At 35.4% G+C, this 72,089-nt stretch overlaps 1 protein-coding gene across 1 annotated transcript; it reads right to left on the reverse strand.

Annotated features, from left to right (window-relative positions):
- Positions 1 to 2,043: 2,043 nt before the first annotated feature.
- LOC132520283 (elongation factor 1-alpha 1-like) lies at positions 2,044 to 40,845 on the reverse strand. Its single transcript, XM_060149059.1, has 3 exons — positions 40,828 to 40,845; positions 3,620 to 3,682; positions 2,044 to 2,400 (listed from the first exon to the last, which is right to left on the reverse strand). Exons 1-3 carry the CDS (start codon positions 40,843 to 40,845, stop codon positions 2,101 to 2,103), a joined length of 381 nt encoding a protein of 126 aa, XP_060005042.1. The 3' UTR covers positions 2,044 to 2,100.
- Positions 40,846 to 72,089: the final 31,244 nt, after the last annotated feature.

Raw genomic sequence — 72,089 nt, forward strand, 5'->3', positions numbered from 1 at the left:
ACATAAATCACAGCAAGATCCTTTTTGACCCACCTCCTAGAGAAATGGAAATAAAAACAAAAATAAACAAATGGGGCCTAATGAAATTTCAAAGCTTTTGCACAGCAAAGGAAAACATAAACAAGACAAAAAGATATCCCTCAGAATGGGAGAAAATATTTGCAAATGAAGCAACTGACAAAGGATTAATCTCCAAAATTTACAAGCAGCTCAATATCAAAAAAACAAACAACCCAATCCAAAAATGGGCAGAAAACCTAAATCGACATTTCTCCAAAGAAGATATACAGATTGCCAAGAAACGTATGAAAGGATGCTCAACATCACTAATCATTAGAAAAATGCAAATCAAAACTACAGTGAGGTATCCCCTCACGCCAGTCAGAATGACCATCATCAAAAAATCTACAAACAATAAATGCTGGAGAGGGTGTAGAGTAAAGGGAACCCTCTTGCACTGTTGGTGGGAATGTAAATTAATACAGCCACTATGGAGAACAGTATGGAGGTTCCTTAAAAAACTAAAAATAGAACTACCATACAACTCAGCAATCCCACTACTGGACATATACCCTGAGAAAACCATAATTCAAAAAGAGACGTGTACCACAATGTTCATTGCAGCTCTGTTTACAATAGCCAGGACATGGAAGCAACCTAAGTGTCCATCAACAGATGAATGGATAAATAAGATGTGGCACATATACACAATGAAATATTACTCAGCCATAAGAAGAAATGAAATTGAGTTATTTGTAGTGAAGTGGATGGACCTAGAGTCTGTCACACAGAGTGAAATAAGTCAGAAAGAGAAAAACAAATACTGTATGCTAACACATGAATATGTAATCTGGAAAAAAAAAAAGGTGCTGAAGAACCTAGGGGCAGGACAGGAGTAAAGATGCAGATGTAGAGAATGGACTTGAGGACATGGGGAAGGGGAAGGGTAAGCTGGGACGAAATGAGAGAGTGGCATGAACATATATACATTGCCAAATGTAAAACAGATAGCTAGTGGGAAGCAGCTTCATAGCACAGGGAGATCAGCTCGGTGCTCTGTGACCACCTACAGGGGTGGGATAGGGAGGGTGGGAGGGAGGGAGACGCAAGAGGGAAGAGATATGGGAACATATGTGTATGTATAACTGACTCACTTTGTTATAGAGCAGAAACTAACACACCATTGTAAAGCAATTATACTCCAATAAAGATGTTAAAAAAAAAGGTTAAAATAAATAAATAAAAATTCACTATAAATTTTAGTTATATATTCAGAACTTTGCTTGGATTTAAATAGTTTTTGTTGCTCAGCATGAGAGAAAATTGCATTGTCCTATGAGATGCTTTTCTAAACCACCCGGGTAGTTTATATTAATGTTAAATAATTAAATTTTATAGAAAGTACATATTTCTGCAGTCTTTGGAACATTTATGCCCAGTATGTGATCTGAGTGTTTAGTTGCTACTGGAAATGTGGATTTCTAAGCTAAGAATATCACTATCCTGAACTTCTCACAGTACCATTCAAAACGTAGGACTACTGTTGACTTACTCTGATGATTCCTCACATAGGGGACCTGCTATAGGTCTTATTCATTTCTATTGTTGAATTGCATATGTTTGCATTTTTCCTGGACATGTCCTGAAATGGTTAAAGTAAATAACACCTCTCACCACATAATGAATACTAATACAGTTTGACTCTCGCAACTGAGAATCGTGTGTTCCATTAAGAGATTTATTTTGAAGAGCTCACTAAGCCTAGTCTTGTTCCACTGAATGTTTTACATTGCCTTTTATATAAAAAGACTTTTGTATCTTTCTGTTTGGTATGTGGCAGCAACTTTTTGGTACAGAATTATGTCTCCTGGCTGGAGTTGTCCTTCTAATTTCTTTGAGTTTCAGGGAAGTGTTGCCGCATTTTGACATTTAGTTTGGAATTTGAAATTTGCAATGAGAAGGATGAGTTAGCGAAGTCTGTGCTGTGTCCTCAGGTCAGTGCGTCAACATGAACAGATTGTGCCATAGGAACGGTCTCAGTTCTGAGACTGTTCTTCCACCACTGATTAAGACTGGGGTGGCAGGTATTGGGGATAATATTCATTTAGCCTTCTGAGCTTTCTGGGCAGACTTGGTGACCTTGCCAGCTCCAGCTGCCTTCTTGTCCACTGCTTTGATGACACCCACAGCAACCGTCTGTCTCATGTCACAAACAGCAAAGCGGCCCAGAGGAGGATAGTCAGAGAAGCTCTCAACACACATGGGTTTGCCAGGAACCATATCAACGATGGCAGCATCACCAGATTTCAAGAATTTGGGGCCATCTTCCAGCTTTTTCCCAGAACGACGATCAATCTTCTCCTTCAACTCAGCAATAGGAACGTAGTGCCAAGGGTTGTTTCATGACAGTACAGGTATAAATGTTACACTTGTGAACCTTCGACTTCAAAGATCTTTAAGCGTTTCTTGATAGATCTTTGTTAAATGTATGATTGGTGCTCTGCAGTAACATCAGTTTTCATCTTTAGATTTAACTCTTGTGTTATTTCACACTAGATGTCAAAGTTTGGGCCACATATTTTAGCCATCCTAATCCTGTTTTCATCTTGGCCTTATTCTCATCACCCCCCCCCCCCGACATTTCTAGCTTCTCCATTTTCCTTCTGGCAATGCTGCATGGTGTGGCCTAATCAGTTAATGACAAATTCATTGTCAAATACATGATTACTGAATGAAACATTTAAAAAAGCATAGGAAGTTAAACATATGTACACACACATGACACCTTCCATATACCTCAATGGTATTTACTTATCTTCCTTTTTTGAACAGATTGTAAAATCCTTGAGAGTAGAGGGCAACATTCTATTCATTGTAGAGTTCCCAATGTTCATTGCTTGGCAACAAAATAAATTCAAAATATTTTAAAATAAAATCAGTTGTTCCCAATCTGGGGTTAATTTTCCTCCAAAGGGATATTTGGCAACGTTTAGAAACATTTTTTGGTTGTCACAAATAAGGCGTATTGCTGCTGGCATCCAGTGGGTAGCAGCTAGTGATACTGCTAAACATTCTACAATGCACAGCACAACCTATCTTCAACAAAGACTTATCCAGACCCAAATATCATTAGTGCCTAGATTAAAAAAAAACTATAAATTAAATAGTATATTCATATTGTTGACAAATTCAACTTTCACCCATTTACAATTAGCAGTTTTTGTAAATTACCATTATTAGTTCAATGACAATATCCAAAACAGTATAGGATAGAATCTGTGGTATGAAAAATAAAATCGAATTCCAAACTGGAATTTTTAAATAACTTTGATTTGTGGAGTGACTGAATTCTTTTCTGAGCAGTTTAGAACTAATAGAGAATGCCATCCTGAACTTGTCTGTAGTCTGGGTGGTAAATAGTCGCTGCTTGTGTCTGGCTAGTTCAGTTTGTTAGAACAGAATGTGCATGAAGTTAATAACGCTTTGTAGCAACTTGGTCTGAACTTGTTCTACGGCCGCAGAAATGTCTGTTTCTTATCTTGACCTGGCTTAAGTGCCATTGATCACAAGAGGCAGGGATCAAAAGAAGGGGAATAGATTCTTTTTAAACTATCATCACGATTGTGTTAACAGTCTCAATGGCAGCTCCTCCTGCCAGCAGGTCAGCACCGGTGTCTTTATTCTGGAAGGACAGCTCATAAATTAAGCAGTTGACCTTTATATCAGTCAATCAACGTTGAGCTATCCATGGCTGCCAAAACCATTAACTTTGAGCAATGGCCACTTCACCAAAGCACAAATGCAGTATTTATGAACTTCACATTGTTGTCTTTGCCAAAATCTCAATGACATTGTCTATTTCTCATTTTTTTTCCATCCACTAAAAGGTAGGAAGTGATAATCAATAGCCTAGGACATTATCTGTGAAAAATTCAATGACTCAGAAGTTAAAGAGTATACAAAATGAAAATTCAAGCAACGTGCCCATTTTACATCAGAGAACAAAAAAAATTAGAACTACAAAGAGTTCAGTGATGTTTTCCATTCACCTATTGCATAGATGAAAAAACAAGAAAACAAAGAACTTCTACTAGGTTATACAAATAGTGGACTATCTCGAGTAACTAACTCTAGCTTCTCATGAACCAGTTAAATAGTATCTGCCTTCTCTAATAAGGCCTAAGGAACTGAGAATCTGAGTTAGCCAGTATTTTATTTATAACTAAAATATGCAAGAAATGATGACACATTTAAGATGCTCTCTCCAGCCTTGGCAAAATAAGAAGTAATTAGAACTTCAGATAATATTAGTATTGACTGAAATAAAAATCCTATATATATGTTTGAAAAAACTGGCTCATTTAACACAATTACTGCATACCTATAGAACATGTGGAGCATCTTAGAGACACAAAGACAAATCAAGCACAGATGTAGCCCTAAGGGAGTTTACAGACTACTGATAATATTAAGAAAGATGTTTGTATCAGTCACGGTCTCATTAAGAAACAAAGGGTACACTCAAGTTAGGAAAACTTGAGAAGGGTTTGTTTACAGATGGACTTAATACAAAGGTGGGGGCAGTGTGTAAGGAAGCATAAATATCGTGCAAGAACAGCAGTCTAGGAGCAGTGATGGAGATTCCCATGCAGGGGATTTACTGGGGAAAGGAAGTGAAGGAGGCAGGATTGGTCAGATGCTCTAAATATAAGGGGGAGGGAGGAGTCATGTCTTCCTAGAAATAGAATCATTAGAGTCAGCTGCTTAAGAAGATCAGTGATTTGCTCTCAAGGGAGCGAACTAGAGGAATTAATAGGCTGAATTTACTCTTTGCTGTCTCGTCCACTTCTGCCTGGCTAAGTGCAACAAGAAACAAAGTGGATTTAGAGAGCAGAAAGAAGATATATGGCATGAATGTCTTCCTTTGAAAATATGTTTGAGGATTTTGTTTTTCTTTTTACATTAAAAATGAGTAGCAATGTTACATAATAGTTTGGTGAACACTGTGATAACACCATCCTGATTCTCTTGTAAAGAATTAATAATTTATTCTGTACTTCCTGTCTATAGTTTTTAGCTCTCAGCCTTCTTTGGGAACTGCCATGGCTATAGACAGCCATGCTGCTTAAGGTACATCCCCATGAGGGGTGCCCCATATACAATGATTGATCAGTGTGGGAGATCAATCATCAATCTGACCCATTTCCCCCAACTCTGGAAAATGCTGAATAGTTGTCCCAGCTTAATCTTCCATGTAGGATTGACTGAGCTTTCCATTGAGATTGTAGCAGATCTCAACTTCTTCCTATGACCAACCCTGCTTCCTCACTTCCCTTCCCCAGTAAATCCCCTGCATGGGAATTTCCATCACAGAATCTGTTTCCTGGAAAGCCCACAGGGACAACTGGTGTTAGTAGTCATCTGGTGGACTAGAGATAGGACTCTAGAACTGAATTGCCTGCTTTTTGGTTGGCAATGACCACATCACTGGTAGGAGGTGGAGTATAGATGGCTCCTGGCACAAAGTACCATTGTAATTGTTAAAACATTTACCTGAGGTGGTGTACTGCTGGAAGGGATTGCACTCGATGGTTTGATATATCAGGTATATGAGAGAGGAAGAGTAAAATGTAACTAAAAGAACCTGCAATTGGCTGCATATGCTAAATGTTATTGCTTTAGGAAAAGAAAAGGAAAGGTTCAAAGTAATTAATTGACAACTGAAAGCCAAGTATGAAGGCTAGGGGGATTTTTAACACATGAAGAGGATTTTACTTTCTGCAGTAGAGTCAGAGAAAACTGAGGGTTAGTCCCGGGGCTTATTCGTAGGAGTAACAGAGCTCCAAAGATGGTTTAACTCTCCACCTAATCAGGTGTGCTATGCTAAGGCCAGGGCCCTGCTTAAGAAAGACCTTGACCTTGACACATGGGATGGGAACATCTTGATTAATGGGACTTATAAACTTTGAACTCCCAAATTCCCCTGAACTCTCAGAGCTGGAGAAATGGCTCACTCCGTATTTAGGGCTAGTAGTCCTACTTTGCTTGAAGTTGGTGGAGAGGCTTCGCTCATACAAGTTAGCATATACCCCATCCTCAAGCTCTGTCTCCAATTCCCCTCTTGGCCACTAGGAGTAAGTCAGAACATAACCCAGTTGGGGACATGCAGGGCCAGATAAGGGAGGAAATGGACAATATCCCCACAGGAGCTGAAGAACATACTCAGCCTTAGTATGCCTGAGATGGTAATCTGAGGGTGCTTGATCAAGGAGCAGGGTTGGGGGAAAAAAGAGGCAAGAAAAAGAATCAGCATTTTGTCAAGGTGAATTGAATCTGATCATCGGGAGTATACAGTGGGTCTGTTGTTATTCAGTGGGGGCAGAATGTATAATCCAGGTGCTGTACTTGGGGTCTCTTGATATTGTTTTGCCCTATTTTGATAGTGAATGGGCAAGTGCAACACGCCTGCTTGATAAGGATGTGATGACTAAGGGCTCAAACTTCTCATGGATTAAGAATGCATCATGCCGTGGGACCAGCAAATATGCTAGTTGATGTTGAAGGGAATAGATAGAATGGATAGTAGTGAAGGAAAATAAAGTAACATTTGTGGCTCCCATAACCGTTTCGAGCAGTAGTGTCTGTAGTTTTTCTCACTCATTCTCTTCATCTAAATTTCCCCAGCAGGAGAGGCTTACTAGCGCTCTGGGCTAACTGCTCCCTGAATTTATAAAAGAAGTGGTTCCAAGTGGTGTAAGGGACAGAAATCTCCCAGATGCCCCTTTAAGAATGAAGCTGCTAGGCGAACTGTCAGTACATAGCTAGTCCTCCTCTGTCAGCCTTATTTTGAGATTGTCTCTGCTGAAGACAAGTACCTTGCTCTAAGTCATGTCTCCTTTCTGGGAGAGTCCACATCTGATGAAGACTACGGGGCTGTAAAGATAATGGCTCTCTTACCCCAATTCAGGGTAAATATGAAGGGTTATTCCAGCTTTACCTGGTTTGGATGGCACCTCTATTGAGATAGCGCCACTGCTCAATTTCTTTCTCTACGCAGTCGGCTTCATTTATTCCCAAAGGACTTGAACCTAAGAGCTCTCCCTAATAAAACTCTTGCACTCTAATCTGCATCTCAGAATCTTTTTCCAAGAGAACCCAACTTACAACAGCTGGCGAGATGTATATTTGTACCATTGGGTGGAAATATCATCATATGTTGGGCAGGTTTTTACAAAGCTGTTCTAAAATCATTGCTAATCTGCATTGCTTTAAAGTACTATACTGTTCACTTTCTCACAATGAATACTTAACACTTAATTGTATTTTATTTTGTATTTTTTTCTGGCTTCCTTAATAGGATATATTTGAATTTATAGTTTTTATATTGTATACATGGAAAATTTTTCCATATCAACAAATAGAGAATTACAAAATTAGGGAAGTGAATGGTCTTATAATCTAGTTTATCTCTCTGTTAGCCTTTCTTACTTTTCAAACAATTATTAAATCAAAGAAGATTGTTTTTTAATTGCTTTCTTCAAAAACATCATAACTGAATTTCAAATGGAAGAGCCAGGGTTGAACAGAAATGCTGTGGATGACATGGACAGAAAATGAGAATGAAACAAGCTAACTAAAAGTTCTATTTGGACCGTTAGTTAACTATTTGGACTGGTTAACTGTTAGTGGAGATTTGGCCAAATATTAATTACTTACCTCTTCCTATGTCTGTATGATTTGTCCATTAATCTATAATTGCCCCCTTTTATGTTGATTTATTGCCAGTGTTTCCCACTAGACTATAAGCTCCGTAACATATTGGTGACATTGTCTATCTTATTTATTGCTGTACCTCAAATACCTAGCATAGTTCCAGTACATAGTAGCTACTCAATGAATATCTGTTGAATGAAAGAAGAGTTGGTTTGTAAAGAGAGGGCTCTATTTCTATGATGCAGTTTTATGTGAAAACAAGAGTTGTTTCATAATATCCCAGCAACAGACATAGGAGAGCAATTCATCTACTAAACTACATCATAGGTTATAAGGTAACCCTACCTACATGGTTATCTTATCATTGCTTGGTCACTTGAGTTGATGGATCTTTTGCAGTCAGATTAACTTGGCAACTTTCTATCTTGTACCAGTTTTTTGTGGCAATATCATTACTTCTTATAAAACTCTTTTCTACCTTATAGCTTTAGTAAAAGAAATATAAGCTAAGAACATTTGAGTATTTTGGTAAAGAACATTACACTGCTGTTTGAGGAGACTGTAACACTGATTGTTAATATTCATGAAAAATGAATCATTTGTTTGCCCTCATTTCATGCACAGAATTCACCATGACATCAGTGGGAGTTTTTACAACAATAAATCTGTGCCAAATAATAAATTACATTCCCTCATATTAAATTAAAACGTGCACATTGGAGAGGTTTAATTTTAAATTTTCATGACACATGGAAATACGGACACTAAAAGAACTGAAATAAAGTTCAACTACAAAGAAAAACCTCCAGCCGTGACCTTCTCAGGGTTTTTTCTTTTTTCTTTCTTTGTTATGTAGCAAATTGTTCACCTTTAACACCTTTAACATGAGGTGTTGCTGTCAGAGAAGTGTTTTGTGCTTTTTAAAAGGAGTATCATCTTAATAATGGGTATTTATATTATTTTTGATAACTAAATATACATGTAATATTTCCCACAAGCAAAAAAAGTAAGAAAAGAAATCATATAATAAAACAAATGAAATTAAACATCCTAACAACACTCTTTCAAACAAGTGAATGTAACTCAGAATTTCAGAACTATTACATTTTTCTAGTAAACTGTTACATTTTTCTAGTAAATGTTATCTAAACTGAGTTAATGCATCAATTTCTTTGATTCTGGGTTATTATCACGTCGCTACCCACAGAAGTCCTATAAACTCAACAGTTCTTAAAAGGGTCAGATAAAACCTTCAGTTATTCTTTTATCACTATGATAAAACATCAGCTAAAGGTACAAAATGTCTCTCTTCTTCTCTTATCAGTGTGAGGTTCCCCAAATAATCTCCCCAGCACAGGGAGCATCTCATTTCAGCCTTAATAAGAATGGAAAACATCAGGTGTTTCTCATGTCCTATCCCTGGCCACTGCTGTAGGCATCATGGTGATCGATTTCATCCTGCAGTCTTCAGTTTACAGGAAATCCATATAAATCAACCAGAATATGGAAATTCATACCTCCCAGGAGTAACAGATTAACTGATTCTAAATTAGAGGCAAAAAGAAAGGTCAATAAGAAAGCATCAATGAGGAACACAGGAATATGCCAAACACTGAGTACTTTCTTTGGAGGGCTACAATATGGGTTATTTATTTTCTGATTCAGAACAGCACATCCAGGAGCCCACAACCACAAATAACCAATACTCGAGAACTATTAGGGTTACTGCTGTGCGGAAATCTTTAGCCTTTTTAAACTCAGATGTGAGAAGAGTCAAGGAAACTCTCTTTCCAGAAATATCTGTATTCAGACAATTTTTCATACACCTTCAGAGAGAATTCTGTTCTTGAAACTGTAGTGCAAGGTTAGGCTGGCTTCCCATCAGGAAGAGAACTTCAGTAAAGAGGGGCTCCAAGAATTCAGATGGAGGCCATCCAGAAACTACTGGAACAGAGTTCTGAGTTGCATTTCCATGAGGTATAAATTTTTTCATTCTTTTCAGAATATTCCCTAATGACATAGTGTCTCTAAATTATCCTTTTTACCTTATGATCAACCTGAGTAAAATTCTGAAGCAAAGCCTCATGAAAACTATGAATCCAGCGAGAATTAGAAACATTTATTACTCTTGATCCCCTCTTTGATCTCTTAGGTTGGAGTAAGTTCAACTAGGGATGGAAGGTAGGAAAGGATATATACATGAAAACCAATTTATAATTTTGTATATACAAAGGAGCAGTTACTTTGTTGGCAGACCAGCATGGATACCGGTAGAGTACCCCTGGTTTATCCAAAGTAAGTCATCTGAAGGAGTAGGAGGGACTTTAAGAAAGATATTTTTTAAATTAGATAGCACTAAAACCATTGTTCATAGTTCATGGAAAGAAAAACTATTCCTAAGCTATGTCATTGACTGGTGGATCTGTGTTAAAATTAATCATAGATCTTATTGGGTAATGATACTGAACTAATGAATTAAGAAAGAAATCTGGCAGAGCCAGTCGAGGGCAGAGAAAATAGGGACAACAACTCTGGCTTGTTTTGGATTGGGGCTAGAGTAGGCTAGAGTTAGTACCAGACGTACTGTAGATAGAAGAGAGAAAGGAGGTGGCACTGTCAGCCAATGCAAAAGAGACCTATTAAAATCTCTGAAAATGAAAAATAATAATTAATAGGTACATACAACTTAAATATACTTCACCCTTCACAAAATGATATATTTACGTGCCTTTAATTAATTAATGCTCTAGATGTTTATTTTACCGATATAACTTTCTTTTTCTAATGAGCAGGGCTGCCCTATAAGTGTAGGTGCTGGACAATTGGCATAAATAAGATGTAGAGTTAATACACTTAAACCTTATTCATACATAAGGCACTATTCTAGATACTTTAAAAATAATGCCTTTGTTTCTTACAAACACCTTGCAAGGTTAGTGCTGTTATTACTTTCTTTTTTGCAATGAATAAATTAAGGGACATAGAATTTAAATATCTTGACCCAAAGCACACAGCTGTGAAGTATTAGAGGTGGGGTTGGAACTCAAGTCAGTTTGACTTCAAAGTCATATGAAGTCCATTCTGTTAAACCACTTTTCCTGCAGTGGTTATGCATAAACCAGAGGTTGAAAAAATCTCAAAATATTAAATTTTTTTTGTCATAAAACTAAAATATAAAGTTTTTTGATATCAGGACAAAATAAAGTTGAACAAGTTTCAAAACAATGAATTTCCAAGTACCAAAAAATTGTGCAAGTAGTAAAATTGGCTACTGATCCTAAACAGGGTTGAAGTGATAACTATAAAATATTTCCTCTTTAACAACTTATTTCTTTTATTAGTGTTGAAAGTAGAGAATCCTAGTAAAAATGTTTGTTTATGTAGCTAGACTCTGCGTAAACAGAGAACTCTTATTTCCATAGCCTCCAGAACAAATAATTTTATCTGAAGTTAAGAAGAACAGCCAAGTATATTAATACAAAATGTTAAGAAAGAGAAAATGAATATATGTGTCTATTCATTCTGAGAAAGATTGAAAATAATTTAAAGTCTTCATGTTCAATATCCACTGTTTCGGAAAGATATACTTTTTCTCCCCAAAGTCGCAACTCAAGATTATTGAATATGACATCAATACTGGTGGTATTCTTTGCTGAAAGAAATGAACCATCACAGGCCTTCAAGGGGGCAGTGGTGGATTTAATGGGGCCGTTTGATCGGAGAACTTTCAGTCTTATTGCTGTTCCTATCACTTTGTGCAGGGGCTTCTCCCTTTATATTCAGTCTCGTAAGTAAAGTGGAAGAATCCAGAAGGGAAAAAAAAAAAAGCCAACTGGAGGGACTGCTTGCTCCCAGGAAGCTTTAATAAATTGTTCACTAGCCTGTTCAACACATGCACACAAAACTCCTTAGTAGAGGTATGTTTGCAACTTTGTGTAACACCTGTCTAACATGGTTCAAAGAATGTCAGGAGAAAAGAAGATCAACTGATGGCAAAAACAGAAAGGACATCCAAGGTACACATTTGTATTACCAGCTCATTTCGATCCAGGCCAAGCTATAAACCAGGGTGCTGAGAATAAAGTTGCTCATGACAAGATTAGTGACCAGTGCTTTTCTTCTCCTCTGACAGCTTGTGGATGTAGGATGGATTTACGAGTCCCTAGAGGACAGGAAGGCATAAACAGCACTTGGCATCAGCATCATGAGTGCTGACATCCCCAGAACAAATCATCTGAATGAGCCAGAAAATTAGAATCCAAAACTTAATTTTGTAGTACATGGCCATGCAAATGAGGAAATATGACAGATCTCAAAAATGCTTCTGAAATATAGTCTCCCTTATCCATTGTCTTTTGTATTCTGATTGAGAGCATTCAAAGGGAGATAATATTGCAAACACAGCCTGTACAATTTGGGAAATGAGGGTTTGAGTATTGGCCCTGGAGTTGTAGATTAAGTGGCAACCAGTACTTTATTATAGTAATTACAAGCTCCAGTCACATGAAGGCAAAAACCAGCCCTCCTAACCTCAAGATAACAGACATATTTATATGGTGGAATCCTGCCATCTCGGGCTTGGCAGCATCAGACTGACGAGCAAGCTGTGTTTGAGCTGTCAGATGCTATACCATCACTGGCAGTCCCACTCTTGACACTTTAGTTATGTCTGTATTTTAAGAAAGGGCAAAAGACTGATCTTTCCCAAATCTATTTTCTGGCCCATATTTTCATTTTGTCATCAGCAATCTCATATATCAGTATCTAGGAGAGCTGTTTCTCTGTGTTAAGGTAAGAAAAGCAATTCTGAAATTAATTTATTTCAACATTTATTCTGTTTTTACTTGCTAATCATTATAATCTCTAAGAGGCCCTCCTTTTTTCAAAGAATAGGTGATTCATTTCATAAAACTAAGTTATGGTGACATTTTCAACATTATTGATGTACAAATCTGCCTTTCAGGCTCAGCAGTAGTTATTTTAGTGTTTTCAAGTAGATAACCCATAGAAGCAGCATACTTCTACAATATTTATATTTTATATTTGATTTCTTGTATCCAGTGTTAAGTACCTGGACATTAGTAAAATCTGTATTTATGTGTAAATATAATCTACCAATAAAGCTTTGTTTTTAACAGAATAAAATCAACCAAAATATTTAAAATAGTTATATATGTATTTAGTTACCGAGTAATACTACTAATAATATTGCTAACCAGTAAAGGTGAATTATTTATTGAGAGCCTGCTATGTGCCAGACATAAGAACATGTAAATTACATGCGGGACATACAGATGTCTTCTTCCACACCCTCCCTGTGTTGATCTCTCAATTCTCGGGACTTCTGCAGTAGCTTCCTGTTATGGGAGGAGTAGAACTGAGAGGGTCCAACCAGTGCCTATGAACATAAGTCTCCTTGGGATTCACAGATTTATTTCATCACCCCAAAAGGCCAGTCTCTCATGTTGGCATCTGCTGTTATTTCTTCATTCTCATTTGGTAGCCAGTCTAAAGGACATCCTTTACCAAATGCCCAGGTTCTACTACAAGAATTTCATGCCCACAGGACATTTATTACCTCCTTTCCTAGGATGGGGTGGGGAAAATCTTGTGTCCATCCACAGGATGGGGTGAGAAGAATTCAGATGCTCTCCCAGTTCACTCAAGAACCACGGGACACTATTGGAGCTGCCCCCTATCTCCTTGCCCTTGGCAACCAATGTAGCTTTTACTCCTTTATTGCTCCCCTCTCTAGGGGATGTGGAAACTTCTGCCAAGCTTCTCTGCTCTCAGGTCCCAGAGGGGAAGTTCTACAAAAGTTTTCTGCATGCTTTGATTCCCCAAAAGTTATATAGGGTTCTCTAGGCCATGTGGTTAGAAGAAAGTCCCTTGACAACTAACTGTCCAGCTTTTTCTTTCTCTGGAAACACAGGATGTTGATATCTCTTCTGTGATGCAAAATACTTACATATATATGTAAATGCATACATAAATTTTTAAAACCGCTTTGCAAGTATTCTTTTAAATGTTATACTCTGACGCAGTCTAACAGATTTCTCTGGCTGTCATCAAAATTTCCCCTTGGGACAACAGTGATTAACTGCTGTAGGGTGTTGGGAGCTTTTTAGTAAAAATGGGGGGGAGGGGACAATGTTGTAGAGTGGAATACATGTCGATGATTATTTTGCAGCATCGTCTTATCACAAAAGACAGAGAGAAAGGGAGAGAGACAGTATTCAAATTGCACTTAGGGTATGTTTCTTACAATACATCCTCCAAACTGGATGCTTTAATAGAATACATAAAAGCACTTTATTTGTCATAACACTCAATACCCATTACTTTTTTTTTTTAACATCTATATTGGAGTATAATTGCTTTACAATGGTGTGTTAGTTTCTGCTTCCCTTTACTTTTTAGATGAGGAAGAAAAAAAGCACAGAGAAATTAAGTATCTTTTCCAAAGTTACACAGCTCCTCCTGAAAAGCTCATGCTAGAATCTAGTTTTCTACTTCTTCATCCCAGGCATTGTCAAACTTCCACCAGTTTAGAGCTTCAGGTAATCTTGTGTTCCTGGACTAGCACACCCCTAATTTTCCTAGCTATGCCTGCATTTCCCTTTTAGTTTATTCTTTGCACCTAATTAGATACATATAACTCAGTGATAATGTATACATAGTCAAGTGTTCCAGTTTCTCTCACAGAATTAAACCCTGAGGGATTGAGCCCTTCTTTCTTAGGCACTGGTAATAGTAATAAATACTAAGTAGAAGCATTCAAGGGGAGAAATGACCCCCTATGTCTTTTAAGAGGTTGATTTAATGTAGCAAATATAGTATGTTTCATCCTAATGGTGGTTGAATTGACTATTAAAAGATTTTATAGACGTATAAAAATTGTGATATGATGTAATAGGCTTTGAAACAATCACGTAATTTCAAGCTGTTAATAAAAACATTATATTCATTCTATAAAAGTAATCATTAGCATCTGAAATGTGAATAAAATATTTAATTTTTAAAGTCCTAGATCCAAGAGACTTAGAGAATTTTTCACTTTTACAATGGAGAATTAGAGAATTTAAAGTGATATGTCCTCAGAGGAATATAGAATAATAAAATGAACATTTTCAATATATTCAAATAAGATGAAGCAATTTGGAATGTTGAACTAAAAAAGATTTTCAAATTCCTTTTGAAAATTATAACATAGCATCTCTGTGATTTGCCACCTAAAGAATGTTTAAAAGCTTTCAATCATTGATTGTAGAATCTTTTTTTTTTTTTTTGGTAGTGGTAGTGAGGTACTCTTTGCAACACATAAGAAAGATATTAGCATTATTTATTATTACAATAAATTCTTAAACATTCTTTGTGACTGATATCACAACATACTAATTTTATACATGATTGGTATAACAGAGAATCCTAGATGTCAGCATTGTTTAAGGTTTTTGTTGGCTGATATATTTTCCCTTTGGATATAATTCTCTTTCATATTTAAGAGCTTTGTATAAAAATGCACTGAGTGAGGTTCTTTGGCTGTCAATGAGAACCTGTTACAAAAACCATTGATCTTTCCTCTTGCAATGCACAGCCTTATTTGATTCACTGTTTTTTTAATATCTAGGGAGCATTGTACCACACAGAGTGCAGAAGTAGACATGAAAGGTTAGTGATTTCCCTTTACAAGACATGCTTTGCTTAATCTATTATACTAATGCCTTTCATTGCATCATCCTGTAAGATAAGAAACTTAAAGCCACATTTTAATAATGCAGCCTCATTAAAAATTCTAAACAAATGATCATGTTGGAGTTATAGAGAGAGAACTGGATAATGCCTGAGGTCAATAAAATCTGAATTAATTATTTCAAAAGATAGTTTGTACCAGCAGACTTGTGTATTTGTACCTTGTTTCCCACCATGACTGAAGAATATGGAAGACTTTTTTTGTATTCAAGTCAGATAAATATCAAATTATATACATTCGTAGATACAAAAGTAATTATCATGAGTTGCATTGACAGTATCATTTGTCACCAGTGGCTGTTGTCATAAGTCATTTACATTTGACTTACCCCTCTAAAGACTCAAACCTCATAATTTTTTGAATAAACTTGGACTAAAATTCATTGATCTCATAACATTTTCACTGTCTCTTTCACTTTCAAGATACCCCTCCTTCTCCACTAAAACCCAGCCTAAATCCATCTAGGTAAATAATTAACATTTCCTTCTATGTGCCCTCATCTTCTTTGCTACTTCTTCCAATATTCGTTTGTTTGACAATGTTCTCACTCCTGCTTAAATGTGGCTCTTTATATTACTGATAAGGAAACTGAGGCACAGAGATTAGATAAATTTGCCTAATGCCTAATATATTCTGGGAATGTTTATTTAAATGTCAAAAATAATTTTTACCACTGTGTCCTTTAATTCATATTCAATTAATTTTAATGTACTATAATTTTATTTTAATTTTGTGGAGATGCTCATATAAATCTGTAGCTGAAAGCTCTTTCATTTCTAGTATCAATCCTGCCCACACTCCCCACAGTGAATTATTTCCATACACTCATATTTGTACAGGGACTGACTAGCTAGTTTTACTGCCTTCTGTTGTTCCAACCTCTCTTTCGCTCACCATTAATGGATTTATCTTCCTAAAGTCACTACTTTTTGCTGACCTTCTAAAACTGGCAAAGGTGAGTGGAACCTGTAACTTGCACGCTTCCTAGCAGCACCGTAAGTCCAATAGGCATAGCCTTCAAAGTCTCATTTAGGAAACATATGTCAAAGTTCCCAACTAGTTCTTGTATGTCAAGGAAAACTTAAACACCTGGGAATCTACCATAGTGTAATTTTCCTAATACACAGTAAAGCTTGTTGCATGACTGTGTACATCACATTATAAGTGTGACTCAAGTGACAGCTTATAAAGGTCCTTAGGGCTTGAATGGATTTTTAATATAATGACCTCATTCCATATACTATGAGAAAATTATCTGCCCCCGAGTATTGTTGATGATACTGAGAAGGCTTATATTTCTCTTGAACACATTGTTTCAGTGACCTGTTTCCTTTGCATTCTCAATTTCCACTTTGTATTTTGTCTTATAAAACTGTTTTTTTTTTTTCTGTGTCATATTCCCTCATTCTGGACCCTACCCCTATTCCTTCTTTATCTTAAAGTATCACTTCTCTAAAAGGTATCACTTAATCAGAAAGTACCATTGTTGGGAAACACATTTTTAACTGATATATGGATGCAGTGAAGGAGAATATATACTACGGTTACTCCAGGCAATAATGTAAATTTTAATATTAGACATCATTGTGCAAAAATTTGCCAGGCATTTTCTACCATCTGGGAATCTCCCCATAACCTCTGGCTTCTTGCTATAATCTTGAAATCCCCCTTCATATCAATTCTTCCCCTTTTCCAAAAGCCCTTTGGAAAACATCAAACTCTTTCTACATATTTAAATAAACCATTGTCCTGATTCAGTAGATCCAAACTGGGAACCAAGAATCTGCATTTTTAACTAAGTGTCAGAAGGTATTCCTGGCTTTAGCCTGCTCTTCTGGCATAATTATCACAACCTCCTGTTTGTCTCTCAGAAGTGGCATGGTTTGGAAGATGCATTATATGGTTATCCTAAATTAACAAATATTCCTGGTGATTCTGAAGTAATTGGTCCATGAACCATACTCTGTTCTAATGCTTGTTCTCATCAACAAAGGAGAATGGGTCACCACTTTTCCTCCTCAAATGAGGAAATACGTGGCTATTTGTAGGAAATACAAATGTGGAGCGGGAAGGTTCAAAAGATGTTCTCTACGTTACTAGCATTTTGCTTATTTCCATGTGTTTCACTTTGTTTTTATCCCTCTGTAAGCCTTTATGTCTGCAAAGGGCTTTACAGATAGGAAAACCATTACTATTACCTAAGGCCGTGAAATTGGGTGGGGATTGATAACATCTAAATCTCAGTCAGGTGAAGCTGCCATGTTCACTATCTCCAGGTGTGTGAAGCATAAGTGTCCAGAGATAATGTTTATGTCTATAAGTGTGCACTTAAATTGCAGATGGCCTTTAAATATGTGTTAACAGCAGAACGTAACATATGTGTTAACTAGTGTTAACAAGGGACCACCTTATATTACCTCCTTTCTTCTCCAATTTGTTAACTGATTGTAAAAACTGAAAATTCAAAAACTAAACATAATTTGATAGTTTCTAAGATTAATCTCCCCTTCAGTGATTTCAAGGAAAAGAAATATACACATATGGAAATGTCTTACATTTTAAATCAAACATCTTGCTGTGGATTTTCATCGCATGGTGTAGTTAATATATTTCCAGTAAACCCATCTTGACCTACTAAAGTGATAATGAACCTTGGAGGATAATGCTGATGTTGGTAAGATTGTTTTAGTGATGTGTGGAGTGAGAAAAAGCATCAGTTTTAAGTGGTATTTTCATGAGTCTCTATAGCATCTGGACATCTTTATTTAAGAAAAAATCTGTTCTTGTGATTTGTTCCAATAATAAACTCCAACAAATATCTCTTCATTTATAAACTTAGACAAAATTTTAACTGTGAAGATTGAGAAAATCATTGATTGGAAAAATATTTCATAGTGCTCCTAAATACCAATTCACCATACACGATTTCACAAGCATAGGGCTGTTCCTTATACAGAGCTGATGTGTAGTTATGGAACACGTAGTTGCATAAATACTGAATACCCAGGGGGTAATGTCACAATTTACTGCCTTGCTTTTCCTTTAGAGTTTATTTCAATGCTGAGGACGACACTGATTTGCTGCCTTGTGCCTGGCCTGTATCTATCTTCAGCTGCTGGTCTATGGGTTAATAACACCCAGGGGAAATCTGGCCCACTGCTAAATGTGTTTAGTCCTTTATATTCTTAGGTCCACTGAAAATCATTATTGGCATTTTCAATTTATTTATTAGGCAAACCTTTAATGTCAACACACAAGTTTAGGTCAGTTATCTTATATAAATCATCTCTACAGCCATGCCTTATATCACATGATCACAGAGGGGCATATTGTTTGTACACAACAGAGCACAGATGTTTACCATACTGATAGTTTCCATAATAGCTGCGACATAAATATCCATACCTTGTTGTATTTAAATAAGAAATAAATATAATTCCAGGAGTTAAACTAGGAATGTTTTTGTAGGATTCATGAGACAGTGAAGTGTTATGGAGATAGAGTAGATTTTGAACCGAATCCTGAATTCTTTGTTTAGATATGTAATTTTCTCAAGGTACGAAAGTTTTCGAGTCTCTAAAATGAAGGGTATTACAAGTAATACAAAACATTGTGGCTCTTGTCTATCCACTCCATCAAAAAAAGAGGGAGTCTGAACATTCTAGAAATAGATCTAGTTTCTCATATCTCCTTGCCCCTGTTAACAGAGTCCGGTGGGACCTGCAGGCATTAGATCTCGGACTGCTTTCCCACTGGCCATCAGAAGAGATCAAGGGAATACCTCCACATGCTTAGGGTAAGACCGTCCCTCCCCAGCCACCGAACTTCTATTTGCAGCAATTAAAGAGATTACTAGACTTTAATACCTCCCCAACCCCATAATACTCAAATTCTCAGCAACATTGTATGCCTTAAATTCAAGACTTATGTAATTTATGCCTTTTATCCCTATTTGTATCAATCATCGAATGAGATCCTAGATTCCCAAATCACCCTTTATCTTCCATATTATAACTTCCATATAATTAGGTTCATCTATTCAACTATCTCTATTTCTCCCTGTACCCCAAATCCTTAAATTCTTCTACTCTGTCTTCTGGAAATCGTAGTCCATTATCAGTAAAAACTCTTATAACATCAATATCTTCTCTGAAAGTTCCCTTAACCTCCATCCTCTAACTGAAATGTGGACAATAATTTCTCTGCATTTCTCTCAAAGATGGTTGCTTCGTTTTCTTCCACAGTCCTCATAATTCTGGGCCTGGAGTCAAACTCTGTGCTCCTTAAAATCATAACACTTTGAACCTCATCTCATTACATACTATTTCTCATAACTGCTCATTATTGCAGTCATCTACCAACCCCCACCTTATTCTCCATGATGATATTAACTCCTTAAACACTTGTTATTGTTAATTACTAATAATTTTAATAAACAGATCAATCATCTTTGCCTTTTCCATTTCTTTTATTCTGTTGTTCCAATAATGTTGTCTTCCAACCTATTTCATCTCTCACAGACATATTGGACATATCCTTGTCATTGTCAATAACTGCTAATTGAAATATAACTGTCAAGATTGGGTAGGTTAGGTGCAGTAACAATCCCTAAAGTTAGTCTTATTATAGCAACAAATGTTTATTTATTGCTCACACGAATTCTCCTGTGTCTCCAGGCAACTCTCCAGGGCACTTCTCTACCTGTGCTGGCTCCATGTTGCATTTCTGTTGACTTGTGCTTCCATGATTGCTATCTCATGGGAAGACAGATGTTCTCTCCCTTCCGGATAGTGTGCTCATTCAGAATCACAACGTCATGTATACAGCCATATAGCCACTCCCTCCAACTTTTGCAGCTTACCCCCTCTAAAGACTCAAACCTCATAATTTTTTGAATAAACTTGGACTAAAATTCATTGATCTCATAACATTTTCACTGTCTCTTTCACTTTCAAGACACCCCTCCTTCTCCACTAAAACCCAGCCTAAATCCATTTAGGTAAATAACATTTCCTTCTATGTGCCCTCATCTTCTTTGCTACTTCTTCCAATATTCGTTTGTTTGACAATGTTCTCACTCCTGCTTAAATGTGGCTCCTTATGTACTTTATATTTTGTTCAAGTCTGGAGAATACAAATAGCTATTTTTATTGCCTTAACCTTGAATTTATCACCAGAAAAATCAAGTGGACTTATAATACTATCTGGCAATGAAACTACATTTCCTTAATTTATTATTTATTTTACTTTTTTAGAGTACTGTTTTACTCCTTTTCTTCTTTCCTCAAGACACATTATTTCCTATCCTTATTCTCAAATAATAACTGTTCCTATCTCACTAAGGGAAGTGACATCATCAAAGGAGAACTTTATCAAACTCATACCATCCCACCTATACATCTAACATCATTGGTAACCATATTCCTGCCTTCTAATCCATTTATAAGGATAAAATTTATCTGCCTGTATCTGAGGCAAAGCTCTACTCTTGTGCACTAGATTCTCATACCTACTGAGGAACACTGTTTATTAGCTATTCTCCTTTCTTTATCCTACAATTTCAAAATGAGTTTTCCTCTGCCTCATCACATTAGTATACAAAGCAGTTATTGGACATCCTATATAACTGAAAATTCTATTGGCTCTCAATAAAGTTTTAAAATAACTTCATGCTCAGTCCCTTACCTTTACATACATGATTTGCTTCTTGAATCCTTGTGATTGTCTCCTAACATGTTTCTGGTCCTCCAGTAGTATTTCCCAGAATACAACTAATTCTCTCCTTCTTCACTGCTACCACCATATCCAAGTCGCAATCAATTCTTGCCTGGAAATATTCTCTTGCCTCCATGGAATAGTGTAATAGGATATTAACTGGGCTTATTCTCTGCATGTTTGCTTTCCTTAGTTTATTTATAACAGAGTACATTATATTTCTTTTAAAATTTAAGCATATTCAGATCACTCTTTGTCACAATCCAAATATCTTACTGTGGCCTTGAAGGTCCTACTTCGTCTGGCTTCCACTGGCCACTCTGCCTCACCTTATCTTGCTCTGCTCTTCTGTCCCTCATTCCTCTCCACACTGTCCTACAGCTGCTACTTGAACATGCCAGACATGTGCTGTGTCTCCAGGTCTTTGCATAGTTTCTTCCTTTTGCCTGATATCCTTTTGGATGTGCTTATGGCTCCCTTCTTCATCTGCTTCAAGTCTTTGTTCAATTATCACTTTCTCAATAAGGTCTGCTCTGACCACACTATTAAAGTTCTAACTCCACCTACCATTAGCAGTTCCCCTTTCCCTGCTCTAGATTTTATAATACTTGTAACCTTCTGATTATATCATTTACCTATTTATCTTGTTTATGTCTGCTTTCCTCTAAACCTGATGTAAACTCCATGAAGGCTGAAAATTGTGCCTATTTTGTTTATTGATATATTAGCTGTTAATATTAAATTATTAGTAATAACTCAATAAGCATATATTGAACAAATAGGTGAATGAAATCTGCTACCCATGTCAAAATCTTACACCTTCCAGACAACGCATCAACTCCTTTAATTTTTTTTCTTAAAATAATTTTATTCTCAGTACCTTAACATACATAATTTGCTTCTTAAGTTCTTGGGATTGTCTCTTAACACATTTTTAGTCCTTCAGTAGTATCTCCTTTCAACCCATTCTTCTTATGGCTACAGAGTGATCTTCTAAAAATACAATTTTATCAGGTTGGTCCTCTACTTAAATTCAATTATTGCCTGTCATTATTGCCCACTGGATAGAATGTAAGTCCCTTAGGATGGCAAATTAGGCTTTTACACCTACAACCCCACCACCTCAATAGCTTCATCTCCTCCCAGGCTCCTGTCCTCAAACTGATCCCCAACTGTGACCATTATAAGCTGCATTTGTGTCTCCTGCACACTGATTTGCACCTTCTGTGATGGGAGAGATTGCTTTCCTTATAAATTATTGCTTAATTAGAATCTAAAGTATAATTGATTTTCTTAGTTCATTTCTTGGTTCATTCATTAGTTCAATAACAAAATATGATAGACTGGGTGGCTTATAAACAGCAGAAATGTACTTCTCATTGTTCTGAGGGCTGGAAGTTCAAGATCAGGATGGCAGCATAGTCAAATGTGGTCTGCTTCAGTGTCAGAAACATCTAGTTGTATCCTCATATGGTGGAAGGAGATAGGAAGCTCTGTGGCATTTCTTTTATAATGTCACTAATCCCATTCATGAGAGCTCCACCCTCATGACCTAATCACCTCCCATAAGACCCACCTATTAATACCATAACTTGGTGCTAGGATTTCAACATATGAATTTTGGGAGGACACAAACATTCAGACCACAGCAGTGATCAATAAATATTTGTTGGAAAATAAAAAATGAATATACTACTTTTCTCCATGTAGCATGTTCTCTTGCCTCCATGGTTTAGCACATTTTAGTCCCTTTGCCTGAGATGCCATCTTCTGCTTTCTTCACCTGGCTAGTGACTTTGTGTCCTTCAAATTTCAGCTCATGTGACAAACTCTCTCCAAGGACTTTCTCATCCTAAATGTGTTGCTTATTCCTCATATGTCTTTTCATGGCATCTACTATGTCCTTCTCAGTACTAAGAATAAGACCACAATAATACCGCAATTACTCTATTATTAGTAACTGGTTGACTGTCTTTTCCACTGGGACCTGGGTTCCTTGAGTGCAGCAATCATGGTTCCTTCAGGTTATGCCAGCACAGAGCATAGTGCTTGGTAAAAAATAATGAATGAAATAATATCAAATTATATACATAGGTAAACAATGCATTAGCCATGAAAAGTGTTAGTTCTACCCTTGGACACTGTGGACAAGAGATAGGCATCGACTTGCCCAAGTCACAGAGTAAGTCAGTAGCATAGGAGAAAATTGATCCTAGATCATCTGCCTCCAGGCCAGTTATGGCAAGGGGGATATTTCACTCTATTTCTTGCACCCCAGGAAGGTAACCCCACAACTAGCCTTAGGTAGCACATTACATAGTGAGAGTCAAATAAGGATTATCCTCAGTGTGGCTGAGGTATTGTTACCTAGCCTCTTTTAGCCTCAACATAACCAGCCAGTTTTACCCAACAGGTGGAAATATGGTTTTTGTATGTTTCTGCTTAAAACTGTTGGTCTATTCCATTATATGACAAGCAGTTGGAATATAAGCTCAAAGAGATGAATAGAGTACATCTGACTGCTTGATTTTGCTAGAGAATGCATCCATTCTGTCTCATTAGTCTAAATGTTTCCAAGAATATACAGGAGACATGAAGATGACATTAAAGATTTAACTTCTTTGCAATTCAGAAGAATTTACATCCCCTCAGAAGGAAGACCCCAGACAGTGTCCTACAGACGTACGCTAAGGGCTCTTAAAGACATAGACATAGCATTTAAAGTTGAGAAGTCAAAAGACCCAACATAAAGATGATCCAACAAAGCAGCCCAAAAAGCAAGAATGAGGAGGAATTAATCACATATGGAATACGGTAGTTATAAATAAAGACAAAGATAGGGAGTGCTTTGGATGAAGGGCTCCAAAAGGAAAATATAACTTTAAGAGGAAAATTTGACACTTTAATCAAAGTTAATTAATTAACTTTTAATCAAAGTTATTCTTTGATTAAACATTTACATGACAGTATGTAAAAGGAATTATGTTGGTGCTGGGGAAAACTGTCTAATACGATTTATTTTCTAAATTAATTTACAGTCTAGTTAGATTTGACCAAACAATAGGAATTTTAACAGATCATGAAGGTAAATAGGAAATGAACATGAGATGATGGAAGGAAGGGTATTGTGAGCTAAACAAACAGTTTGAAAAGAATTCAGAGTGCAGAAATGCAGGGCTTATATAGGGAATGTCAGGTGGTTCATTACAATAGTCAAAGGATATACAAAAGGGAATATACAGATGAGGTAAGTTTTGAAGACAGATCTGTGTTAATTGACATTTCTGTCTTCACATTTACTGAATTATTTTCATAAACCTGACAAGGTAGGAGACCCCGATGCTCTCTTGTCTCAGTAATATAGAACTGGGGCTAGGGAAAACTTCCTTAGTTTTTTGAGTCTATTACCTAAAATGTAGTGCACTGAATCGTAGCCCCCCAAAACAATCATCATATCAATTCCCACAACATCTGAATATTACTTCATGTGATAAAAGAGTAAATATTACCTTATATGGCAAAATATATTATTAAGTTAAGGATTTTGAGAGGAGGAGGCTATCCTGGATTATTTGTGTGGGCAGTAAAAATAATTACATGTGTGATTATAAAAAGTCGACAGTGGGAAATAAGACAAACACATAGAGGAGGATATAGACACACAGAAGAGAAGGTGATAGACACATAGAAGAGAAGGTGATACAGAACAGATTAAAGAGATGCAGCTATAAGCCAAGGCATGTTGACATCTGCAAGAAACTAGAAGAGGCAAGGAACAAAATCTCCCCTAAAGCCTCCAGGGAGAGGTCAACAGCTCTGCCATTTTGATTTCAGATTTCTGCCTTCCAGAACTGTGAGAGAATACTTTTTTTCTGTTGTTTTATACCACCAAGTTTGTGGTAATTTGTCACAGCAGCCTTAGGAAACTAAAATAAAAGAGGAATGGCAGTTTTTTTCTCCCTTAGGTTAGAAGCTTTGAGGCATAAGGAAATGCATCATTTTGTTAAATGATGAATGAATATAATTGTGGCATTGCATTAATATTTATCAGGATATCTACTTGGCAAGAATCTTACATAAAATTTAAAAAGGAAATGTAAAGGACTACTTGGACTGCAGGGGCTAATAGGCTGTGATCTTATCATTGAGACATCACCCATAATTTGAAATTATTTAAAATATCTACCTACTTTTGGTCATGTTCAGTTTTGTTCCAAGTTTTTGTCTCTGTTGTAGCTACTCTGTAGAATTAGAGTGGAACTCCCCACAAATGTAGTTTAGATGTCAAGCCTGATGATGCTCAACACACACCAAGAGTGTATGAAAAGTTTCATTACTTACATAGTGAGGCTTTCTAGAGAGAACAAGGCAGGCCCCTCAAGCTGGTCCAAAAGTTTCTTGAGAGAGCAAAGAGACAATACTGGCTTTAGGGTCTCAGTGGTACTTAGGTAGTGGGTTCATGGTGAAGTTTGTGTGTGTGGCAGGAGCTCGTGTTGTTTTATCTCCTGTCATCATCAAAAGAGGAAGCACCGGGCTTCCCTGGTGGTGCAGTTGTTGAGAGTCCGCCTGCCGATGCAGGGGACACGGGTTCGTGCCCCGGTCCGGGAAGATCCCACATGCCGCTGAGTGGCTGGGCCTGTGAGCCATTGCCGCTGAGCCTGCGCGTCCGGAGCCTGTGCTCCGCAACAGGAGAGGCCACGGCAGTGAGAGGCCCGCGTACCGCAAAAAAAAAAAAAAAGAGGAAGCACCAAAAGCAGAAACTAACACACCACTGTAAAGCAATTATACTCCAATAAAGATGTAAAACAAAAAATATGTATAATGTATGAGGCAGTTGTTTTGTCCTTTTAAATATAAAGATTATTTTTTCATCAAAAGAAAAAAAAAGAGGAAGCACCAGACCTTCTTATCAGGTTGCCCAGATGCGGAGCAGCAGGGGCAGAGGGAGGAGTGAGACTTAAAAGTAGTCAGCACTCAAATATCAAAACATAGAGTCAGATTATTACAGTCCCCATAAAATTATTAAATGTAGTAAATATTGGTTGTTACTCTTTGTCTATTCCTTTTTCTACCGTGGTCGGTTTGTTTTCCTCTCTCCAGTTCATCCTCCTCAGTATATTTTCTTCTGTTTTCCTCTAACAATGGATTAAGCCATCCACAGCCACTGTTAAGTGATTGAGGCTGAAGGAGATCTTGACTTTGCTTATAAGTGACAAGCACTGCGTCGCCAGAATCAGGGGGTCTTTGACTTTCTCATGTTTACACATGAGTGTTTACACTTGTACTCATGCATTTATCATAAACACAAGTAATCTGGTAATCTGTAATTATCTGGATGACTGAAGCTTTCTGTCCTATCTTGAAATTAAGTATTGCAAGGTGGCATAAATATGTACCTGATCAAGTGAGAGGTCTCTTGAGTGTAGGATTCCAACTTTATATAATGATGTTCAGTCACTATCTGATGCCTCTCTATATTTTATCAGCCTCAAAAGATACCCAAGGCACTTTGCTATCTTCTCTAATAGCTGTCCCATCAGACAAGTGATTGTATTTCATTGGGAAAGTAGAAATGAAGGAACCAACTCTGTATTCCTCAAAGACTGTGAAATTGTCTGATTTAGAATAAACTAGATAGTTAGGCTATCCTGCTCACTATAATGATGCTGCAAAGGAGAGCTTCTAGTAGAACTTTGTCGAGAGAAATAAGTTTAACAGATTGCTTATGGAGTGGTTGCTGTAATTACATGATGTGCATATCAAAATGGGTGTATGCATTGCATTTCATATCACCATTCTTGTTCCTGTAAAAACATTTTATTAACCTAAAAGCAAATAACTGACATGTTAATGCCCAACATCACAGTCAAATGACATTTATAATAATACCAAGTAAATCTATAAAACTCTTCACTACACTAACATAATTAAATTGGAAGGTAACAGCAGCAGTGTAATACAGGATGCCTGTTCATTTCATCCATTTAGAGGCAAGGATACTTTCCAATTTTAGAACTGGTACCAAAGAAAATATAAGTAAACATACAAGTAAATATAGCTCATGTACATCACTTTGTCCTTTAAAACATTCGCTTTTATGGTAAAAATTGTATTGAAATATTACTGAGTATTCAAAAAAAAGAGGAAAGGATCAATAAAACATTTATAAGTTTTGTATTTTCTCTTTTACTAAATTGTTGATCTGCCATCTTTGTCATTGTATGATCTTCATGTAGGTGAAACCTCTATTTTGTTTTTGCTTTTAATCATATATCTATTTTTAATTTTATAGTATTCATATTCTCATTTTCGTGATTCTTGAAGTTTATTCCCAGGAATGTCTTGTTTCCCAGAAGAAAAGTTAGAAAAGTTGAATAAAGAAATCCACAGTGTATATTCAGAGGGCTTTATAATTACATATTAATGAGAGAAAAACCACAGAAATTTCATAAACCAAACTGAAGATATTGGCCAATGAATGCATAGGCATTAATAGACACATATATTACAATTCAATGTAGGTGCAACCACTTAGGAAGTCATATATAATTTGGTAGAGTCTGTGATATAGACAGTATTCTCACTCGCTTACCTTTTATTGATCATATCTGAAATGATCACTTAAATAAGTACTGGACTCTGATTATATTTTGTTTAAGTACAGATACATTATGTAAGAGGGAAAAACACTTTTAATAATATATTAAATATTCTAGACTTATATACTCATAAAATTTTAGAACTGGAAGGAAATGAACAATCATGAAGTTTAGGAGACTAATTTACAAAAAGGCATAGTGACTTGGTGAATATTACACAGTGATTAGATGGTGCAGCTAGGATTTGAAATCTTGTGGTTTAATTTTATTGCTGTTTTAATAACTTAGAGCTATCTATTTAAAGATGCTTGAATTCTGTGCTATTGTAATTCACTCATCAAGGAAGTAAATTAAGGCCAAAATAATGTTTATGACTATATCAACATTTGAAGAAGATGACTAGAATACATTTGAAGACAGAATACCCTATTGGTAGTTAACATGCAATGCAGACAGTTACATGCTGAACTTAGTTCAAAGTGCTAAATATTGTTCAAATTATTTCATTTGATTGTTTCTAAAAATGTGCCATATGTCCATTTTCATCCTAATCTTGTATAAATCAGGCATGTGGCTTAGAAACTGTATAATAAATAAAGGATGGCAGAAAGAAGGTAGAAAGAGAGAGAGAAAGGGGAGGAAGGAGGGAAGGAGATGAGTGATGGGAGAAAATAGGAAATCTTGGATGCTGCCTCCAGAAAAACATTCACATGCACACAGGCACACACAAACATTTGAATAAAATTAAGGTGGTTCATATTAACTCGTAAATCACAGATTAAGAGACTCTTTTATCTTAATTCTATAATCAAAAATCCCAAAGATTCAAACATTTAAGAATTACATGATAATTTGGAGTGTATAAGCCAGTTTTCTACCTATTCAAGTCAAAATCCTTTATTTCAGCATTCAGGATTCTCTAACATCTGTCCTGATTTTTATGCCTAGTCCTAATTGTGATTGCTTAAGATTTTATATTGATTAAAAAGAAAGATTCTAAAAGACTGTTCCTCTTTCTCATTGCATTACTACTACTACTTATTGTATTATTATTTTTTTTAATATCTTTATTGGAGTATAATTGCTTTACAATGTTGTGTTAGTTTCTACTGTATAACAAAGTGAATCAACTATACATATACATATATCCCCATATCACCTCCCTCTTGCGTCTCCCTCCCACCTTCCCTATCCCACCCTCCTAGATAGGAACAAAGCACCGAGCTGACCTCCCTGTGCTATGCAGCTGCTTCCCACTAGCTATGTATTTTACATTTGGTAGTGTATATATGTCAATGCTATGCTCTCACTTCATCCCAGCTTCCCCTTCCCCTTCCCAGTGTCCTCAAGTCCATTCTCTACGTGGGTGTTTTTATTCCTGTCCTGCCCTAGGTTCATTGGAACCTTTTTTTTTTTTTTTTTGGATTCCATGTATATGTGTTAACATACGGTATTTGTTTTTCTCTTTCTGACTTACTTCACTTTGTATGACACACTTGAAGTGCATCCACCTCACGACAAATAACACAATTTTGTTTCTTTTTATGGCTGAGTAATATTCCATTGTATATATGTGCCACATCTTCTGTATCCATTCATCTGTTGATGGATACTTAGGTTGCTTCCATGCCCTGGCTATTGTAAATAGTGTTGCATAAACATGTGGTACATGTCTCTTTTGGAATTATGGTTTTCTCAGGACATATGCCCAGTAGTGAGATTGCTGGGTCATATGGTAATTCTCTCTTTAGTTTTTTAAGGAACCTCCATACTGTTCTCCATAGTGGCTGTATCAATTTACATTCCCACTAACAGTGCAAGAGGATTCCCTTTTCTCCATACCCTCTCCAGCATTTATTGTTTGTAGATTTTTTGATGATGGCCTTTCTGAGTGGTGTGAAGTGATACCTCATTGTAGTTATGATTTACATTTCTCTAATGATTAGTGATGTTGAGCATCCTTTCATGTCTTTGTTGCCTATCTGTATATCTTCTTTGGAGAACTGTATATTTAGGTCTTCTGCTCATTTTTAGATTGGATTGTTTGATTTTTGATATTGAGCTGCATGAGCTGCTTGTAAATTTTGGAGATTAATCCTTTGTCAGTTGTTTCATTTGCAAATATTTTCTCCCATTCTGAGGGATATCTTTTTGTCTTGTTTATGTTTTCCTTTGCTGTGCAAAAGCTTTTAAGTTTCATTAGGTCCCATTTATTTATTTTTGTTTTTATTTCCATTTCTCTAGGAGGTGGGTCAAAAAGGATCTTGCTGTGTTTTATGTCATAGAGTGTTCTGCCTATGTTTTCTTCTAAGAGTTTTATAGTGTCTGGCCTTACATTTAGGTCTTTAATCTGTTTTGACTTTATTTTTGTGTATGGTGTTAGGGAGTGTTCTAATTTCATTCTTTTACATGTAGCTGTCCAGTTTTCCAACCACCACATATTGAAGAGGCTCTCTTTTCTCCATTGTATATTCTTGCCTCCTTTGTCAAAGATAAGGTGACCATATGTGTGTGGGTTTATTTCTGGGCTTTCTATCCTGTTCCATTGATCTGTACTTCTGTTGTTGTGCCAGTACCATACTGTCTTGATTACTGTAGCTTTGTAGTATAGTCTGAAGTCCAGGAGCCTGACTCCTCCAGCTCCATTTTTCTTTCTCAAGATTGCTTTGACTGTTCAGGGTCTTTTGTGTTTCCATACAAATTATGAAATTTTTTGTTCTGTGTCTGTGAAAAATGCCATTGGTAGTTTGATGGGGATTGCATTGAATCTGTAGTTTGCTTTGGGTACTATAATCATTTTGACAATGTTGATTCTTCCAATCTAAGAGCATGGTATATCTCTCCATCTGTTTGTATCATCTTTAATTTCCGTTATCATTATCTTACAGTTTTCTGCATACAGGTCTTTTGTCTCCTTAGGTAGGTTTATTCTTAGGTATTTTATTCTTTTTGTTGCAATGGTAAATGGGAGTGTTTCCTTAATTTCTCTTTCAGATTTTTCATCATTAGTGTATAGGAATGCAAGAGATTTCTGTGTATTAGTTTTGTATCCTGCTACTTAACTAAATTCACTGATTACCTCTAGTAGTTTTCTGGTAGCATGTTTAGTATTCTCTATATATAGTATCATGTCATCTGCAACAAGCAACAGCTTTACTTATTCTTTTCCAATTTGGATTCCGTTTATTTCTTTTTCTTCTCTGATTGTTGTGGCTAAAACTTGCAAAAGTATGTTGAATAATAGTGGTGAGAGTGGACAAACTTGTCTTTTTCCTGATCTGAGAAGAAATGGTTTCAGTTTTTCACCATTGAAAGTGATGTTGGCTGTGGGTTTGTCATATATAGCCTTTATTTTATACTGAGATAAGTTCCCTCTATGCCTACTCTCTGGAGGGTTTTATTCACAAATGGGTGTTGAATTTTCTCAAAAGCTTTTTCTGCATCTATTGAGAGGATCATATGGTTTTTCTCCTTCAATTTGTTAATATAGTTTATCACTTTAATTGATTTGCGTATGTTGAAGAATCCTTGCATTCCTGGGATAAATCCCACTTGATCATGGTGTATGATCTTTTTAATGTGCTGTTGGAGTCTGCTAGTATTTTGCTGAGGATTTTTGCATCTATGTTCATCAGTGATATTGGACTGTAGTTTTCTTTCTATGTGACATCTTTGATTTTGGTATCTGGGTGATGGTGGCCTCCTAGTATGTTTTTGGGAGTGTTCCTCCCTCTGCTATATTTTGGAAGAGTTTGAGAAGGATAGGGGTTAACTCTTCTCTAAATGTTTGATAGAATTCGCCTGTGAAGCCATCTGGTCCTGGGCTTTTGTTTGTTGGAAGATTTTTAACCGCAGTTTCAATTTCAGTGCTTGTGTTTTATCTGTTCATATTTTCTATTTCTTCCTGGTTCATTCTCAGAAGATTGTGCTTTTCTAAGAATTTGTCCATTTCTTCTAGGTTGTCCATTTTATTGGCATATGTTGCTTGTAGTACTCTCTCATGATCCATTGTATTTCTGCAGTGTCAGTTGTTACTTCTCCTTTTTCACTTTTAATTCTGTTGATTTGCGTCTTCTCCCTTTTATTCTTGATGAGTCTGGCTAATAGTTTATCAATTTTGTTTACCTTCTCAAAGAACCAGCTTTTAGTTTTATTGATCTTTGCTATTGTTTCCTTCATTTCTTTTTCATTTATTTCTGATCTGATCTTTATGATTTTTTTCCTTATGCTAATTTTGGGGATTTTTTTTGTTACTTCTCTAATTGCTTTAGGTGTAAGGTTAGGTTGTTTATTTGACATGTTTCTTTTTCTTGAGGTAGGATTGTATTGCTATAAACTTCCCTCTTAGAACTGCTTTTGCTGCATCCCATACGATTTGGGTCATCGTATTTTAATTGTCATTTGTTTTTAGGTATTTTTTAATTTCCTCTTTGATTTCTTCAGTGATCATTTGGTTATTTAGTAGTGTATTGTTTATCCTCCATGTGTTTGTATTTTTTACATATTTTTTTCCTGTAATTGATATCTAGTCTCATAGCGTTGTGGTCAGAAAAGCTACTTGATATGATTTCAATTTTCTTAAATTTACCAAGGCTGGATTTGTGACCCAAGATATGATCTATCCTGGAGAATGTTCTATGAGCACTTGAGGAGAAAGTGTATTCTGCTGTTTTTGGATGGAATGTCCTATAAATATCAATTAAGTCCATCTTGTTTAATGTATCATTTAAAGGTTGTGTTTCCTTATTTATTTTCATTTTGGATGATCTGTCCATTGGTGAAAGTAGGGTGTTAACGTCCCCTACTATGATTGCGTTACTGTTGATTTCCCCTTGTATGGCTGTTAGCATTTGCCTTATTTATTGAGGTGCTTCTATGTTAGGTGCATAAATATTTACAATTGTTATATCTTCCCTTGGATTGATCCCTTGATCATTATGTAGTGTCCTTCTTTGTCTCTTGTAATAGTCTTTATTTTAAAGTCTATTTTGTCTGATAGAGAATTGCTACTCCAACTTTCTTTTGATTTCCATTTGCATAGAGTATCTTTTTCCATACCCTCACTTTCAGTGTCTAAGTGTCCCTAGGTCTGAAGTAAGTCTCTTGTAGACACCATGTATACGGGTCTTGTTTTTGTATCCATTCATCCAGTCTGTGTCTTTTGGTTGGAGCATTTAACCATTTACATTTTAGCTAGTTATCGATGTGTATGTTCCTATTACCATTTTCTTAATTATGTTGTTATTGTGGGTCTTTGCCTTCTCTTGTGTTTCCAACCTAGAGAAGTTCCTTTAACATTTGTTGTAGAGTTGGTTTGGTGGTGCTGAATTTTCTTAGCTTTAATTGTCTGTAAAGGTTTTAATTTCTTCATCGAATCTGAATGAGATCCTTGCTGGGTAGTGTAATCTTGGTTGTAGGTTTTCCCTTTTATCACTTTAAATATGCCCTGCCACTCCTTTCTGGCTTGCAGAGTTTCTGCTGAAAGATCAGCTGTTAACCTTATGGGGAGTCTCTTGTATGCTATTTGTTGTTTGTACCTTGGTGCTTTTAATATTTTTTTCTTTGTATTTAATTTTTGATAGTTTGATTAATATGTTTCTTCGCATGTTTCTCCTTGGATTTATCCTGTATGAGACCCTCTGTACTTCCTGGAGTTTATTGACTATTTCCTTTCCCATATTAGGGAAGTTTTCAACTATAATCTCTTCAAATATTTTCTCAGTCCCTTTCTTTTCTTCTTCTTCTTTTGGGACCCCTATAATTCGAATGGTAGTGCATTTAATGTTGTCCCAGGTGTCTCTGAGTCTGTCCTCAATTCTTTTCATTTTTTTTCTTTATTTCTACTCTTTTATCTTCCAGGTAACTTATCCGTTCTTCTGCCTCAGTTATTCAGCTATTGATTCCTTCTAGAGAATTTTAAATTTCATTTATTGTGTTGTTCATCATTGTTTGTTTGCTCTTTAGTTCTTCTAGGTTCTTGTTATACTTTTCTTGTATTTTCTCCATTCTATTTCCAAGATTTTGGATCATCTTTACTATCATTACTCTGAATTCTTTTTCAGGTAGACTGCCCATTTCCTCTTCATTTGTTTGGTCTAATGGGGTTTTACCTTGCTCCTTCATCTGCTGATGCATAATTCTCTGTCTTCTCATTTTATTTAACTTACTGTGTTTGGGGTCTCCTTTTCACAGGCTGCAGGTTTGCAGTTCCCGTTGTTTTTGGTGAGATTGGTTCAGTGGCTTGTGTAGGCTTCCTGGTGGAGGGAACTGGTGCCTGTATTCTGGTGGGTGGGGCTGGACCTTGTCATTCTGGTGGGCAAGGCCACATATGGTGGTGTGTTTCGGGATGTCTGTGAACTTAGTATGATTGTAGGCAGCCTTCTGCTAATGGGTGGTGTTGTGTTCCTGTCATGTTAGCTGTTTGACATGGGGTGTCCAGCAATGGAACTTGCTGGCCGTTGGATGGAGCTGGTTCTTAGCGTGAAGGCAGAGATCTCTGGGAGCGCTCTTGCCAAGTGATATTACATGAATTTTCAAATCAATTTCTAAGTCAGTTTGGGTTAGAATATTTGAACATGAGTTTAAACTCTTCTTTCACTACATTACCAAACAACCTAACTTCTTTGGACTTCTGTTTTCTCATCTCTAAACTGGATAGAATTATCCAGTGGGTTATTTTAATTAATAAACAGAGAAAGTTTAAAAGACACATTTTAAATTGAAAATTTCTAATTTACAGTGTTAATTGTGTTTATGTCCTTTACTACAAAGGTTATAATTGGGGCAGCCTGCATGCTGTGCAAATTTGGTGTGTTTTGTTTTGTTTTCTTTTGTTTTTTTTTGCAACCTGATACTCAATACCTTAATAAGTTGAGTGAACATTTAAGAATTGGAATATTTTACATAAAAATCCCTATTTTAGGGCTTCCCTGGTGGCGCAGTGGTTGAGAGTCTGCCTGCCGATGCAGGGGGCACGGGTTCGTGCCCCGGTCCGGGAAGATCCCACATGCCGTGGGGTGGCTGGGCCCATGAGCCATGGCCGCTGAGCCTGCGCGTCCGGATCCTGTGCTCCGCAACGGGAGAGGCCACAACAGTGAGAGGCCCGCGTACTATGCAAAAAAAACACAAAAGCACAAAACAAACAAACAAATCCCTATTTTAGTTTCTTTTTTTTTTTAAAGTATAATGTTTGAAAACATTTTAGGAAGGAATAAATATATATGTATCTCCTGCTTCTTGTAGTTGCTACAGTCCATTTTATATTTGAATGTCCAAACTTCAGTCACATTTGGTTGTAGAAACTCAAAAAGTACCATGAAAACTTTGTCTCCCTTGATCTCTTAATTGAACTTTCAAAATTTGTTCTGATTGACTCAGTGCACAGCAGCATGGCCTTTGTAGTTTTTTGACTTTGCAACCTTTCTTTTCTGTAGTAATTTTCCTAGAATAGGTGCCAAATACAAGTCTGTTCAGTGTGAATCTGGTATGATTTGAAGTCCTCAAGGAGACATTGTTTCTGCCATAAAATCCTGCTCAGGCAGGGAATTCTGCTGGCTTTAGATTCATTCTTTTAATTTAACATTTTGATCCTCGTTATATTGCAAATATCACTGGGAAAAATAGTGCTTAGTTTTCAATAATTTGTTGAGTAATGCTAATAATAGGTATTGAGTTTCATATCATTGCAACATTTGAAACACAAAATTGTTCTGTGTAATACCAAAGACACTGCTTTTTAATTGCTGGCTTCTGTCACATTTGGATCCAGGAGATCACACAATATCATCAAAACAGGCTGTCCTTTCATTGTTCAGGTTAGCTTTCCTCTGTGTGGGTACAACTCTTAGTCAGATATTCTTCCTCTGGCCGCCAGGAAGTATCAGGCTTACAGCCTGTCAGATTTCAACTTCCAGTGGGAGGAAGATGCCATTTTTCCACTATCTCATAGGGTTATCATGAGGATTAGAAACCTGAGTGAATAAAAAACACTTAGAACAGAGCCTGGCATATAATAAGTATATATTTGTTATTATTAAATAAGTATATATTTGTTACTAGCAAAAATTCTGGGCCTCAATGTTACTGGCCTGACTGGGACTGTATGTGTATAACCATGTATATATGTTCTTATTGATTGGATTTCACCTCTCAGTTTCTAAGGAGTGGGATCCAGCATCCCAAGACCTTGTGGAATAGGAGAAGAGGGAAGATTGGAAATCAGAGTTATGTTATTAACAACGAGGGGGAAAGGAAGTCATCAGGAAAAAAAAAGTGTATATATATATATATATATATATATATATATATGTTAAACCGTCAATAAGGAGAGGAAAATAATTCTACCATTTGTGCAATCCTAAAAAACAGGTCCCAAATACAAGAGAAACTTAGTCTCTATATGAAATATTGACTTAAACAGTAATGTTCATAGATGTCTGTTTTGATACCAGTTTTTTCAGCAACACTGCACTTCCCTTCCTGCTATTCCACTTTAAGAAGACTATCATTACATTTGCAGGTAATGAGATTTCAGGGAATTCCATTATCTTTTGGCAGCCAAAATAAGATACACATTTCATCACCATCTTCAATCTGGAGAAAGCTAATGGCTGGATCCTGACCTTTTGTGCTTGATGTGTAGATATGCAGCATCCTTTACACACATGGATTAGTATTTTGGGAATATATTTAATGGTGACAAGAATCAGAACACATACTTCATAGGTCTGTTAGGTGCAGAATTATGTTATGATTCAGTAGTGATTTATGAAACAGAAGCAAAAACTTCCCTAATGGCAGAACTATATCCTCCACAGGCATAAACTGTCTTATTCTTCTGCAGGTATTGGAATGCTTGTATAAAGCAAGCATTTGACAGCAATATTGATTCTGAATCCAACATTAGTGTGGCCAGAAAAAAAAATGTAAAAGCACCTTGTATCTATTTGGAGTGTGGTTTAAACTGTTAAATGCCTTTCTGTGTGCCATCATGGGAAATGAGTAGCTATTTATGGATCTTGAATAATACTAACAGAGTTTTACTTGAATTTATTTTAACACTTTAACTCATATTTATCTGTCACTTTTTATTGTTCAAGGCTGCTACCAAATTTGAGCCTAGCTATTTCCATTTTATTAAAATAAAAATATTACTAAGTACACACTTGATAAAAAAATGTGTAATGAATTAAGAAGACCACTGATACAAGTGTCTGGTTGATGTTATTATAAAGTTACAAAAAATTAAAGTGCTCTTTTTTTAAACACCAAAATAGCATCCTGTCATAGGCATTGATTCCTATTTCAAGTTGCATTGAGAAAAGATTTGTTTTATCCTTTCCAATAAGCACAAATTGTGGTGAAGTTATACTTGCATATTAGGGAAATGTATTTAGTTACAGATTGTCTTTGATTAGGAGTTATTTTAGTAAAAATACTATTTCATTTTTTGTCTGTTCTGAATTATTTTCAAGTATGCAACATACTATCCTAAACATATGTAAATCTTCTCCAAAAGCAAGTCAAACCATGTTTTAAATCACGGAAATAAAAATTTTCACTATTAACTCCCACCAAGTCTAACATATGGACACTCAGCATAAAACATTTTTATTAACAATTTGTAGAGCCCTTATATCTGCTGGTTTTAGGCTGAGTAACAGTTTTCACATAGGTCTATAGTTCTTTATAGATTATAAAACATTTTTACATGCATTTTTTCTCCAGCACCTGTGTCAGATCTGTGAAATTAAGGAAGCATTTGAGGGGGTAGATTGCACCTCATATTCCAAATTACAGATTGCTGCCAGCCATGCACTCATGGTTAAAAGAGTCCATGTGTCTGCCTAAGTGTCTACCACATTGTCAGACAGTGATATGAGACTCAACCATTGATTATTACACCCATAAGATATTCTATTATTTCAGTCATGTAGTTTAGTTTTCAGTGTTTCATATTGAAAACTTACACATTTTCCCCCATTTAGGATGACTAAGTGAAGGCTGTAAAAATGTAGAAATTATTCACAAGGAAACATTGTTTTTCAAAACTTACTCATAAGTATGTTAAATATTAATCTATATGACTATAATCTTTATATTACTCTATTAAGTGACTGGTGCTGTTTACAAGTAAATGATCATTTCACATACGTATTGTAAATATTTTCAACAACTTTGATTATTTTGTTGTGTCTGGATACCTAAACCTAAGGACACATGTGTCCATTTCCTCCACGGCACAGAGAATACAGAGCTTGCTTACATTTGGTGGCACAGACATTACCAGTTTTCTCTTTCATCACTCCTTAATAAGATAAAATATATATACAACAATAATGTATGAGTCTTTTCTGAGCTTCAATATTAAAATGATCAAATAGGAAAAAGGGAAAAACCTTGCAAACTAAACTCATCTGCCATTAATAAACCCCATCTGCCATTTTATGGCACATACACAAACTGCTATAGGAAGATGCCAAGACAATTTAGAATTTCCTTCTACAAGGGCCTGAGCCAGAGCTAATTTCATTCAAAGGATAAATGAGCAAAGTATTCCTTTGCCAACTGACAAAACGTAATGATTCATGATTAATGGATCCTTGTGTTTTTCCTTCGAAGACCTCTTCTTTCTGTATGGCAATACTGTAATCAGTGCAGGAGGAGAACCTGAAACTTTAAATGTGAGAGCAGCAAATCTGATCTATGGTTAGGACTGGCTTATTATTAGCAAAGAGAATGATTGATGATAGAAAAGGCTGTCTTTTGAACCTTATAGGGCATATGCTAAAAATATTTTAAAACATTTGTCTGCTCTAGATTAAGTTTTCTTAGGAAACAAGTTTTTGCTATTAAATGTTTTTGCTCTGATGATTAAATCTAATTACTTCAAAAACCATTAAGAGATGTTGACTCAATCACTTATGACTTGTTTTTTAATTATAAAATTGGAATCACTCTTTGATAGAATTAGCAGTCTTTTTAGTGTTAGCTGTAGGGTAAAACAGTAACATATATTGTTAAATAATTTAGGAAAAACGATTCTGATGGAAAACAAGATAGTGTTCTATTTTTATCCCTAATAATGAATGTACTGATAAAATAAATATGATTGAAAAAAATTAGTCAGCACTCATTTCTTTACTATCCTTATTGTCAAGGATATTAGTGCCTAAAGAGTGCGAGAGTATTTCCCAAATACTATCAACATATCAGAACAACAAGGTAATTCTCGTTGGTAATCTATTTGGGTTTCTCCTTTGACTCTGGGCAACTATTTAGTGACAAAATATACAACTGTCAGCTTATAGCCAGCATAATTTACAGATATCTTGCTTCTAAGTAATGGGGAGATTTTGTAAACATGAGATCAATAAAAATGTAAAAATGCATTGATCACATTGTGAAAGGACTGTGAAAGGATGATTAGTCTGTTGAATAAAAGTTATATTAATAAGCAGTATATACAGTCTGATTAAAAGCCAATAAAATGGGCACATTTTAAAATATCTCATGAAACAAAATTATAACATACACACAAAAATTTTATTGGTCAATAAAACTCCTGCCTGAATAAATTTCATGGTTATAAAATGTACATGGATATATATTTGCCTATTATGTGCTTAAATGTTATCATTATTAAGTCAAATAAAACTTAAACATAGTGTATATTAGAATAAACCATATGAAATTGAGTAATTCCATCTTTTTTCACTATAATATTGAGAATTTTATTTATTCGAATTATAAAAGGACCAATAAAAATTCTAGTTGTCTCTTCTAGTTCTGTTAGAGGAGAAAACTCAAGTTATTCTATATGTGTATAACAAAGTGCTTGGGATAGTAACTGGCACAAAGTATATACTCAATATGTTAGTCCTTATTATTTTATCATCACCATTATCATCATTATTAGTAAAGAGTTAATAGGATCAAGTGGCAGGATTTCCGATATAAATAGCAATGGAATCAATGGAAAATCTGGAAGGCATTCAGTGGAAATAAAAAAATGGTTATCCAGAACTGGTAGATCTAGAGATAAACATTGGAATGAAGGCTAATTTACTCCTCAGTAACATAGGAGAGTAGTGTCTACTTTTGAGGTTCTTCTTTTGATAAAATGAAATCATGTATAAAAAGCTACCAGGATAGTGCTTGACTTGTAGTAACCTCTAACAAAGAAAGATTACTTGTTCTTTTGTTTTTAATGACATTCATTAAATTTTCTTTTCCTCAGGACACTGTCAAATATTGTTTTTATTATGATAAGTGACATGCCAACTTAATTTAGTATATCTTGAAAATTGAAGACAGTCTTATTAGAAAAATGAAAGAAAATATTCATATTAAAATTCATATTGGGAAGCTGTTGTTAAAGATTTTGCATTGGGGTACTAGCATTAATAATGATCGTTATATTGATGTTATGATGTGTATCAGGAAAAACTTTATTAAAATTTATAAATTAAGATGGGCATTACTGGGAAGTCAACAGTTAGGCTAATTCAGATATAATTAATTCTCTTTTTTTGTCCTGGTAGTTACTGTGTTCTAATTTGAGGCAAGAAGTAAATAGGTTCTCAATGCCTTTTTTCAGAATTGTAGTACAACTCAAAAAATTGAAGTATGATAAATCATGTTGAACCCTAATGTTTTCTAAAAAGCTTTTGAGGTTTTTTTGTATGTGTTTGGTTTGGTTGTTTTTGTTTTTTTCTGTTTATTCTTAATATATTAAAAGAGAAATTATTTTGCAATACCGCTGTGTACTTAGAGTGCTTCACAGAGCAAAAGAACTCTTTGTGCCTGTATAGATGTTTCAATAAAACAGTAAAAAGTATTTCCTTTCCTTTTCTTTTTCTATTCCCTCACTTCCATTCCTTACTGCACACAAAAGGGTTTAGACATTTAGTTTAGACATTCTGACATTCTTCTAATTCACCCAACACATTAAATATATAAACTGTTAACAGCAGCTCTAAATTGGTTGTTAGATTAAATGAATTTTAAGTATTCTATTTCAAATTTTCCATGTTTTTGGCTACTTACCTGAGACTTAATGACCATGACGGCGTAAAATGTGTTCATTGGGAATGTAAGAGAAACAGGAAAAAAGGAAAAACTTTGATCTGATGATTGAATTTTAAATATTAAGATTCTCAAAACCTATAATTCCATTTAGTTCATGATGCAAATGAGTTAAGTCAGTACTTCAGTCCTGAGTGTATTTGTTGGGTGAGAAATTTTTGAGAGACATTAGGTATCTTGTTAATTCACAAAATTTCAGAGAGTTAATTCTGTTTTTTCAACTGTAAGTAGGTTAAACACTGACTATGGTACCCAGTAAACAAATGTTCTCCTTTCTGGGTGAGCTGTGATATTTCATTTTTTCACATTTTTTTCTTAGGTTTTTCTCACAGTAAACATAAATTGAGCATTGATGTTATAATGTTTTTGATTCAATTTCATATTGACTCATCTGTTTATTTTTCATGTTTTTATTGGTAAATGTATTTCCCTATTTCCTTCACAAGAGTAGCTAAAGGCAAAAGAGCAATCTGATACCACTCATACCAATGATATTTCATTAGAAGATGCCTTGCCCTTTGGCCGGTTGGAGAGTTGGATAGCTGATTTGTGTAGAAGTACATAATACTGTGGTAGATGAGAAAAACCTCCAGTATGCAGCCCCAGAATCTCAGGTTAAATAATTAATGACAAAGTCTTTCCCTTAAAACTTTTTCCCCTCAGAAAATGCTTCCAAAGTGCATTCCTAAATAAAACCTCCCTGGGGGCACTTCTTTCCCACAGACATCAAAAATATACGAAACTTTCCTTTATAAGAGATTCTTAGATTGGGCCTAGTGCATTCAGAAAAAGAGGATGGAGATTAAGAAGAAAAGAATTGCAAAGAGCATGGGGGCGTCTACCCGTTTAGCAAAACCCACAAGGCCCTGACACCTATCGTCTTGTTTTTTTCCAAACTATATTCTTTTTCCCCTGTGATTTCCATCAGAAATCCCTCCTCTCTTCTGAGGATGTCTCTTTTGTTCACATGCATGGTTGATCATGTAACAGATTTAGGCTGAAGCCAAGTGACAGTGCAACCAAGTCTGGTTTTTCCATCTTCCATTTTCTACCCCCTGTTGCCAGGTCTTTGATATTTGGAGATTTGGTCAGAGAAATGAATTGCTTTTCAATATTTACTTCTTAAAAACTTCTTCTGTCTGTCAGACCAAAGGAAAAATATTAAGCATGGAGGAGAAATAACAATTTGTGGATGTAAACTAAAACCACAGTAAGTGAAGAAAAATTTAATTTGTATAAAACTTCACAAAAATTTTGTTACTTCTTAATCCTTCAGCAGCTGTGAGTTAGGTACTCATTTGTTCTGAATGTGTCACATGGCAGGATATTACGCTAACTCTAAAATATACAAATTAAGTCTCTTTGCAGAACTAACAGCACTTAAGGAGCACCTGATGGGACCATCATAATTTAATAAGCAATATGCTCATTATCATTAATACACAGGACTTTTATTTGTTTATTTCAACAAAACTCCTTCATTAAAAGCACTTAGGTGAATTTGAAATCTGTGAAAAAATGCTCTCTGTGCAGCCTTAGAGGGTGAACTTAACATTTTTTTAATTTTAAAAAATAAGCTTGAATTGAAAGATGAAACATTCACAAAACAGTTCATCAAGGAATGGTATAAATAGTGCTAAACATTTGTTTTCCTTCACTCATTTATTCATTCAGTCAACAGATATGGTAGAGTATCTGCTGAATGCCTGATGTTGTGTTAAGATGCTGGGCAAGGTGCATAGTTTTTTTATCCTTTCAAAAGTACTTCCTTAGACATTCTATCATTTGATACTAACAGTACTTTCTAGTAATGGGGCAGATGATACCAATTCTCATTCATTTTTTCAGTGAAGTTTGGGGGATGTGTGTGACTCCGTGAAGTTCAGACAGAGGGATGATAGTGAAGTTCTGGCTAAAAACTAGAACTCCTTTGTCTTGGTCCAGTGTCATTTTTATTTACTTGATAACCTTGAGACATTGTGAACTTGGACTTTCTGATTGCTTAAATGTTGAAGGCCACCAAACAAATTATTTTGTTTAAAAAAGTAGAAAGCCCTGAGGATTTGTTAAAGAGTGTACCCGTGAATAAATGATCAAAAAGCATTGAAGTACCCTGCCTTTCCAATTCTTGGTTGATAATAATCATAATTTTAATACTTACTGTAATTTGTGTCCCCTCCTCCACCCAGAATATAAGCTCTAGGATGTGAATGCTATTTGTATATTGTTCAATGATGTATCCCAATTCCCTAGAACAACGTCTGAGACTTAGAAAACACTAAATAAATATTTATGGATTATGGAATAAAAGTTGGACCTATCTGTGAGCTTTGATGCATGTGATAGGGCATGGTGGGTGTGAGCATTTTTATTCTGTTAAGGGATAACATATAAACACTTAAGACCACCAATTCCTCTTTCCATACCAAAGGATAGTAAAAAATACCTTCATGCCCTATAATGAGAATTTAATAAAATCAAATTGGTTCACCATTAACAATCTCCTTTAATAATAGAACAGAGAAGAGAAACACATGTTATATAATATTAGGACAATTTCAGAACCTTATTTTAAGCTATGTTGTTAAAGTCCTCCTAGTCAATTGTTTTTTAAAAATCATTTATTTATTTATTTTTGGCTGCATTGGGTCTTCATTGCTGCACGTGGGCTTTCTCTAGTTGCAGTGAGCGGGGGCTACTCTTCGTTGCGGAGCACGGGCTCTAGGCACGCAAGCTCAGTAGCTGTGGCTCAGGGACTCTAGAGTACAGGTTTAGTAGCTGTGGCGCACGGGCTTAGTTGCTCTGTGGCATGTGGGATCTTCCCAGACCAGGGCTCAAACCCATGTCCCCTGCATTGGCAGGCAGATTCTTAACCACTGTGCCACCAGGGAAGTCCTCTCCTAGTCAATTCTTTTGCACACATAACAAAAGCTGACTCTAGTTCATCTCTTTATATTATCCTTTGCCCCTTCTCTGGTACAGCTGATTAAGAGACAGAAATGGTTATAGATCAAGTCAGAGGAGAAGAACCAAAGAATGAAAAAAATCTACAATTTTATCATTAGCTCTTGAATAAGTTTTATATCAAACTCTAGAAAAGGAGGCTGTGAAGATCAGGTTTAATTTACATTGGCATTGTGTGTGTGTGTGCCTGTGTGTGTATCTATAGACATTCCTTATACATTTGACCTATCCATTTTGGAATGTTGTCTCTGCCTTACACTATCAGAGGGGGGTATTTTTGTTTACTTTGCTTCCTAAAGAAAGTATGTTCCATTTGGTAAACAAAAAGTGAAAATTCAAAGCAAATGTAACTAGGAGAACAGCTTAGCCAGGAAAATTGAAAAACACACTAACAAGTTTATCACTTACTTCTCACTCTCTTCCCCATCCCCCTTTTCTGCAGTGATTTATTTTCTCTTGCATAATGTTTCTCACAGTATGATAGGGTATGTTCTTGTGGAGGGCCCGCCTGCCTTCAACCCCCAGGCATAGAAGCTTAGTTAACTCTTCAAACAAAGAACATATAAATTTGTAAAATGGTTTATAGATTGCTCCTTTTTGAAAATATAAAAGAGATACATATTTCATCCCTTTTTTTGTGTGTGTATAAATATATCCATTATACCTATAAATAGCCCTCAACATATTTCAGAAGAATTAATGATCCTTTAGTATCTTTTTCCATATGCTATTGATGTAATAGTTTCAAAAATATGTTCATCATATTTTAAAAGCAGAAACAAAAATAAAGGGAATAGCATTTTTACTGTGGAACTAACTTTTCATGTAACTTTTTGTGAATGGACAAGATAGGTAATCATAAGGGTCTTAATGTCCACAGCATTAGGATATAAGATGTTTTATTATTTGTTTTATGTTTCTATTTATTTGTGTTTGTTTTGTTATTTATTTCTTTGCTTTTGGTACTGCATAATTATAATAGTCCTTATTTTGTGCAGGTATTCTTCATTTTCAGTGTCCATATCTCTGAATGTGTTTATGCTGTGGTGGTGATTTTAAGTGTGTACACTGACATTTTGAAGTCATGACTTGATGAACTTAAGGCACTTGATAATTTTCTTGTTTAAAGGATACCTGAAGTTCAGAACACTAATGGAGGAACTGTACCTAAAAAATAATTCTGCAGAGAAGAAAGAAATTATATAAATCCTTACTTTTGGACTAAAACAACTCATCTGTCTTTAAAAATGAGAGGAAAAAGAAAAACAATTTTCTAGGGGACCAAAAGATGCAATATCTGTGAATGAGATTTAAGTAAATGCATTGTGTTTGCTCTCCCCACATTCAAACAAGTATTTCAGAAAGTTTTCAGGTTGATTTTTATTAAAGGAAGAAAAAAACCACAGTGCTTAGAAATATATATATCTACACTTCAAATCCTAAATCCAATTCATGAATTTAGGTTTCTTTCCTTTCTTCCTTCTTTCTGTCCATCCTTCTTCCCTCTCTCCATAACTCCATTACTGTCACATTTCCATCTATCCATAGACATTTATCGAGCTAGGTATTTTTCTATCCTAGGAGTTGAGGCATATATAACTGAGTAAGTCAATTAGGCTCACTGCTGTAATGGAGCTTAACATTTTTTTCCAGTAAAATATGGGTAATGGTATAGTTATTTTTCATGATAAAATAAGTATGATGTTTGAAAGGATTTAGTTAAATATCTATCATCTAGAATAAGGCCTGAAGGAATAGTAGATCCTTCCTAATAAATTTGTTCCTATTTTCCAGTTGGCTGGTTACGGGAGCTACTAATATCCCCTATTCTTACTCTACTTTCAAATCTAAGAAACTAGGCTGATCCTTGACCACTCTCTGGTCCAGACCAATGGACCAGCTGAAGCAAGGCTCTTTATAATTCTCAGCCCTTAGATCTATGGAGAATGGCTGACTTACTATATGAATGAAATATGGTTGGATCCCCTTCCTGTTCAGTTCTCAGGCTTCACAATGCTCAGCGGGCAGCAGTCAATTTAGTAAGGTCTTATCCATCACAACTGAAAAGATACCAGGCATTGACTTGATGAATGGAAGATAAATCATGGAGGGTTATCCATTCAGGCAAAGCTGAATGACACTGACAGAGCCCTGCGTGAAAGCTCATTTTGCGTTTGCCTGTACTGTCGTGAGGTTCACTTGCCAATGATATTGGTGGCTTCCCCTGTATGAAGCCTTCTCTCTTTATTCCCTTCAACAAGTCACCCAGTTGGCAAAATGAAAAAAAAACACCAAGGAGACAAGATGCTATTATGATCTAAAAATTCAAGTTCAAAAATATACTTTGTCTTTTTCTTTGCTATACAACAAAAACTAAGTGCACAATTTCTGTTGTTGTTATGTGGGAACAGATGAAACATCTCCAGCAGATGAGACTTAGAATGTTATAGAATTTGATCACCATACTATTCTACTTGCAAAATAAGTAATAAATTTCTTTATTTTTTAAAGCTTTCAGAAACCTAAGACTAATTTTGGAAAATTAAACATTTTGAGCATTTTATTAAATGTTATTATAATTTTCATGTAAAATGTTAAAATGAAATGAGTAAAGTTATTCTGTGCTTTCTCTCACATTTTTATAGCAGTCTGTTAAATAGTGAAAATTAGTGGGCTATTCCATAATATATGACAGTCATGTTAAAATTCAAGTTAGTTTTGTATAGGACCACATTACTTAGTACAAAAATATTTTCACATCATGATGTAGGAATTTGGAGAGACCTCACAAAAGATACCTCAAGTGTTAAAGCAAACAATGCAGCCCTGCTATTTTGCATTCCTGATACTATTTAAAAGAATTGAAATAATTAAAAATAGTCAATTTTCAGTGACTCTCCCACACTTGCTGATAATGTAGATGGGAAATTTGAGTCCTATAAGATTTTAGCCATTTTCTCCAAGATGTTGGTAAATCTGTAAATACTCTTTCAAAGAATAAGGGAAACTACATAGTTCATTCCTGCTATTTGTATATTAATCATTGCTACAGTATCAGAAACACTAAGGAAAATAAATATGTACCACTCCAGGGTAAATTTAGATGGGATTAAGTTTTGAGATTATCTTCAAGATTTCTGTTGTATTCATCAGAATGAAAGAGAAAATTTTAAAAAAGAAAACATCAAATATGCAAATTGGCACTACAGTTTTTATATCTCACTTAACCATAAATATAATAAATACTATAAAATCCCCTTTAAATGACCATTCATCTCTGAATTTGAGAAAGAAGAAAAAGCTTTTAAAAATTCTATAACTTCATTCTAAAATACATCAACAATTACTTAATTTCAGCATGGAAAGAATGAATGAAAGCCTTTAAAAATGTCAACCTTATAACAATTTTGAGGATTTTAATTTATATGCTAATATCTTGAATAAAGGACTAAGAAATGGCAGGCTTTCAGCCGGGTGAAATAAAGAATTATATCAAAGTATTCATTAAAAAATAAACTTTTTTCTTTTCCAGGATGCCTATAGTATTTTCTCTATGAAAAGTTTAATGATAATTAACCTTCTCATCTCATACTATGCTACTTCCCATAGTGTCATAAATTATAGTTTTTATAAATTTATTAAGATGTTGTATCAATTTGTTTTACTATTGTAAGAAATGTCATATCCTATAATATATCAAAATAGAAGTATTATTTCTTTATGGAAGGACTACATGAAGAAAACTAATTTTAAAGACATATCACAAAGACTAGCTTATAGCACATTTATCAGCATTTACATTTTCAGTGCAGGCATAACTAAGGAATATTTTTTTTTTTAACATCTTTATTGGAGTATAATTGCTTTACAATGGTATGTTAGCTTCAGCTTCACAACAAAATGAATCAGTTATATACATACATATATTCCCATATCTCTTCCCGCTTGCGTCTCCCTCCCTCCCACCCTCCCTATCCCACCCCTCCAGGCGGTCACAAAGCACCGAGCTGATCTCCCTGTGCTATGCGGCTGCTTCCCACTAGCTATTTACCTTACATTTGGTAGTGTATATATGTCCATGCCTCTTTATCGCTTTGTCACCGTTTACCCTTCCCCCTCCCCATAACCTCAAGTCCATTCTCTAGTAAGTCTGTGTCTTTATTCCTGTTTCAGGAATATTTTTCAATTTCTGATTTTTTAAAATATTAGCTTGGAAATAAACCCCTCAATGTAACAAATTACATTCATTATTGAAAGTGACCAGTTGATTTAAAAGATATACTGATTTTTGTCACTAAGGGCAATATAGCTATTTTTAAAAAAGAAAAAAAAAAAACACATTTTCTCTTGATAGCCTAACTCTTTTAACATTATAAGTACATTTTTCATGGTTGTTATTAAGTTAAAAACAATTGATATCTCTCTTTATTCCTGTGTATTCAATTGATTCAATATTAATTTAACATTAGTATGGGAAGTAAATTTATTATGCACTCTTGGGAATTAAAAGAATTTAATTATGCATGTATTACATAAAGTACAGACTTGTTTATCATAAGAGGCAAAAAGTTTCAGAGGCACTGCTTTCTGATGAGATATGAGCAGATGTCATGAGAGAAGTCACATTTGAAAGTAAGGAGAGATGCACTTCAAGTAGAACAAAATGGTCAGATTTGGAACATATTCATGGTACTGACAGAACCATGGAATAGCAGTCCTCTTCTGTAAGAATGTTGGGTTTGTGTAAGAGAACAGAGTAAGAATAAGTTTGAAAATGATATTTGGTGTGGGTTTTGAAGAGCTTTGACTACTTGCTTGAGGAGTGGGAACAGTTTTAGAAGGCATTAGGGAGATGGGAAAGGTTTTGAGCATGAGTATGACACAACCGAATCTGAACATTAGGATAATTCATGTGACAGCTGTATGCAGGGTGGAATGTTCAGGTAAACAGTGGAGAGAGGGAGAGGAGACTTTGAGCCTGCATCAGTGGTCAGACAAAAGGGAGTGAAGTGGAACTGAAGCAACAGACATAAGAGGTACAAAAGGGGAATCCACAGGGATTAAATTGTGTGGTAGAGAGAGGAAGTAAAATGAAGGTGTGAAAAGGGAGCAGCACTTTCATAACTGGACAAAATGGTAGCACAGTATATAGAATTAAATAATAAAGAATTTCATTTAAGAATCAGTGTGACTGAAGGTCTTAGCATGCTCCCATTTTCAGTGACTTGTCTCATCTGCTGATCATTTCTCAGCTTCCAAATTATATGTAAATGTTTAAAAATATATATGTTATATAGGATATATAATATATGGGATATATATATATGTAATTTTAGAAACATACTTTTGTAGAATAAGGTGTTTGAAATCATTTTCTACATTCTCTTCTATAAACTAATACTTCCCTTAATTTTCTCTATTACACACTTAAAAATAATACATGGCTTAAGAAATATGACGATTCATCATTTGCATAGTTTTTTCAAACTCTTTACAGTCTATCATTAAGTTTGTAATTTTTTCTCCATAGAAATGTATTACAGGCTTTCCCTGTGATGAAACAAAATGCCTTAGAACAAGCTTAAGAGAAGTCTTAGATGGAATTATGATTTAGCTGAAATGCATCACTGACAAAACTTGGAATTTCTCTGTAAGTATACTAGTGAATATAGAATTGCAAAGTCATGCATGTTCATATTGGTGAAGGCACAAGTTCCCTTTCTCTCTCTTCCCCTTTATATATGTCAGCCCCCCACCTCCCCACCTCTCAACCACATCTGTTTCTCCCCCGCACCAGCCTCTCTTACCCGTCTTATCCTCTGACCCTCTGACTTCTCTCTCTCCTACTTTCCTTCATTTCTTCATACCTTTCCTATATATGTTTAAATTTTTTTTACCATGAATTGTCAGGAAGAACATATTCTTACTGCAACGTCAATATCCTGTGCAGTTGGATCTAGGGTAGCAATTATATGAATTAATATAGTGTTCATTATTAGTCAAAAATTATGTTACTAAATGTACACATTTCACTTCAAGGTGAAGGTAATGTTTTAAAATACACACACACACACACACACACACACACACACACAATGTATATGAAAAAAATTTACATTGCTTTAAAAAAAACTGAGGAAAGGCTATATTCTTTATTCATTTATTTAAATGCTTCTTTAATATTCCCAGGCATGGTTTTCGTTTCACTGATTGTGGGGTCAGGCAGAAGAAAGAATTCCTTACAATAGTACATTATAAAATGATTATCATCATTTTGTAAAGTTTAAAAATTGAATTGAATTTTTTTAAACACAGATTAATCATCTTTTGCAAAATTTACTTCACTTCTTATACACAGCATTCTCCTTAACTGTTTCCCTTTAAAATATAAACACAATCATAGCTTATTCAAACTTCTTAATAAAAGGAAAAATATCTTCATGATTTTGCAACAGCACAAGAATAGTAAAATAAGTAATCCTACATAGGAATCAACTGAATATAAGAACAGTGTAAGTTTAGTTATAAAATATGTGGTAAAAGTCTTTTAAATTATCTTTAGTTAATGACATAAATTTAATATGGAAAATTTTAGTAATCTTGATCTTTAACATTTTTAGTATTTAGTTTTATCTAAGGAAATGTTAAAAAGTACTCTGTTCATTAAGCATAAAGTTTTCAATATCTGTTTTCATTATCCTGATTTCTGAGTAAGTGGCTTGACCATCACACGTGGCATTAATCCTTTGTATATGAACAATTAACACTTTACTGCATGAAGAACATTGTAGATTTAAAGACTTCATAACCATAAAACACAATAGAGTTTTAGAACTAAACATGTATATTTCAAAATGAATAGTTAGACAAATATGTGACTTCTTGGCTTTCTGTATTGCTCAACATTTAAAACATGTTTTAAGCTATTTGCAAAAACACTCATATCATAAAAATACAGATTAAGAGTCCGTATTAACTTTTAAATGATAGCGTGCAGAACATTTCACAATATTGCCACATACCCAATGAAATTAGTGACAGAAAAACAAATTATTGGAAACATTCATATGGTACATTCAAGCAATGAACTATTGGATTATTAAGAAGTCAAAACTACACTGCAAAGTTTAAAATTAAGTTGTAATTGAGCCCTTCAATATCTACAGTAGCCTATGACTTTGTTTCACTAATTTAAATGAGTTTATACTTAAAATTTCTGTAGTTTGTTTGATAATAGAGGTTCCATTTATATCATGGAGTCAATGTAATATTTTCAAAACTCTGTGAAAATATTAATGTGTAAAGATTACGGATATGCCAGATAATTCTAATGGAATTCAATTCAAAATACTGAATTAAGCATTTATGTTTCACGTAATTATTACTGCACACAAGAAATACCCACCTTCTAACAAATGCTTGTGTCCGAAAAGGGAAAGAATATATTTTCCTATATGTAGTAAATAATAGTAATGAATAAGATACATTTCTGAGGCTTCTTATAATTTCCTACTCATTTTTACTCATGAAATATGACTTTACTCTCAAAACAAAATATTTCATTAATATAATAATTAATAGATGTTATAATTTAATATGATCACTTTCTCATGGTAATTAAAACAATTTTAAAGTGATGAAGACATTAACGTCACTATGTCAAACCACACCAAATTTAATTTAAAATTAAGATCATGAATAAGCCATGAACGTATTTGGGCAAGATTCTATTACCTTGTTTCAGATTATGATCATTTTCTTTTTTTTCTGATCTCCCAAAGAAAAATGTTTTGCCAGGTTATCTACTGGGCATCAAGTATGAATGTTTTCTCAGTGGTTCCTTGCATGAAGTAGAAGATTAAGTACCCACAATATTTTGTTTGGAACTAAGCATACATGTTTAGGAAACCAAGGATATTCATGATTATAGTTGCTTGGGATTAGGGCACCATACTGATTAAATCCAAGAAGGATTTTAAATATTGCAGCACCATTTTTCTGTTTTACTGAATAATTGGTAACACTAGATTACAAGATTTGCAAGCTCCCAAGCTGCTGTATTTTCATAGGGAAAAGGTTCCTTTCATTCAAGCTTAATAAGCTTGGCCTATATCAGCTTTTCTCACATCAGCGCCAAGTGTCACATTTGGGCTGGGGGAAGCTTGTTAGCAGTAATTACCAGCAGTAGGTTCTATTATTTGCCAAAGTAATTTTCACTGCTAAGTACCACCAAAACTGCCTCAAGCCTTTAATTTTTTCCCTTCCTCTTGCCTTCCTTTGCTTTCTTTTAAGTTATTGCATTTTCCCATGATACTGCTCTCTGTGGTGTGGGACGAGGCAGGGGGAAGGCGCTGGGTATCAATGTGCTCTTGAGACATGGGGTCAGGCCTAGCGAAAGCCTTTCACAAACAGAGCCTGAACTCTATATAGAGATGCAAATCCACTCTCTGAGTAAGGATTGTTTCAGCCACATAATGGAGGCCAAGGAATTCCACTGTAGCTCGCCTTTCAGCCTGGGCCCTTTGTCTGCGTCTTAGCAAATTTCAGCAGCCTGTTTAAACTCCAGCCATTGTTCCGTTGGCTTCATTGGTTTCTCTGCCTGCCACTAACTCACAATGGCCTGATATGAACATCTTTGTTACTGCTTTTGTACTGTATATCAGAGTAATGTTTCAGCAGATTGAGGCCTAGGAGGAAGAATTAAACCTGTACTACACAGAGCATGATGAATTGCAGGATTTACATATCATTTTGAGACTTTGGGGGTTGGCGGGGAAGGGAGAGGTTGTTGCTGAATGCTGTTGTGTCTCAAAGGATGTTGTCAGAAGACAGAGTGACAGAAAAGGAAGTGATTTAGATAGTCCCTGACAGCTTAATACAAAGAATACAGACAAATTGTGGAAATTCACAGGCATCCTATCCTTTTCCTATGTATAGCAGATTTGATTCTGAATATTAGCGTGGTTCCCGTGAAGGAGTTTTATGTGGTTGTCTCATTTTACTCTTTCAGAACTTAAGTGGTAGAAATACTGATATTTTAGATCCCATTATTCTTGGTTGACATAAAAACTTCCATTATTTGGAATATGGAAGCAAATCTTTCAATGTTAACAGCAGTAATGATTCCCAAAACATATCCTCACCTTATTAATACAATTAAGTGATCCTTACCTACTTTTAAGGTTTTTCTAACTATATAGGTTTCTTTTTAAAGACATATCAAGTGGTGTATAAACTATGGAATAATTTTCCTTCCAATATTGAAAGATAATTATAAAGAAATATCCAGCTGTGTGCCAATAAATGTTTAATAACTGGTTCTCCCAGGGGAAAACAATACTGATGTGTTGCATTTGCTGATTTCTGTGATGTACAAACTTCCACCATGGCCAATTTCTCTTGGTAATGTGAGGTCACTGAATGTGGAATTGGGAAAGGAATATACCCAGTTGGCTTCTGTGAGCTTTACAAGGCAGTTCCAGCACAAAACTGGGAGTATCTGATTGCTTTTTTTACTATTTTGTAATAAAACAAATAATCTTAAAAACTTGGGTGAACGATGCTATAGAAATGCATAGATAGTGGTGCTTAAAATACTATAATTATAATGGGTTATCATCTAAGAGATGTCTCTGGTATGGTTGACATAATTTACATGTAAATTATGGTTTTTTCCTTTACTTTTTTTTAACCAGTGTCTTTGGCTCTTTATGGTATGTGATTGGCATCAAAATGAAAGGGAAGAAGTGAATCTAAATGGACTCATTTTATATGCTTCAACTTTCCAAGAAGTACACACTTAGGACAGAAGGAAGTTTTCATTTCTTGATTAAAAGTTATTTATTTGATGAGTTCTAATAAATATACTTAAAGGATAAAATGTTATAACTTCTATTCATGTGCACTTTAGGATCACAACACCCCACATGGATATCTACTTATAAAAAATTATGAGATTAAGAGAAATGTTTTTAAAGAATCTCTTATGTTTTATATCCCCCAAATTACTGAATTGCCTATAAATCCCAGAATATACAATGCAGTTTCACACTTCCATACTATCGCATCTGCTGTTCTTTCTACCTTGAGTGCCCTTACATCACATTTATAAATTCTTCAGTGAGTCGTCACCTATTTTGTACATGTCTATTTTGATATACATCTTACATTATTTGAACACATCTTTCTCCCCATTAGGTTCTAAGCTCTTGTAAGAGAAGCCCAATATGTCATTGAGCTTTCTGTCACCAATTCACGTAGCAGAGTATCTTAACAAATTGTATTTGAACCAAAATTAATTGAACGATAAAGTATTGGTCTTTTTTCCTATTTCTATGCCTTTACACATTTTTTATTGAATCCTGGTGTATTTTCTCTTTACAATTCAGTATTTTAAATATACCCACCAATTTACCATCAAAGCAATGTTTGTCTAAATAAATTATGACAGGGTTCATTCAGTCTATTTTTATCATCTGTGTTTCCAATTTTCTCAATTTGCACTTTCTTATGACACGGTATGTTGAATCCACCCAAAGACACTAAAAGCAGTTTTACTAACTACATCACATTCATACCTTAAACTGTGCCATTGATTGAGCACTGCTGGCATGGTTAAAGGTATGAATATGTGTCCTTTTGGTAATCAGTGTTTGCACAGTTTAAAAAGTATTAGAACACTCCCTAACACCATACACAAAAATAAACTCAAAATGGATTAAAGACCTAAATGTAAGGACAGACACTATAAAACTCTTAGAGGAAAACATAATCTATGACATATATCACAGCAAGATCTTTTTTGACCCACCTCCTAGAGAAATGGAAATAAAAATAAACAAATGGGACCTAATGAAACTGCAAAGCTTTTGCACAGCAAAGGAAACCATAAACAAGACGAAAAGACGACACTCAGAATGGGAGAAAATATTTGCAAATGAAGCAACGGACAAAGAATTAATCTCCAAAACTTACAAGCAGTTCATGCAGCTCAATATCAAAAAAACAAACAACCCAATCCAAAAATGGGCAGAAGACCTAAATAGACATTTCTTCAAAGAAGATATACAGATGGCCAACAAACACATGAAAGGATGCTCAACATCACTAATCATTAGAGAAATGCAGATAAAAACTACAATGAGATATCATCTCACACCAGTCAGAATGGCCATCATCAAAAAATCTACAAACAATAAATGCTGGAGAGGGTGTGGAGAAAAGGGAACACTCTTGCACTATTGGTGGGAATGTAAATTGATACAGCCACTATGGAGAACAGTATGGAGGTTCCTAAGAAAACTAAAAATAGAACTACCATATGACGCAGCAATCCCACTACTGGATATATACCCTGAGAAAACCATAATTCAAAAAGAATCATGTACCACAATGTTCATTGCAGCTCTGTTTACAATAGCCAGGACATGGAAGCCACCTAAGTGTCCATTGACAGATGAATGGATAAAGAAGATGTGGCACATATATACAGTGGAATATTACTCAGCCATAAAAAGAAACAAAACTGAGTTATTTGTAGTGAGGTGGATGGATCCAGAGTCTGTCACACAGTGAAGTTAGTCAGAAAGAGAAAAACAAATACTGTATGCTAACACATATATATGGAATCAAAAAAAATGGTTCTGAAGAACCCTGGGGCAGAACAGGAATAAAGACGCAGACGTAGAGAATGGACTTGAGGACATGCGGAGGGCAAAGGGTAAGCTGTGACGAAGTGAGAGAGTGACATGGACATATATACATTGCCAAATGTAAAATAGATAGCTAGTGGGAAGCAGCCGCATAGCACAGGGAGATCAGCTCGGTGCTCTGTGACCACCTAGAGGGGTGGGATAGGGAAGGTGGGAGGGAGATGCAAGAGGGTGGAGATATGGGGATATATGTATATGTATAGCTGATTCACTTTGTTATACAGCAGAAACTAACATACCATTGTAAAGCAATTATACTCCAATAAAGATGTTTAAAAATATATATTATAGCATCCAATCATATTTTTGTCACTTTTTTGTCTTGTTTCATTATTTCTTTAAAGTGTACTAAATCATTTGTAACATCCAGACATGCATGATTCACATATTTTATATCATACCCTGTCCATGTCCTGATATTGAAGAAAGAACTCTACACATTTATAGCCAGAGTTCAGTAATGTTAGTGGTGACTAATTTATTATCTTCTCCATTACCTTTTAAAACTTCAATTATGAATCACCTTGTTGATCATTTAACCTTTACTTCTTATGCCATTTACAACCAGTGCTTAAAAGGAACCTAGGTACAGGCCTTACACAGTACATAAAATTGACTCAAAATGGATTATAGGCTTAAGTGTAAAATGCAAAGCTATAAAATATCTAGAAGAAAACATATGACAAAAATCTATGTAAATCTGAGCTTAAGAATTAGTTTTTAGATATAATACATAAGGATTGATTCTTGAAAGAAAAAACAGATAAGTTGGACTTTATTCAAATTAAAAACTTCTGTTAGACGGAGATGCTGTTAGAAGAATGAAAAGACAAGCCACAGATTAAGGGAAAACTTTGAAAAAAAAAAATCTGAAAAAGAACTTGCATCCAGAATAGACAACCTGTAAAACTCAGTATCAAGGAAACAAATTAAAAATGGTCCTGAACAAATATCTTACCATAGAAGATAGATGGCAAATAGTATACAAGAAGCTCAACATCATTTATCATTAGGAAAAGGCAAATTAAAAGAACAATAATACAACACTATAGACCTATTCTAATAATTAAAATCCAAAAAATCTGACAATACAAATTGCTGGTGAGGGTGCAGAGCGACAGGAACTCTCATTTATTGCTGGTGGAAATGCAAAATGATACAGTTACTTTGGAAAACAGTGTAGTAGTTTCTTACAAGACTAACCATCATCTTACTATACAACCCAGCAACTGTGCTACTAGGTATTTACCCACCTGATTTGAAAACTTAAGCATGGGCTTGCCTGCACACACACACATACACACATACACACACACACACAAATAGGAACATGAAAGATATAGAAGATTTATTCATAATAGTCCCAAACTGGAAGCAACCAAGATGTCCTTCAATAGTGCATGGATAGGGACTTCCCTGGTGGTGCAGTGGTTAAGAATCTGCCTGCCAATGCAGGGGACTCGGGTTCGAGCCCTGGTCCGGGAGATCCCACATGCTGTGGAACAACTAAGCCCGTGCGCCACAACTACTGAGCCTGCGCTCTAGATCCCACAAGCCACAACTACTGAGCCCACGTGCCACAACTACTGAAGCTGACATGCCTAGAGCCCATGCTTTGCAACAAGAGAAGCCACCGCAATGAGAAGCTCATGCACCGCAATGAATAGACCCTGCTTGCCGCAACTCGAGAAAGCCCTCATGCAGCAACAAAGACCCAACACAGCCAAAAATAAATAAATATATTAATTAAAAAAAAAGAAGCAGTGCATGGATAAATAAAATGTAGTACATCCATACAATGGAATGTTATTCAGTAACAAAAGGAATAAGCTATCGAAGTCATGAAAAAAAAATATGGGTGAATCTTAAATGCACCTTGCTAGGTGAAGGAAGCTACTCTGAAAAGACTGCATGATTTCAATTATATGACATTCTGGAAAAGGCAAAACTCAACAGAGGTTAAAAAGGTCAGTGACTCTCAGCAGTTTAGGGAGTGGGAAGAACTGAATTGATATACGACAGGAAATTTGTAGGGTAATGAGATTATTTTGTACAATATGGTAATGGTGGATAGTAATGGTGGATAGATGACACAATGCATTTGTCAAAAGCAATAGAACTTCATAGCAGAAACACTGAATCTTAACATATGCAAGTTTTAAAAATCGTATGGAAGTTGAGGGACTCCAGGATGGACGGCAGATTGAGAAGAGAAATCTAACTGTACAGGCAATACCTCAGAGATACTGCAAGTTCAATTTGAGATCACTGCAGTAAAGCAAATATCTCAGCAATGCAAGTCACACATATTTTCTGGTCTCCCAGTGCATATAAAAGTTATCTTTACACTACACGGCAGTCTGTTAAGTGTATAACAGCATTATGTCTAAAAAAATGTTTATACCTTAATTTAAAAATATTTTATTGCTAAAAATGCCAAAACAATTAGAATAGTAACATCAAAGATCACTGATCACAGACCACCATAACAAATATAATAATAATAGTGAAATTTTTTAAAATATTGCAAGAATTGCCCAAGTGTCACACAGAGACATGAAGTGAGCAAAAGCTATTGGAAAAATGGTGCCAAGAGATTGCTTGACACAGGGTTGCCACAAACCTTCAATCTGTAACAAACACGGTATTAGCAAAGCACAATAAAACAAGGTATGCCTGTACAAAAAAATGTATTAAATAACTTCACTGATTGTATTGGAGGGGTGGGAGTTGGAGCTGACCTAAGTAACATTGGAAAAGAGTGGAGGCTATAATACTGCAGGCAAAAGTAAATATGTATAGCACTGAACTCTAGTTGATAAAGCTGTTTCCCATAGAGGAGGTTAACAATTCTAACGCTATACATGTGTGTTAAACAATTAAGTAAATGTATGACAAATGACAGTGGCCAGGTTTCTCATAGAGTGAATGGTTACAGACAAGGAAAGAGAGAAAACTAGAATAATCCATGGAATACAGAAATAAAGTTGAAAACATCAATATAAACTCATGTTTACCTTAATATAGATACATATATAATTTTTAAGATATGTATATGCACATGGGTTAGTCTACACACCTATATTTCCTTGCTCTATCTGCTGACAAGTTTAAGAAGCAATAACACTCTGGCATCAATGAGTACAACAAGCTCATAAATCTTGATTTCTTTAATGCTAGTCTCTAAGAAAGGAACCAAGACTCCTTGGAGAAACGACTGATTCTAGGGCTGAGGAAGAAGAGTACGTAAAAGATAAACCTAGAGAATCTTACAGTGCTAGATATTAAGGAACTTAATAATAACAATAACGACAGTAATAACAATAAGAATATATCAAATAGAGAAGCCAAAGAAAGAGCTCCCCATGGTAAAAGCTGGAAGAATTTTAGCAGCAATATAAATGGATTATAATTAAAACTATACAATTAATATCTATCAGTCCATACTGATATAGATAAATGATCAAATAAACAAATGAGTAGGGGAGAAAACACAAATATCTAGTACAGAAGAATTCCAAATAAGTTGTATAGATACTTGCCTCAAGGAGGTGCAGTATTACTCCTCACTCTTTAAGTGTGATCTGTGCAGTGAATTCCTTCCAAGCACAACATGGAAGAAAGAGAAAAAGCATAACATTCAGTAGAGAAACCTGATAAACACTATCTCATCCAGGTGATCAAGGTTACTATCAAAATAGTATGTTTATAGTATGTATTCTTGGTGTGATGTGATGAAAATGGCATTTTACCTCTGTAGTCTTTCTTCTAAAAACTATGACCTCATTTTAATCATGAGAAAAACGTTAGAAAAATTCCAATTGAGTTACATTCTACAAAGTGCCTACTCAGTACTCTTCAAATTTTTCAAGGTAATCAAAAGTGAGCAAATGTTTATGTCCCTGCTCCCCTCACCAAATTTGAAATCCTAACCCCTAAAGGTGATGGTATTAGTAGGTGGGGCCTTTCAGAGGTGCTTAAACGATGAGGTGGAGCTCTTATGAATGGCATGAGTACTTTATAAAAGAAGCTCCCTACCAGCTTCCACCATGTGGGAAGATAGTGAGAAGGCAACAGCTACGAACCAGGAAGAGGATCTTCACCAGAAAGTGACCGTACTGATGCCTTGATCTTAGACTTTCCAGCCTCTAGAACTGTAAGCAATAAATTTCTGTTGTTCATAATCTACCCAGTTAGTCATATTTTGTTATAGCAGCCCAAAAGCATTAAGATAGTAACTAAATGTGATGTGGTATTGTGTATGGAATCCTGAAACATAAAGAAGGAAATTAGGTAAAAACTATGGAAATAAATTATGAACTTTTGTTAATAGTCATGTATCACTGTTGGCTCATTAATTGTGACAAATATACCATAGTAATGTAAGATGTTAATAATAAAGGAAACTTGGGGTGGGTACATGCAAACTCTAATATCTTCTTAAACAGGGTATATGCAAACTAGCTTATTAAATCTGAAACTATTCTGAACTTTAAAATTGATTAAAACACATCCCAAAAACACTTCCTCAATTTTTGTTTGGGCCAGTGTGCAGGATCTTGTAAAACTTTATATGAACCTGAGATATGTAAGTTTCTGTCCCACTCCCTGTGTCCCCTCACAAAGTAATCCTTTCATTCCATTTTGAATTATGATGCAATTGTAATATTATTTATCCAATGTTCTCCCTCCTGCTTTTTTTTCTGTTAGATATGGTTCTATAATGAACTCTTTAATTTTATACATATATTTTTCTTGCATTTTCTAAGACAGTCTTCTGCACTTTTTAATTTTTTGGACCATTAAAAAAAATCACAAGAAACTCTTGTTAAAATTGCAGATTTGAAAGTCCTAACCAAACATTTTTTATCCAATAGCCTGGAGTCAGACTCAGGAATCTGAAGTTTTATAGACATTTAGGAAAAGATTATGCATTCCAAAATTTGAGAAACACACGTCTAAGATGTCTAGAGGTAGTGTCCTCATTTATTCTTGTTTTTTTTCCCCTACATCTTTCTAGCAATTTTATTTCTTGTATATGAAATTATTTTGCTTTGTACAGAAAAAAAAAATATTGGAGTCTAATTATCCCCTTGCATTTTCAAATGGGTCTCTCGATTAAACAATTCTAAAACTCTTCTTAGTGTTATAGATTTTAATAAACATGCTAAAACTTGCAAATGTTAGCATATTTACAAATCTCTGTTACTTTTAAAATAGATCCCCCAATTTTTTTTTTTTTTTTTTTTTTTTTCCCGGTACGCGGGCCTCTCACTGTTGTGGCCTCTCCCGTTGTGGAGTACAGGCTCCGGACGTGCAGGCTCAGCAGCCATGGCTCACGGGCCTAGCCGCTACGCGGCATGTGGGATCTTCCCGGACCGGGGCACAAACCCATGTCCCCTGCATCGGCAGGCAGACTCTCAACCACTGTGCCACCAGGGAAGCCCAGAGCCCCGAATTTTAATTGTCTCCTGTATATGCAATTTTTTTCTGTTTTAAAAGGAATTTACTCATTGATCCATTTTCCAAATTTCTAGTATTTTAATCACACTGTGGCATTTACAATAATCTTCTGACCATCTCCACCTAATAATATACTAACACTTAAAATTTAGAATGTCTAAAATTGATTCAGTCTTTTTCTCTTTCAACTCTGCTGTTTCTCTGGTGTTGTATTTCAGTTGATGGCAACACTAGTCTCTTAACCTGAAATTTTGAAACTATCTTCGTGTTATTCCTTTCCGTGGTCCTACTTAATGAAATTCAATACCAAAATATAACACAATTTTCTCACCCTATTCTTCCTTTCTTCAGTGGACACTATCATAACTGAAGTACTTATTTCTCATCTGAAATCTTGATATCATGTCCATTCCCAAAGCATAACTCTGATCTGTCACCACTCAAACACTGTAAATTTGTGATTAATAAGTGTAGTTGAAATGGTTTATTAAAATCGTCCGTAGGACTCTTGTTAAGAAAGTGACAACTGTGGTTTCTTTCTGCAGCAATTTGTCGAGCTTAGTGAACTGCATCATTATCACATTTCCCAATTCAAAAGTCAACCATCTATTGGCTTGAATTACTGTTTTAATGATAGCTAACCTATGCTATCATCCAATTGGGATATGTACAAATATACATATATATGTAATATGTATATATTAGTTAGCTGTGGCTGCCATAATAAAGTACCACAGAGTGAATGACTTAATGAACAGAATATTTATTTTCTCACAATTCTGCAGGCTAGAAGTCAGAGACTGAGATGTCAACATGGTGAGTTTCTCTTGAGCCCTCTCTCCTTGGCTTATAGATAGCCGTCTTCTCCTGTGTCTTCACATCGCCTTTTCCTCTGTGCCTGTCTGTGTCCTAATCATCTCTTCTTATAGGACACCAGTCATATTGGATTAGAGTCCGCCAAATGACCTCATTTTAACATAATTACCTCTTAAGATCCTATCTCCTAATAGTCACATTCTGAAGTTCTAAGGGTTAGGACTTTAACATGTGAATTTCAGAGACACAGTTCAACATATACATATGCAGGAAACAGTGAATGCCTATGCATAAACTGTGGGTAAAATTATTTATTGAGTGTTGATCTTGTTAAGTACTTGGGAAATCCAGTTCCCAAGTACTTAATCTAAGGTAAAAAGGCATATACCTTTTGAAGTGCAAGAAACTGTTATAGGCACTATCATTCCATGTAGATATCATGGAACACACAGATGAAGAAAACTACCTGAGGTAGGCAAGATCATCCTAACTGAAAGATTCTCCCTGTGGTACGCTGGTCTCTATCTTTCTACACAGTTGTTGTGTAAGCTATCCACTCTGAAACCCTCTGATTGTCCCATTACATTTTGCCTGGCTAACTCCTACTCTAGCTTAAACATCCCCATCTCTGGTAATGGACCTCATGTGTTCCCCTGACACATACCTTTTACCTCCTCTATCAAAGCACTCATCAAACTTTCTTGTAATTTTTTTTTTTTTTTTTTTTTTGCGGTACGCGGGGCTCTCACTGTTGTGGCCTCTCCTGTTGCGGAGCACAGGCTCCGGACGTGCAGGCTCAGCAGCCATGGCTCACGGGGCCCAGCTGCTCCGCGGCATGTGGGATCTTCCCAGACCGGGGCACGAACCTGTGTCCCCTGCATCGGCAGGCGGACTCTCAACCACTGCGCCACCAGAGAAGCCCCCTTTCTTGTAATTTTAAGAATATATTGCCCTCTCATCTGAAATGTAAAACTCACTGTTTTAATGGTATTTTTTTATTAATGTATTTCAGTAATGATTTTAGTGTATATGAATCTCTATTTAAATATGTATCGTACTTGGTTTTCAAATTTTATATTTAAATATGTTTTTAAAGCATAGAGTATCACCCTTTTGAAGTTTGTTTACTTCTAGGTTCATAGGCCTTCCTTCATAGGATATATTCCAAAACAATCTGTGGAAAGATAGGATTAGGGTGTGTGAAATAATAAGATATATCTCTCCAGATACAGATCTACATATAGGTCACTGCTCCTAGTTCCTAGCACAGAGCTCCTAAAACTCTTGAAATGTCCTGAGTGATAGAGATGCTAGGAGCATCTTACACAGAATTCCTAAATCCTTTGAAATTCCCTGGGTGATAGAAGCATCTTTTGTTCTAAAGGAGAGACTCTTGGCAGGCTCCTGAATAGGAGCTGGTCACCAGAAATACCAAGCCATGATTAGAAGCTTGGAACTTTCAGCCCCATCCACCCTTCTTCCAGGGAGGGGAGAATGGAGTGAGATCAATCATACGTATGTGATGAAGTTTCCATAAAAATCCCTAAAGTCCAGGATTCAGAGAGCTTCTGGGTTGGTGACACATCCACATGCCATGAGGCAGGCACACCTCAACTGCACAGGGACAAAAGCTCTTGTGGTTAGGACACTTCATACCTTCCTTGTGTATCTCTTCATCTGGCTTTTCCTCTGTGTCCTTTATCATATATTTTATTACATAATAAACTGGTAAACACAAGTATTTCCCTGAGTTCTGTGAGCCATTCTAAGAAATTATCAAACTTAAGGAGGAGGTCTTGGAAACCCCTGACCTATAGAAGTATGGGAGGCCTATACTTGCCATTGACATCTGAAGTGGGGGCCGTCTTGTGGGATCTGAGGCTAACTCTAGGTGGTGTCTGAATCGAAATAAATTGGAGGACACACAGCTGGAGTTGGGGAATTGATTGATATGGGGAGAATGCCACACATTTGGTGGCAGAAGTGTTGTGAATAGTAGAGAATATAGAAGAAAAACAGCTTTGTTTGAGTTCTTAAAGTCTTTTTGTTGGTGCCTCTTTTAGGGGGGTTGTAGGCTTGCACTTATGTGTAAAGAAGAAACTATAAAATAGATGTGTTAAGAACTGATCTGTGTAGATTCCCATTTTCTGGCAGTGGTAATTTCCCTTCATTTCTTCCAGGTTGCAGATCATAAGTAATCAGGTCATACTTCACATTTTTTGAGTCTGTGTTCTTTATCCACAACACACTCATCACTAATGCCTTGTCTTTTTTATATTGTAAACTTGGGTAACTCCAATGATTAAAATTGCCAGCTATTTTGTCCCCTAGAAAAGGGACACCCTGGTCCTTGACCTATGTTTTAATACATCCACTTTAACCCTAGTTTCCTGTAATCTCTCTTGGGCTAAACATTTCTTGGTAATCACATCACTAATTTCAAAGTACCTGTAACTAAGAGTCTCAAGGTGAGAACTGGTACCTTAAAGAAAGCAATCTTGCTTTGAAATCGCAGTTCTATTTGTCCCTAAAAATGAAAGTTCATTAAAAAAATACAAAAAATTACTGCATTTCAAAAATATGTTCTTATATGTTTGCAATAAATTTTTCGAGATTTTAGCTGAGCTACTCCATGGTATTGCTGCCTCAGCATCCGTTTTGTTTTTGGCCAAGTGACCTACAGGGACCTTGAACTGACACTAGTCCCTCCTGTGATTAACAGCACACAGAGTCATAAGCAAATATAAGTTTCTGATATGACTTCCCCAACAGCCCTTGTGATTAGCAGTCTGCCCTTCTTCCAGTGCCTTCCGCTTGCATACCCCTTAGATAAGACCCCAGAGGGGCTTAACAAAACCCCACACTTTAGGTTTGAAATTACCAATCTGGCCTAAAGCTGGGAAACCCCAATGCTCTCCACCCACAGACCCTAATAAAGGCATGAGACTCAGGCCCTATACCTCTCTCTGTCCGCATCCTTCCTTAACCTCCCTGTATGGAACCCTCAAGGCATGCTATGTACTTCCTCCAGGACCTGTGAGTAATAAACTACTCTATTTCAATTTCTCTTGTGGTCTGTTGTTGAACTACAGCTTACCATCTGACTCCTTTTACTCCATTTTATAAGTTTTAATTTGATATATTCATAACATATCATAAATATATCATAATTATGTTATAGTTAATAATCAAAGACAAGTTAGAAATATATGGCATTATGATTACTCTTATTATCGTTTGTTAATCACGTTAGCTCTAAAAACATTCTATAAAGTTCTTAAGGATAGGAACTACTTCTTAACTATTTGTATAGTTTTCTATCCTGCAACAACCTCACAGCCCCTGTCTATAGCACATATTATGATGTGATGTATATAATGGTTACATTTAAAAAAAATTTTTTAAATGATTATTTGTATTATATCAAGCTAGAGCATTTGGAATACTCCCTTTGTAGAGAAGGAAGTTACTGATTACCTTCAGCTTTAGATAGTTTTAAAGAATTTGAGCAGTCTGTAAAACTTAATTCTACAACACTGCTAATATTTGCATTACTTGACGTCTTAATGGAAATCTCTTCACTCTTTGTCTTTTGAGTTCATTCCCCTTATTGTTAGCATTTCCTAATGCTTCCTTTTTAGTAGTATTTTATGCGGCCGCCTTGGCACCTGATCAGAAGAGGAAGGCATAAAATTCATACAATTCTCTAACCTTGTTCTCATTCCAGAGACAGATCTCTCCTTAAGGAGCAATTTCTGAGAATTCAGGCACCTGGTTTCTTGAAGTGAACCCTGGAGGAGAGCTCCTAATCATCTTTCAGTGTTCACATACAAATGGAATATGATTTTATACTTTTAAAAATGACATTAGTATTCATACTCATAGTTGAATCTTTATATAATATTCTGAGGAAACCTAGACTCTTTTTGAGCAGAATATGCAGTAGAACCCTGGAACTGCGAAAAAGGAAAATGCTGCCTCTCTAATAAAGGTTAGAACATCAATGTTGTTCCTCCTTTGGAATCAAATAGGCCATATATTACACAGGTTTATATCAAATATCTTTGCAAGTATAAGACCACATAATTATAACCCCAGAAGCATTTATTGAGTGGCTAGTATAGGTGAGATACTATGGATGACACAACGAATGTCAGAAATTAACATAGTTAGTAAAAATAATTTATCTAGAGAACGATTTCATTTTGTGGTAATGACAATATCTATAAAAACAAGTTTGGAATCTCTTTTTCTGGTTCAAAATGAATCGTACATCAAGACATTAAAATTAACTGCCAGTTTTTGTTGTTAGATGTGAAAAAAAGGTTGGGTGGTCCATAGTTTTCACTCAGCAAATAACTACCATGCATTTGAATATTTCTCTAGTAGTTTCTGAACAGCTACTATAATCAGAATCAAAGTCCATAATGTTCTTAACAGAGCCCGAAATCCTGATATTATTCTATTTGCTGTAAATATTTTTCCAGTTTTCCTATTTATAATGTTCTCCAACTTTCCTGGCAGCTCTCAGAGGTTATGGGTTAGTATGAATTTGCCTCTTACAGTTGGATACTGGGGTTCATATAAAAACAAAGTCAGTGTGTTATGCACTGACAGTGCTTCAACCTTTTGCCTTTTTGTGTGAGGTTGTAAAAATAAGGAAAGAAGGGTCTGAGAGAATCAAATTCTTAGCCTTTGGGCTTCATGGCAGATGCATCACTGGCCTACCCAGGGTTGTCAGGGATCATCTCATGTCTGTGTCAGGAAACTAAAGCACAAACTTTAAGGAAAATAAACTTGCTTTCCTCTTGACATGAGTACATTTTCTTTCTGCTTTCTGTCCCTTGGATTAATGTATTTCCTGTGATGCTTACCATAATAGACTATTTTGTTGAAAGTGTCTAAGTTTCTTTTGATCTCTTCAGATAAATGGAGCTGAATAAGGACATTATTATAATAATTAGCACCATCTTCATCATATTATAATTATACAAAGGATCAAATAATAAGAAACCAACCCTTTTAAATGCAAAGCATTTAAGTCCACTCAAATTCTTTGTGAATATCTTCATGTACTATACCAGCTTTCCTCAAGAAGAGTCACTTTCAATTATAGGCATGAACATATTTATTCATCAGTTCGAAAAAAGCTACCAGATAGGTTAACCAGTAAATGACATTTCCTTTCATGGAACACATAAAAAAGCCTCTCACAAAAAGACCTGCTCAAACCTTCATGATGGATTTCCTTGTCATTTTGTAGCTGTATCATTATCTTTTTGTGAATTTGATATACCTACAATACAGTACTATTGAAGACTCGTGTTTTGCCATGATGGCTCTCACATAGTTGGTCTCAGAATTCTAACTTTGGAAATCCTCAAATTGAAATAAGTTTTTTCCCTGCTAAGTATTGTATATCTACAGGGACATAATTCATAATCATTATTCCTGAGATACAGACAAGAGTTAATTGACAAGCTCTTTCTTAGAACTGATTTTAGGAAAACCCAATCTTTAGGGTCACAGACTGAGTATTAATGTATTTGAGGCTCTACCAAGTAAAACCTTCTTCTTTTATGTTACACTAGGTAACTAATGTGAAAAATAAACTATAAAATGTAATATATTTTTAATTATTTATATGAATTATTCTCTCAACCCATTTATTAATTGATTTTATTTTCTCTACCCATGACTAAAGCAATATGTTTGTTTTAGTCACTACTAAAAAGCTATGAGGTAATCACTTGATAAACTACTTTTCTTCTTACACTATACTTGGACAACAGCCCCAGTTCTTAAGTCCTAACTGTATAAATCTGATTTTTTTTTTCTGAAAACCTGTTCTCTAATTTCCTATTCAATCCCCTTGCCTTTTAATAGGGATGTTTTCGCATCTTTTCAACTCCTTATCACAGGGTACTAACGTATTCTCATTTTGTCACCAGATTCTTTCCTGTGTATTATGTGATTTTTGCAATTAGATTTAGATCAGAAGTTTCTCATTTTGGAAGGGATGGAAGAGTGAGAAGGAGAAACAAGAAAAAAATCATTTTCCTTCTTTTTAAGTCTATTGTAGTATATCTTAAAAGTTACTTAGAATTTTAAATTTGGTCCTGCAAAAGCAGAGATTATCTACTGCATACTTTATAAAATCCAACACTTAATATGTTAGAAGGAGCTCCAGAAAATTACGTAGTTGTATATTGGTTCTTATGCAAAGTATAATATGTTTTCAGAGTAGCAAAGATTTTAATCAAGTTTAAAAAGTAAAAAGTAGGCACAACTGTCCTTGTAATAAAATAAGAACCATTTAATACCAGCCATACATGCATTAATATTTTATCAATAACTGAAACATCAAAGACCTTAGAAATGAATGCAACTGTTTAAATAAAAAAAAAATTTAAATCAATAATAGTCAATGATTCCGTTGTTCAAAACAATGAAAGAAAGAAATCCTATAACAAATGCTTCTTTTTGTAGGATACAATGTTGGTAGGTCAGTAATTAAGAGAAGCTAAAGAGCTAGGAGGTGCTACTGACCTGCTGTGTGTGGCATGTTACTGTGATGTGCTGGTATCAGGACCCCTTTGGTTTGCAGAGAGAAACAATGCTGTGAACACACGAGAGAGATCTCAGTGTCTCTCTCAATCTTCTTTTCTATGGGTGAGGAAGCCAAGGATCCTGGAAGTTAACTATCTTAGGAACCATGTTCTTAATCAACGGCAAAAAGTAGAGGTGGTAAGGGGGTAGAGAGAAACTGTCTTCTCTCTTCTCACCTAAATTTGTTAGGCATTGTGCCAAGTACTATACCTGTTTCATTTTACGTAATTTTTACAACTTAACGAGGTAGAGTTTTAATTCTGATTTTACAGATGAGGAAAATCTGCAAACAGTGTCAGCAACATAATTTGTGGGCCCCAGAACAAAATAAAATGCTAGGCTCATTGCTCAAAAAGGAGGAAAAAATTTTCCTTCCTCCTGCAGTTTCTCTGTTGACCAGTCATGGTGTTTTTTATTTGCTGTTTAGTGTCACCCTCCCTTGGGGATGGGCAGTAATGTTCCTTTTTGTTTAATTGTTTAACGTCTGACTTACCTCTCTAGAATATAAGTTCCAGGAGATCATGGACCAATAAAATGGGATATTTTGATTTTTTTATAAACAGATTCAGAGTGAACAAATTTGTCTGAGGTTCCGTGTTCTGATAAACTCAAACCTTACTAAAACATTGTCTCCCTGGTCGCTAATGTTGGCACTCATCGCTTAAGACAAAGTTCCTCAAATGTGTCTGATCATAAGACTCACTTGATTCATTTGTAAAAACCATTCTTATTTTCCATCCCCAAACTCCAGGAGATTTTCATAAAACTGGTTAACCAGAAGGATCATTTATAAATGAAAGTCCTATCATACTAGTCCCCTGTATAAACTGCTCCAACGGCTTCTTATTCTACACAAAATAAAATTTAAATCCCTTGTTCTGGCATATATGTCAATTCTTTTTAACTTTCTCCCCCACCCCTGCTTGTGTGCTCAATATACAAGTTTTTAAATACTCTGTGCTTTGTAAATGCCAAGCTTATTTCTGCCTTTGTATTTGCAGTTCCATTTCATGTGGCTGGATATTCTTCCTCTGATGCCTTCATGAAAGCCATCTTCTGGACATTAAGGTCCCTTTCCATTATTGTCTCTTGTAGATAAACTCCCTAACCACACAGAGTCTTCTAGAACTCTATCACATCACTCTTTCATTTGTCTTGCCAACATTTTAACATATAAATATCTGAATTTACCTAGTTATTGCTTAATTACTTAATGTCTTATTAGCGTTCTAGAATATAAGCTCCAGGAAATCATGGACCTTATGTCTTATTCTTTTTTCCAGCCCCAGTGCCTGGATTAGTGTCTGTCAGTCAATACATATGAATTCATACTTTGTCCCATTCTTGATCTTCACTATACCTTCTACATTTACCTTAATAATTTTCCTGAGTTTACATTTGGAAGGAAGATTATGACATTCCCTGACCAACATCTCACCCCCACATGGCTCTGGTCAGAATATTTAAACACCACTGAATGGTATAAAATATTGACAATTTTTGCTACTAAATTATCACACCCAGTGCAAAATATTCAGTGTTCTCTATTATCATGACTGAGTTTAGAAAGGGATAAACTGGAGAGTAGAGATAGAGTGAAAACCAGATAATCAGATTTCCGCTGTATAAACTGCTTGCTATTAACTATACTAGTAGCTTGTTGGTAGTTAGGAAATGGTTGGATTCTTTTTACTATTGTCTAATTTTTATATCTTTTACATTTTAAGTGTCAGGAGTTTCAAAATTTTAAAAATATGTAAAAACAACATATATAAGCTGTGCTTCTTCCATAGGTAGGAAGACTCTCAAAATCTAAATGTGGTTCTGGCATTGCCACTTGAGAAGCTTAGCTTTGGAATATAGCATATTTATTTAAAGTTTTCCAAAATCTTGGATGTGTTATCTCTACATAATGTTCTTGTTACCATTTATTTCCTGGAAATACTAACTTGCAATATTTTAAAATTTGGTTAAACTACGTTTAAAAACGTTAACAACTGCTCTTTTATATTATATAGTTAGTACTTCCTCCTATCTAAAACAATACAGTTAAGCCAAAAGGAGAAGAAATTTAAAATGGCTCATTCTCACCAAATAAAGATAACCACCAATGACATTTTCACATATAATATATACACATATATATATTAAATAAAGCACCCATGCTGGACATGTTTTATTTTTTACTTAGCAATATATATTTTGTTTAATATATAGTATATTTTCTCATATAATTATATATCATTTTTAATATTTGCATAGGAATCCACTATATGAATGTAACAATAAGAAGTGTACTTCTAGTTGATGGCTTTACTTCAATTTATTTGACTTATTTAATATGCAGAATACTTATATTTATTACTATCTTGAGTCTTCTCTGTATTAGTCTACTTGTGCTGTCACGTAATAAAATACCACAGAAATTTATTTCCTCACAGTTCTGGGGACTGGAAGTCTGAGATCCGGGTGCCAGCATGGTTGGGTTGTGATGAGACGCTATTCCTGGCTTGCAGATGCCTGCCTTCTCGTTTTGTCTTCACATGAAAGAGAGAGCAACAGAGAGTCAGAGAGAGAATGAGTTAGCACACGTGAGAGAGAGCACTCTGGTGTCTCTTCTTAAAGCACACTAATCCTACTGTCTCAGAGCCCCACCAGTATAACTTCCTTTAGCCTTATTTACCTGATAAATGCCCTATCTCTAAATCTCTAAATATAATCACATGGGTGGGGTGGGGCTTCAACATATGAATTTGGGGGAGAGGTAATTCAGTCATTAATATTCTCATAATAAAAAAAATTAAACTTGCATCTCTGTACTGTTTTTAAAATCTCAGATACTCAGACATTATTTTCTTATAGCTTAAAAGCAGGTAAGAGTAGTAATAAGATTTCTCTAATAAGAAACAAGTACATAATATTTATTGGAGTCTTTGTAGGGAAAACAGAGGTTCAGAGAGCCATAGAGTTTTGCCAGTCACACACTACAATACATAAACTCACATATTCTAAATCCAGTGTCCATACAATAGTGTCTAGTTTTCACACTTATAGAACGGCTAAATAACAACAACTGCATACGACGAGATCAAAGAAATAAAATGCTTTTCATGTCTTTATGGAACATTACATTGGTTTGAAAGATAATAGTCAGTTTTTACCAAAATAGCTTATCTTTCTTAGAGGTTATTATTAAAATATTCAAGGGTCTTTTTTTTTTTTTTAGGGTATCATCTGATGTATTCTGTTGAATTTAGTTACGGTTTCAAACTTTGCTGCCAGAAAGTGTTGTGTGTGTGTTGTACCTGCTTTAAATTGACACAGAGACTTTTTCTCAAACAGTTATCCAGTACGGAATGCTGTGCTGATTCCATGAAATGGATTGCAAACACTGTCCTATATCCGCTGTGTCTGTGTCTCTCTAAGCCAAAAATGAGCATGGAATAATATTCGAGTAACTACCCTCATCATTCTTGGAAAATGTCAGGCTCCTGAAAGGAAGAAAATTTCCTGACACATCATCAGAGTAGCAAAATGCCAGTGTCAGGGTTTAACAATATTGCAAGTGTGATTGTACCAGACATGTGTGATACAGTTTGGCTTATGTGCTTCATGGTTTTCTTTTGAAAAAGAAAAGAAAAAAGCCTTCTCTCTTCATTA

This window comes from Lagenorhynchus albirostris, chromosome 5, assembly GCF_949774975.1.
Source record: "Lagenorhynchus albirostris chromosome 5, mLagAlb1.1, whole genome shotgun sequence".
In the NCBI taxonomy this organism is placed as follows: Eukaryota; Metazoa; Chordata; class Mammalia; order Artiodactyla; family Delphinidae; genus Lagenorhynchus; species Lagenorhynchus albirostris.

What these genes read in the sequence shown, in the direction of transcription:
- LOC132520283 (XM_060149059.1), bottom strand. An exon ending in TTGAGACTGTTAACACAATC is followed by an intron (nt 2,401 to 3,619) that starts GTGATGATAGTT and finishes GTACTGTCATGA; the next exon opens with AACAACCCTTGGCACTACGT.